The sequence below is a fragment of the Natrix helvetica genome (assembly GCF_964273705.1).
Source record: "Natrix helvetica genome assembly, chromosome: 1".
Classification (NCBI taxonomy): domain Eukaryota; kingdom Metazoa; phylum Chordata; class Lepidosauria; order Squamata; family Natricidae; genus Natrix; species Natrix helvetica.
The window spans coordinates 4,875,357-4,947,445 of NC_138548.1; the positions used below are offsets into that span (position 1 = coordinate 4,875,357).

At 42.8% G+C, this 72,089-nt stretch overlaps 1 protein-coding gene across 1 annotated transcript; it reads left to right on the forward strand.

The window, feature by feature from the left end:
- Positions 1-15,143: 15,143 nt before the first annotated feature.
- Positions 15,144-22,440, forward strand: LOC309383932 (vomeronasal type-2 receptor 26-like; the record flags this gene model as incomplete). Its single annotated transcript, XM_081936999.1, has 5 exons — positions 15,144-15,472; positions 17,125-17,354; positions 20,149-20,222; positions 21,276-21,405; positions 21,536-22,440. The coding sequence occupies 5 exons, from the start codon at positions 15,144-15,146 to the stop codon at positions 22,438-22,440; spliced, it is 1,668 nt and encodes a 555-aa protein (XP_081793125.1).
- Between the last annotated feature and the right edge of the window lie 49,649 nt (positions 22,441-72,089).

The window sequence follows — 72,089 nt, forward strand, 5'->3', positions numbered from 1 at the left end:
GGATGCGGCATGCAAAAGAACGCTAGTGCAACTGGGCCCCACCTACTCCAAAACAAAGAATTGTGATGATTCAACTACACATGAATGGTGCATGGAAATGACTGCTATCTTCCCTATTTGCATTCTAGGGTTTTAACATATTTTTTTCCTCCAAACCCAACTCTTTGACAACTGACACAAATCAGCGCTCAAATGTTTTACATACAAAACATTTCATGAAGTGGTTACCATGTTTTATGATTCAATAGACCTATTTTCCATTTAGAAAGATGTTCTGTGTGACTTCCTGTCCAACCCCCTGCTCAAGCAGGAGACCCTGTACTATTTCAGATGAACGGCTGACCTGTCTCTTTTTAAAACCCTCCAGTGATGAAGCACCACAAGACCAGCCATTCCTCTGTTTTAATTCTAATTCTTTTTTATATTTATCATTTTGTCATGTTTATGCCGCCTAGAATTGTCTTATAGGTGACAATGGTGACATATATACTTGGACTTCAGTAAGGCTTTTGATAAGGTAGACCATAACCTACTACTAGATAAAGTAGAAGAATGTGGGTTAGACAGCATCACCACCAGATGGATTGGTAACTGGCTGACCAACCACACTCAACGTGTAGTTCTCAATGGAACTGCATCTACATGGAGGGAAGTATGCAGTGGAGTACCCCAAGGCTCTGTTTTAGGCCCAGTACTCTTCAACATCTTCATCAATGATTTGGATGAGGGAATAAATGGGGAACTCATCAAATTTGCAGATGACACCAAGCTGGCAGGAATAGCCAACACTCCAGAAGATAGGCTTAAGATACAGAAGGATCTTGACAAACTTGAACATTGGGCACTATCTAATAAAATGAAATTCAATGGTGAAAAGAGTAAGGTTCTACATTTAGGCAACAAAAACGGAATGCACAGGTACAGTATAGGTGATACCTTACTCAGTAGTAGTAACTGTGAAAGGGATCTTGGAGTCCTAGTGGACAACCATTTAAATATGAGCCAGCAGTGTGCAGCAGCTGCCAAAAAAGCCAACACAGTTCTAGGCTGCATCAACAGAGGGATAGAATCAAGATCACGTGAAGTGTTAATACCACTTTATAATGCCTTGGTAAGGCCACACTTGGAATACTGCATTCAGTTCTGGTCGCCACGATGTAAAAAAGATGTGGAGACTCTAGAAAGAGTGCAGAGAAGAGCAACAAAGATGATTAGGGGACTGGAGACTAAAACATATGAAGAACGGTTGCAGGAACTGGGTATGTTTAGCTTAAGAGAAAGAAGGACTAGGGGAGACATGATAGCATTATTCCAATATCTCAGAGGTTGCCACAAAGAAGAGGGAGTCAAACTATTCTCCAAAGCACCTGAGGGTAGAACAAGAAGCAATGGGTGGAAACTAATCAAGAAGAGAAGCAACTTAGAACTGAGGAGAAATTTCCTGACAGTGAGAACAATTAATCAGTGGAACAGCTTGCCTCCAGAAGTTGTGAATGCCCCAACACTGGAAGTCTTTAAGAAGATGTTGGATAGCTATTTGTCTGAAACGGTATAGGGTTTCCTGCCTAGGCAGGGGGTTGGACTAGAAGACCTCCAAGGTCCCTTCCAACTCTACTATTGTATTGTATTGTATTGTATAATATATAAAATATGTGTCTCTACCACAAATGAGACCTCAAATGCGTTGCATTCAAAGCAGCTTTTTCATGAAATATCAGCTACATTCTCTGATTCAGGATACCCTTTAGAAGGATGTTGGATGTCCCCAGGAGAGAATAAATATTTCTCTGAATTTACAAGATTTCCTTCCAGCTCACCTTTGTGGCCCAGATGATTGCATCAGAATTAATAGTGAAATCCTGGCCTGGGGGAGCCCCAGGATCTAGTTGCCCAACTTTCATTGGGACAAAAGATCCATTGGGCAGGAGAACCCAGTTGAGAAGATCATAACCACCAGATCCCAGTCCATTTTCTGAGAAGGAGATTTCATCCCCAGCACTATTGTTGAGTTGGAATTTTCTCAAATAGGGAAGAATCTGAAAGAAACGAGACCTTCAGACATTGGTGGGATTAGCTGAAAGCCACAAATGTGACATCATAAGCTTCTATCAATCTGTGATGGACATCATGTTAGCAGATGGTATTATAGCTGAGAAGCTAGAGGATTTCCCTTGGTGGAGATCTCAGCAATCAAGGATAACACCAAATATTTCCTTCATTTCCCAAAACCACAAACAATTCTCTTTATCATTGGGCATTTTGAACATGGCTTCTTCAACTCCAGCTTTACCAAAGGATTCCTACATACAAATATTTTAATTCCATATTTAGAATTTCATTGTATTGTTTTGCTGCATAAAATGACTTATACATTTTAAATGTATATATTTTAAAATGTTCACTTTGGTCCACAGTATTATAAATGACTTTCTCCACCTGATTATTAACGAGAGAAGAATGGAGGAACTTGACCAAGTGGAGCTTTGTGTAAGGAAAATCCTGCTCTGGGTTGTCACCAGTGGTGGGTTCCTGCCGGATCGCACCGGATCGCGCGCTCACTTTCAGCACTAAACCCGGAAGTACGGTCTTGCCCCACCCCTGGCGACGCGACGACACTTGCCTCCACTCCACCAGCTCGGCTGGGAACGGAGACGTTTCCTCAGCGGAGCGGAGCGCCTGAAAGGGACGCAGGCTCAGCCTGCCAGGCTGCCACCACTCCACTGAAGACATTGCTGAGCAGAGAAACGTCTCCGTTCCCAGCCGAGCTGGTGGAGCGCAGGCAAGCGTCGTCGCGTCGCCAGAAGCGGGGCAAGACCATACTTCCGGGTTTAGCGCCTAAAGGGAGCGTGCGATCCGGTGCAATCCGGCAGGAACCCACAACTGGTTGTCACCCACTGTAAAGTGCGGCCCAATGTTTCAAATCCTTTGAAAAGTCTGATGGACATTTCAGGTCAGTCACCCATTACGTCCACCTTGAGTGCTGCTTGATGTGCTGAGGCTGATGGAAGCTGCTTTCACTCAACAAGCAGAGCAGTTGAAGAAATGGCAAATTAAACAAGAGGGGTGAAGTCACATGGAATGCTAAGCCATAGAAATATGAACCAAGGTTAAAAGGAACCTGACTTTTTACAGGTTTGATTCAGGCTACATACTGAAGGAAACTGAGGTGGTTCTGCAAATGTGCCCATTAGGACATCAATTGACCTGTTGATGCACCCAAATTTTCATCTTGCTCAGAGCTGACACCTCCTACATGGATTTGTCCCCCTCTCAAACACAGGTAACCATTGAAGGACATTCGGGACCTTATAGAAAGATCTTTGCTCTAAAGAGCTTATGGACAAGAGTTTTTGTTTAATTTTCACCTTCCTTCCTCTACTCCTTTGCAAGAAAATCTTACACTTCGTTAATATTATTTTTTTTAACTGCTCTCTTAAAATGTACTGAAATGCATGCATATGGAAGTACACATATCACAATTGAAAATACAAATTCAGTCAGATATTACAATTGCAAATCAGTAATTCAGAAAATACATATGGGAAGTTTCCTCTCTAAGGATCTGTGGATTAGATTAAAAAGTCCCATAGATTACCTGCCATGATTGGACATTGGAGATCTTCTTTCCAAGCCTCAACATTGTTGCTCGCTCTCCTGATCCATACTTTGCATGTAATGCATGTGCCACAGCATAAGCGGCATTGTAGATGTTGTAACTTTCACCTGTCATTCTTGTTTCAAACAGATAAAGTGGCAAATTCTGTAAATTCTCCTTTCCTGTACATTGTCTTACAAACCTATCTGGTTCATGGAATACGCAGTTAAAGACCCATTCCCACCATTGCGGGAGAAATGAGTCCCCTTGTGGGTTCAATGGGTCTAAAGACAAGAGAAAATGACTGAATTCTGGGACATCAGCCGTGTGGTCCCTAAAATGCAGAGACCCATGGAAGCGCTTTATATCTGTCAGCATCTCATGAGATCCTGCCACATTAAGTTTCCAATGGGAAGTGAAGATCCAAACTTTCAAAAATGGCTTCTTTGTCAAATCTTCATGACAAGACAATGCCATCAGTACATTTGCAATAACGTAGGCATCTCCAAATAGAATAATCACTTCAGCACTAGACAATGTTTTGATTAGATGAAGTATTTTCATTTCTGTTAAAGCATAAACATCAAACTTGAACCTGTCAGTAAAGGCCAGGCAGATCTCCTTCTTCTTAAGCAATGGCAGCAGAGATGAGACAAAATATTCTCCGTTGTCGTCTTCAGGGGCCAGAAGTCCAACCCAATTCCATTGGAAATATAGAAGGAGCTGGACTAAACCCACATATTGAGGAAATTCCTTGGGATTAATCCTGAAGAAGGAAGGATAAAGTCTTCTGCCTCCCTGAGTGAACTCAAAGCCAATGCCAAGCTGGAGAAAGTGAGAATCTTCTTTGAAGGACAAAGTAATATTTTGTGATAACTATAAGGGTCACAATTGTGTTATTTGCCCTACCGACCAGCTGACTCACTTGAAGAGACAAGCTGAAGCTTCTTCCCTTCTTAGGAGGAGCCATAATTTCATATTTTACCTGTTGTAAGAGGTGAGAATGCCAAGGGAACAAACTGTCAACCTGATATAGAGAATAAATTGCACTGGAAGGATTGCTAAACTTTAAGGAACAGTAAATTATGAAGGAATTCCTCTTGGCAAGTACAGCATTTCAGAATTATCATGTTATCTCTTTAGTGCTATATATATATCAAAACATAAAATATAAAAATGATTTCAACTGTATCATGAATTCTGTAAAATACCGAGTCCTCATATAACCCTGCAAAACACCTCTGGTTCCATCTTTGGCTTCAGTGGTGCTTCAGTTATTTGTCTCCTCCATAAGTTTATCTAAAGGAGTCTCCTTACCTGTGGGACCTTGAAGAGGCTGAAGATGGAGGCCATCTGCTTTGAGCATTTGGGGTTGACACCTCCAATGACAGAGAGCAGAGGGTCCTGCCTGCCACATTTGTAACCCGGAACCATTCGGTCTCGTGTGGAGAGCAGGGAGAAGCTGATTATAGAAATGTACCACTCAATCTGGTGATTGTCATAGAGGTGGAAGCCAAGGGTGATGTTGGGCAGGAGATCCAGATCCTTGTTGATCTCTCTGATTGCAAACACCAAGGCCATGAAGTGTTGGTAATTCCTTGGAATGCGTCTACAGTGAGAAAAACATTGGGGAACCATTACAGAAAAATGGAGGGGTAAGGGGTATTTTGCCTTGCTTCCCTTTTTGTATTTTGTTTGGCGCATCATATCAGAAGTACATTTTTTAAAGTTGTTCTTTCATTAAATTTGAACGCCTTTGTCAGAAAGGAAAAGAGCCTGTCCCTCCATATCATGGACCATTAAATACCACTCTATTGTTCTGCCTGTGTTCACTTTGCCCAAGTGAATGTAATCCTCCCCAATTCCTCCTCCAGCACCAGAATTAATTTCAGGCTTTCTTGGAGCATCTAGTTCATCTCCGCTAAGCATTGATGAGCAAAAGACTCAAATTGGGGTCACAGCCTCAGTTCCTTGAAGGCCATCAGTCATGAGCTGATTCCGAAATGGAGTTTTTTTTTTTTTTTTTTTTTCAGTATCCCATAAGGGAAAAGAAGTTTTTTCTGAGTTTTCCACTATAATTTTCTGTCCACATTAACATTATAAATCAACTTTTCCACTAGGCCAGCACAGTTTCTCAGGTACCAATAAAGGAGAATATTTGTAGCTCAGGGTTGAAGGGTCCTTGATGGTCTCAGAGCTTGGTTGTTTTCTTGCTGATGTTTCATTACCCAAATAGTTCACATTATTAGGATGCTACCTAGTTTTGGTAGTGAAACATCTGCAAGGAAACAAGCAAGCTCAGAGAACACCAAGGATGCCTCAGTTTCTAAGGTTTTGTCCCTCCTTACATTTTGTGTTCTTTATCATCTTCCTGATGAAGAGTTCTGGAAAGACGGAGAAGCTTCCCTCTTCACTGATAAAAGCAAAGATTTTAAGATTGTAAGTGTCACTATGACAAATATCTCTAAAAGTAGACTCTGAACCAAAAACAAACCAAAGAATTATTTACATCTTTATTACCAAGAGAAACTTACAAAATCTCTACAGAAAACTCATATGGGTTTTCCTTAAAGTCTTGGACACTGGGTAAAAGCATAGTTACCAGGAGCAAACTTCCACCAATAATGAGGTCACCAGACTTGCAATAATCACACATTTCCTGATTCTGGAAAGGTTTTGTCAACACACATTTGGTTGCCATCCTCCTAGCAGAAGTTGGAGGCAGGAGCCAGAAGAGTAACAGCAGAAAGAGGAGGTGAGTCAGCCCAGGCATTCTTGGCACCTTCCCTCCTAGATCAGAAATCAAGGTTTGTGCAGCTGTTGAACTGCAGGGAGCACTTGAAATCACATCTGAACTTCTTCACCACAGGTAGAGAGAGAGAGACCAAGACACCTGGATGGTCCCAGGGCAAATGTATAGCATCCACGCTTCCCCTTACCTGTGCTTGGGCTGCGACCAAAGAGGAAACCAAGACCAGCTGAGTCTCACCGAAGCCAGGAGTTGCCTTTTCAGGAGGAGGAAACTCAGAGCATATTTTTAAAAGCATATTCTACCTCGTAATGTTTTCCTGGGTTGAAATCCATGGGGGATACCTTTAGAATTACTGTTATTCTGATAATTGCAGGGAAGACCAACATCTTACCAACGTTGCAATAGCTTCTCTTTATGCACCAGAAGGTTGTTGTTGATCCAAGGAGCAGATGGGCCTGAGGGTCAAAGTTCAGGTGGAATTTGGTCTCCCTGAAACTGAGCACCTGAACCCAAGATGGAGGCCGGCCCATAGTTTGTTTGGATGGTATGAATGAAGTAGGGTGGCACATGACAATCAGTTGTACCACAGTAAGTGTGAACAATTGTACCAACATTTGCATTAATTCATTGGTTTATTTGAACTCCATGGCAGGAGTTTTAAAAATCAGGATGAAGGATCTCACAAGATCACTCTGAAGGAGGGCTGACAAACAACTACTTGGAACCAGAAATGCTTGTTTGGTGTCTTTATTTTGTGAAGGGTGTCTTGAGAGTTGTCAGTCGGTGTGAAAGGACACCATCTCCCATGGTGAACATCTGGGCTAGTTGGAGTAATAGGAATGGGTGCATGGGGCTATGTTCTTCTCTCCTTCCTCTGAAGCTGATTCTAGTCAATGTTGATTATGGGGAAGAGAAGGAACTCAAACGATTATTTTATTGGGAAGATTAAGGGACGTGGCCAGGACTGCAGATGTGCTCCCAGAGAGAAAAAGGAGAAGAGAAGGTCAAGGGTATCACACTGTGTCTTGATAGACAAGGAAGTGGTTCTTGCAATGCTGTGGTCATTGTTCTTGTTAGGGGATTGGTCTTGTGTGCAGAGATGACAGCACATAAGACTCAGCTTGCTGCTTCGATGGCCAGCCTGGTTTTCTGCTGGCAGCCAGTTCTGGAGCCATAGCGTGCATCAACTGTGGGTCAAGCACACTGCCTCTTCAATTGGAAACCATTCTCTCCCCACCCACCCCCGCACACAAAGGGCAGTGAGTGCAAGGTGGCTGACAGGTTTCTGGTTGTAGATGCCTTGCCCCCTGCCTCGCCTCGCCTCAGCCTGTGGGACAAGCCTTCCACCATTGCCTTACCCATCAGAAACCCCTGGATTCCATCCCCAACCCCACCATAACCCACAGGTAGCATCCATACGAGTGACATCGAGCAGGCCACATGCCCAGTCGATTGTGACTATTTTGCTACACCTCTTTCCCTGGCCATGCCCTCCCCCCTCCCCTTTGACACCCCTGGTCTACTCCATCACTGTATTTGAAGGAGCCCCCTTACCTGTGGGACCTTGAAGAGCTGAAGATGGAGGGCCTCCACCTTGAGGATTTGGGATTGTCACCCCCAATGAGAGAGAGCAGGGAGTCCTGCCTGTCACATTTGTAACCTGGAATCATTTTTTTCGAGTGGAGAGCAGGGAGGGGCTGATTGTGGAAATCTTCAACTCAACCTGGTGATTGACCTAGATGCGGAAGCCAAGGGTGATGTTGGGCAGGAGATCCAGATCTTGTTGAACTAGCTGACTGAAAACACCAAGGCTGGAACTGCTGGTAATTCTTGGGTATGGGCCTATAAGGAGAAAATCATTGGGGAACATTACAGGAAAGATGTGTGTGTGTGTGAGATGGAATTTGCCTTGACCCTATTTGTGTATTTTGTTTGGAGCAGCAATTCTGAGGTACAAATGAGGGTTGTTGTTTTTTTTACAGTTGTCCCTTCATTAAATTTGAACATCTTTGTCAGGAAATAAGCAAGCTCAGAGAATACCGAGAATGCCTCAGTTTCTAAGGTGTTGCCCCACCTTACATTTGAAGTTGTTTATCATCTTCCTGATGAAGAGTTGTGGAAAAACTGAGAATTCTTGCCTGTCTTTTAAACTTAGCTCTTCATTGAGAAAAACAAAGATTTGAAATAAAGGAAGAGGCTGCAAGTATCACTTGAACAAATATTTCTAAAAGGAATCCCTGAGCACAAAACAAATCAAACACCAGGACAAACTTATTAAATCTTGAAAAGAAGCTGATATGGGTGTTTTTTTTTAAAAAAATGTCTTAGATACTGGATGAAACTATAGCTACTAGGAGCAAACTTCCACCAATAATGAGGTCACCAGACTTGCAATGATCCCATTTTTTTCTGATTCAGGAAAGGATTTGTGAAGACACATTTGGTTAGCATCCTCCTAGCAGAAGTTGGAGGCAGGAGCCAGAAGAGCAACAGCAGCAGGAAGAGGTAAGACAGTCCAGCCATTCTTGACACCTTCACTCTTAGATGAGAAATCACGTTTTGTGCAGTGGTTGAACAGCAGGTAGCACTTGAAATCACACCAGAGTTTCAGCACCATAGAGAGAATCCATGCCACCTGGATGGTCACAGGACAAATTTATATCATCCATGTTTCCCCTTACCTGTGCTTGGGCTGTGACCAAAGAGAAAACCAAGATTGACATGCTTTCAAGAGTGCTGTTGTTGTTGTTGTTTTACAGTATACCATTCTGGAAAAGAAGTGAGTTCTTTTTAAAAAATTTCTACCATCACATTCCCTCCAAATTAATATTTTAACTCAAAACTTCACTGGCAGCATATTTTCTTCTGGATGCTTTGGACCGGCCCCCTTTCCATGATCTCCTCCTCCCGGGTCCCATTCTAACCCTACCAGCCCTTATGTTAGCAAGGCTGGCATCGGTCGTGGCTGGGACAGGCCAGTGTCTCAGGGCAGAGTGCAGATTGCACATCTCCCTAAGCAGCCAATCCAAGTCAGTAACAACAAGGGCCAGAAGAAGTGCCAGCAAGAGTGAGGCACCAGAGAATCAACCCCAACCCTTTCTCCATCCCCTGCCATCACTCTTGCCTTCTGAGGCCAGGCAAGGAGGGCCTGGGAGGGGCAGGGAAAGGGATGGGGCCAGCCAGTGGTGGGATTACCTGACAGGGAGCCATGGCAGAGGGCACAAGGAGCCACATGCGGCTCTGGAGCCATGGGTTGCCAACACCCAGTCTAGATCCTTCCTCAGTCAGGATTCAGGTTGGGATATGGGGAGAAAATGGCATCAGTTGCCCTTTTTAATAATAATAATTATTATTATTATTTATTTATTTTTAGACAAACATAAAACAAACATGAACACACACAAAATAAAAACCTTTCTCGAATTACTTACAGTGTGTCAATTGGTTACAAAACATTTGTGCATTCTCATAGTAGTCTTCACTTGCAACATACATAAAGACTCATACGATCAATCTAATATATATTTATGCAATTGTTATGGTTATTAAACATTCATTTGACTATAGCTATTATTACATCCTTTTTATGTAAAATATTCTAAATTTAAAACAAATTTATATTACGGCATTTCATTACCTCATCCTGAAATCATCCAATAGTATTACATCTTTATATTCTATTCTATATAGAATTGTTTATCTTTTATAACAAAGCTTTTCAACATCTTCTCCATAGTCCTCACTTACAATTTGTATAAAATTTCATATTATCTATCTAGCGTATATATGAATTATTTACCATTGTTAATCATTTATTTAGCTATAACTATTATTACTTTATTTTATACATAATACTTTAAATTTAACTAAATTTAACTTAATTTTTATTCTAACATTTCATTTCATCTTCCTGTATCCTTCCAATAGTAGTGCAGTCCTATATCTCTTGCCATTTGTGGTATTTGCATTCTAATTGTTTTCTTGATAGGTCTTATGTGGACTTCTCTTGGCACCTTGTTGTTCATTGCATATCTTGTAAAGATTCGAAACTCTCCATCTGTTCCTTCCATCCACTTACCTTTAGTTATCACCGATGCTTCTGCCAGAATTTCTCTTATTGTTCCTGCCACATTTTCTCCCTTTTCTTCTTCCATGTTTTGAAGTTTGAGATGAAGTTCGAGTTCATTAATCACTCCTTTCAACATTTTACTCCTGTCATTTCCAACCATGCTTGATTTACTGTCAATATCAACAATTTTCTTATCACTTTGTTCATATTTTTCTTCAATTTTTTGAACTCTATCCTCAAATTTCATCATCATTTTGTAAATATTCTCAACTCTTCCCTCTATTTTTTCTTTTTTTGTTCTATGTTCTCCATTCTCTTTTCAATGTTTTCTTAACTTATTTGTACTTTTTGAATTTCTATCATAATGATATGCAACGTTAATTCTTTTTCTTTTTCAACAAGAAGAAAATTTTTACAAGTTGCTTCATACCAAATTCATACAATGGAATTATAGATTGTGTATATTACTGGGTGATTGGAACGGAGTATTGGACACCATGAAGGACAAGAAGAGACTTTTGCAAAATACTCAAACATGAGGAAGATTGCCTAAGTCTTTTTTTGACATGATAGATGATAAGGAATTAAGAGATATTTGGAGAGAACGGAATCTTAAAGAACGGGACTTTACATTTTTTTCCAATAGGCATCAATCCTTCTCTAGAATTGATTTTATACTAATTACAAATGATTTCCTTTCCAGGGTGAAGAAGACAAAGATATGCCCGAGAACTCTAACAGATCATAATCCGGTTTGGATGGAATTGGAATATGGAGAGGGATCTAGAATGTCTTGGAGGTTAAATGAAAATTTATTTAGATACAAGAGAAATGTTACAGAATGCAAAAAACAATTTAAAGAATATTTTGCTTTTAACATGCATAAGGGGACATCAATAGAAATGGTTTGGGACATAAGTAAAGCATATATGAGAGGTGTTTTAATACACTTAAATAACCTATATAGATGTAGACAGGGAGAAAAATGAAGGGAATTGGAAGAAGAGATAAAAAAGAAAGAGTAGGTGCTAATATCTAACCCAGATGATAAGAAGACAAAGGAAGCAATCACTTTACTGTGAGGGCAGTTTAACATGTTGATGTCAGATCAAGTAGCCACTAATCTGCTATACACTAAATATAATACTTTTTGTAATGCAAATAAACCAGGCAGGTGGTTAGCATACATGTTAAGGAAGAAACAAAAGTTTCATACTATAGAGAAAATAGAATACAAAGGTAAAGAAGCCTATCAACAGGACATGATTAAAAAGGCTTTTTAAGAATTCTACACTAGACTGTATGCTGGTGATAAAATACAAGATTTAGATATAGATAGATATTTGGAGAAAGGGAAAATCCCTATAGTTACAGATGAGCAAAGGGAAAGACTGAATCAACCGGTAATCACGGAGGAAATTCTCCTGGCTATTAAGCAGTTAAAAATTGGCAAGGCCCCTGGTACAGATGGATTGACAGCGGTTTATTACAAAAAGTTACAATTAGAAATGGTAGGACCTCTTAAGGAATTATTTAATAAAATTCAATTGGAAGGAAGGGTACCACCATCTTGGAGAACAGCTTTTATCTTCCTGATTCCAAAAGAAGATCAGGATCACACTCAGCCAAAAAACTACAGGCCTATATCATTACTTAATACAGATTATAAAATTTTTGCTAAAATACTAGCAAATAGGCTGATGTCAGTTATACAACAAATGATTCACAATGATCAATCTGGTTTTATACAGGGAAGACAAATGAAAAGTAATGTAAGACAAATTGTTAATATATTGGAATATTTGGAGAAAATAACCAAGTCCCCGCAGTGCTTATATTCTTAGACTCAGAGAAAGCATTTGATCAAGTGAATTGGCAATTTCTAATGAAAATAATACAAAAGATGCACAATCTATTAAGGCAATATACCAGAAACAGACAGCACAAATTATAGTTAAGGGTAGTTTAACAGAATCCTTTAAAATTGAAAAAGGAACAAGACAGGGGTGTCTCCTGTCTCCATTATTGTTTATCTTAACCTTGGAGTTATTGTTGAACAGAATACGTGGGTCAGATGATTTACAAGGAATTAAGATTAGGCATTATGAATATAGAGTACAAGCATTTGCGGATGACTTGGTTGTAACTTTAACCCAACCAGGCAAATCAGCTATAAGTTTAATGAATATAATTAATCAATATGGTCAAGTATCTGGGTTTAAAATAAATCTAGGGAAAACAAAGATGATAGTTAAAAATATGACCATAGATCAAAAAGATGAATTAGAAAGAGTAACAGAATGTGAGATAGTAAAAAAGGTTAAATATTTAGGAGTTCATATTATAACCTCAAGTGGGAAATTATATAAGTATAATTATGAACCATTATGGCATAAAATACAGATAGAGATGACTAAATGGAAAAAAACTACAATTGTCTTTGTTGGGAAGGATAGCAGCAGTAAAAATGAACGTTTTGCCCAAGTTTCTATTTGTTTTTCAAATGATACCAATACTCAAAAAAGATGCAAATTTGGAAGAATGGCAAAAGGGTATTAATAATTTTGTTTGGGCAGGGAAGAAACCGAGAATAAAACTTAAAATAATGCAAGATATACATGAAAGGGGAGGTTTGAAAATGCCCAACTTAAAATTATACTATGAAGCAGTAGTTTTATCAACAATTAGCAATTGGATTAACTTAACAGAGGATAGAATACTGAATATTGAGGGATATGATTTGGTATATGGTTGGCATGCTTACTTAATATATGATAAGAAGGTGGACAAGATTTTTAAAAGCCATATTTTAAGGAATGCTGTACTGCGTGTCTCAAAAAGTATCAATATAAGTTAAATGATAAGATACCTATGTGGGTAGTGCCCAGACACGCAATAGAGAATATAAGTGTAGAACAAAAACAGGATGTAATTACATAGAGAGAGCTTCTTAACATAGAGAGAGGTGTATTACAGCTAAAGCCTTTGAGTGTACTAAGAGAGGAAGGGGTAACTCAAACCTGGTTTCAGTATGGACAGTTACAGGCCAGATGGAAAAAAGATCAAAAAATTGGTATCATGCAAAATGAGGATAATTTGGTAAAACAAATTAGAGACCAGGATCAAATGCATATAAAAAGGTTGTATAATATACTGATAGAAATAGATTCTGAAACAGAGTTAGTTAAAGATTGCATGATAAAATAGACACAAAATTTTTCCAGCAGATATTAATTTCAATCAAAAGCCATTTATTTAAAAGCAACGTCACTTATGGGCCAGTTCCAACATTTACTCCATATTCTAATAATCCAAGCTATTTTCCAAGTTCTTTGAATCTGCTCTGTGATTTTGGTCTTTTATTCTGGTTTCCCAGAGTTTCTTTTATAAAATGCCTTTCTTATTTCCACCTCTGGTAAGTGTAAGGCAATAATTGGTTAACAATCACATCCCTCCACTGGATATCAGATATTCCTTTCCTCCTCTGTATATTTCCAGGAGTCTAGTAGTCACTTTTCCTTTCAAGAGTAGATGGTGCTCACGGCTTACTTTTCAATTATCTTTTTAGATTCTCTTAGCACAGATTTTTTTTATTTTCCTTGGGGTTAATTTTTAAGTGTTTGGAAGCCGTTGGGGTCTGGATGGGGGACAACAGACTCAAGCTCAACCCCTCCAAGACTGAGTGGCTGTGGCTACTGGCACCCCGGTTCAGTCAGTTGATTCCATCACTGACCATAGGGGGTGAGCAATTGCCCCCTGTGGAACGGGCGCGCAATTTGGGCATCCTCCTAGATGCCCGGCTGTCTATGGATGACCATGTGGCAGCCGTGGCAAGGGGGGCGTTCCACCAGGTTCGCCTGGTGCACCAATTGCGCCCCCTACTGGACCGGGATGCCCTACGCACGGTCACTCATGCACTGGTGACGTCTCGGCTGGACTACTGCAATGCCCTCTACATGGGGCTTCCCTTGGGACGCGCTCGAAGACTGCAGCTAGTCCAGAACGCAGCCACGCGGGCTATTATGGGGAGTACCAGGTACTCCCACGTAACACCGCTCCTGCGCGAGCTGCACTGGCTGCCTGTGGTCTTTCGGGTGCGTTACAAGGTGTTAATTACCATCTTTAAAGAGCTCCATGGCTCAGGACCTAGGTACTTGCGGGATCGCATCCTACCACACACTTCCCTGCGACCGATTCGCTCTCACAGGGAAGGACTCCTCCGGGTGCCATCTACTAAGCAATGCCAATGGGTGGCGTCTAGGAGTAGAGCCTTCTCTGTGATGGGCCCAACCCTCTGGAATGACCTCCCCCCCGATATCAGAACCACCACTGACTTCCGCTCCTTCCGACAAAAACTGAAGACTCACCTGTTCCGTTCAGCCGGCCTGGCCCATTCATAGTCTTATGCTACCTCCTGGCAGATATTTTAATTGGGTATTTTTAGGGTTATTTAAATATTGCTTTTAATCTGCTTTGCTTTTTGTACAGTTTTTATTGCCTCCTCTTTTATGTTTGTATTTTCTATTTATTGATGTGTTTTATCTGACTGTACACCGCCCCGAGTCCCTTTGGGGAGAGGGGGCGGTATAAAAGTCTAAATAAAAGTAAAGTAAAGTAAAGTAAAGTAAGTAGAAGAAGAATCCTCTCACCCAGAAACAAGCATTGTTCATTCTCTTCACTCCTGCACTTTCTTAGGTGCTTCGGCTGGCCCCAGCTTCAGGGCAGCCATGTTGATTTCTGCTGCTCCTCATCTTCAGATGAGGGGGATTTTCCAAGCTAGGGAGGAGAGATGCGGCTCTCCTCAACTGCAACCCCCTTTGTTTCACCACACCTACAGGGTGGCTATTGCTCCTTTTGGAACCCTCCGATGGGGAGAGCTCAAAGTGGGGCTGCAGAGCTTGCAGTCCTTGACTCCGATGCCACTGGAAACACAGCCGGAAGTCCATGTGCCACAGATTAAGATGGATGCTTCCTTGTTCTTCTGCATTCTCCAAGTGCTAAAGGAAATAGAGACTGGCTTCCCAACATGCACTTGTTTGAGAGTGTGGGCTGATGGGTAAATGGGTGGAGTTAGCTTCAAATAATATACTTGGGGCATATTTGTCTCTCCAGCCACTAGATCAGACTAGTGAGCAACAACAGTAGATAAAGATTGTATGGTGTGGCATGATAATTCCTCTATTGAAACTCCATCTTGTCTGTAGAAGCTCAGTTACATGTAAGTCAAAGTATCCAACTTCACCTTCATGTCCACGTCCATCTCTGGGGATTACAAGAAGAGACACAAAAATATTTTTTGCCTTCAGGTATGCAAACCTAATAATAATTGGGTAGGACAATTGCTCTCCTTTGCAATTATCCATGGAACTGCAATTCTTATTCCCTGTGGGTTTCTATCCACAAAAAGCTTCCAAGAGAAAATTGCTTTTAAAAAAATCATGCCTGGAGTTCTCCCAATGGGGCCAGACCTTGTCTTGCAAAGAGCTCACTCCTGGGTTTGATGAGACTCAGCTGGCCTTATCTTTGATCACAACCAAAACACTTATAAGGGGAAGGATGGATGGTATAAATTTGCCACAAAGCCATCCAGGTGGAATGGCCTGTCTCTCTTGTGCTAAAGCTGTGATGAGGTTTCAAGTGTTACCTGCAATTCACCTTTTGCAGAAACCGAGATTTCTGATCTAGGAGGGAAGGTGAGAAGAATGAATGGGCTGCCTCTCCTGCTTCTGCTGCTGCTCTTCTGGCTCCTGCTTCCAACTTCTGCTAAGAGGATGCAAACCGTATGTGTGTTGACAAGGACTTTGCAGCTTCTGCGGGAGTATTACAGGCCTGGTGATCTCATTATTGGTGGGAATTTGCCCCTGGCAACCATTGTTGTATCCTTCAACAGCTTACATTTTCAGAAAGACCCATTCCAGCATCGTTTACCAATTCTGTAAGTTTTACATGGAAGCAAAAGATACAGAATGAATGTTTGCTTTCTTTGGGATTCAGGAACTCCTTTTAGAAATAATGGTCCTGATAAGGTTTGCAATGTCCTAAATAAATCTTTGCACTTTTTTCAATAAAGAACCAAGTTAATAAAAGAGGATAGAATCCTTACTCTTTCCAGAATTCCACCTGATGAAATAGATGAAGCATAAAAATGAGGAGGGACAACACCTTAGAAATTGTGATGGTCTAGTTATTAATTTGGATAGAAATTCATGGTGGAAAAGTCAAATAAAAACCCTTATCCAGTATGAGATACGAGTCATTGGATACAAGAGGGTTGGCCAATAAATTTCCTAAATAAATTAAAATGATAAAAAATACAAAAGCAAAACTCAGTGTTGGAATCAGTAGTGCTCATAAACAATGGCTTTTAAGAAATCTATGGTGTGACCCCTCCCACCGGAGTTTTGGGCTCAGCAATAGTTACTTGTCCTGAAGAAACTTCTCCAGGAGAGAAGAAAATAGATTACCTGCTAGAGGACAAATTGGGAAGGATTACAGTCACTGGAGCAAAGTAAGGAAGGGAGGGATGATAGAAGGGTATTAAATTATCTATGATTGGGATAGATAGTTTAATTAAGGGAAATTCTTTTTAAAAATCCAAAGCCAATGAAACTTGAGTGTTGCTCCAAAGAACAGCACAAAAGACAAGACAAATTCCAACAGCATATATGAAATTTCCTATAATGTTCCTCAATGTTTTTCTCACCATAGAGTCAGGCCCAAGAAATACCAGCAATTTCTGGCCTTGGTGTTTGCAGTCACAGAGGTCAACAAGGATCTGGTTCTCCTCCCCAACATCACACTTGGCTTCCACATCTATGACAATCACCAGATTGAGAGGGAGATTTCCTTAATCAGCCTCTCCCTGTTCTCCACAAGAGGCCAAATGATTCCAGGTTACAAATGTGACAGGCAGGACCCTCTGCTCTCTGTCATTGGAGGTGACAACCCCAAATCCTCAAGGCAGATGGCCTCCATCTTCAGCATCTTCAAGGTCCCACAGGTAAGGGGGCCTCTTTACATATAGTTATGGAGTAGACAAAGATCAGAAGCACACACAGAACCCAAACATGAAAGTAAATATATTTTGGGGGGACAAATCATGAGCTTGTGATTCTTAGGTTATTCTTCATGAAAGGTAGCCATTCTTTTAGTGCCATTTATTCTCTACATCAGATTGATGGTTTCTCCTCTTCTGACATATCACAATCAGTCAAAATGTGTAACTGGTGGCTCTTCCTAAGAAGGGAAGAAGCTTAAAGCTCAGTGACAGAGTGGTTAAAGTGCAGTGCCACAAGCTACTTCTCCTGGCTGCCGGTTTTCATGCAATTTGACAGTAAAATCCAAGCAGGCTCAAGGTTGACTCAGCCTTCCATCTTCTGAGGTGGGTAAAATGAGGACCCAAATTGTTGGGGGCAATATGCTGACTCTGTAAAGCACTGTTAGGCAGTATATAAATCTAAGTGCTATTGCTATTAAACCTACCACTCAGAGTGTGTCAGCCTGACTAGTGGAGCAAAAGCCACACAGTGGTGACTCCTAAAGTCAGCATAATACTTTACTTTGTCTTTGAAAAAAGGTTTTATTTTTCTCCAGCTCGGTGTTGGCTTTGAGTTCTCTCAGGGAGAGAGAAGAGTTTATCCTTCTTTCTTCTGGATTAATCCCAAGGAATCTCCTCAGTATGTGGGTTTAGTCCAGCTGCTCCTGTATTTTCAGTGGAACTGGGTTGGGCTTATAGCTTCTGAAGATGACAGTGGAGAATGTTTCATCTCAACTCTGATGCCAATGCTCCAGGAGAAGGAGATCTGCCTGGCCTTCACTGAAAAGTTGAAATTCAATTTTCTTGTTTCTACAAAGCTGCAATTTTTTCATATTTTCAAGACTTGGTCAAAAGCTGAAGTAATTATTCTCTTTGGAGATTCTAATAGTATTACAAATATACTGGTGGTAATGGATGTTCATGAACGATGGACAAAGACAAGATTTTGCAAAGTTTGGATCTTAACTTCCCATTGGAAAGTTAGTATGATGGGATCTCAAGACATATTGAAAGGTATAAATCCCTTCCATGGGTCTTTGCATTTTAGGGACCACACTGGGGAAATCTCAGAATTCACCCATTTCCTCCTGTCTCTAGACCCTTTCAACCCACAAGGGGACGTCTTTCTCCCACAATGGTGGGAAAGGGTCTTTGAATGCAACTTCTACAAACCAGGTGGAATTTCTCCAGGCTACCAAAAAACATGTACTGGAAAGGAGAATTTGCAGAATCTGCCAATGTATGTCTTTGAAACAGGCATGACAGGAGAAAGTTACAATATTTACAATGCAATTTATGCTCTGGCACACGCATTACATGTAATGTATGGTTCAGGACCACAACCAGCCCTGATGAGGCTTGGGAAGAAGATCTCAAAAGTCCAGTCATGGCAGGTAATTTCTGTGACTTTTTATCTATTCCACAGATCTTTAGACAGGAAGCTTCCCATATGCATTTCTTCAATTGCTGATTCAATGTCCACATGTTGCCATCTCAGTACAGATGAAAAGAGCATTTGCAAACCATAATACAAATTAAGTGTTTCTTGAAAGGGAGCAGAAGAGAGAAATGACCCATGGAGGAAAGATTTTCCTATAAAACCCTGAAAAGTCTTTCTTGGGTGTCCAGGAGTGGACATTTCAGAGAGGACTTGTCATTCCAGAGCAAAATGACAATATGTGTGCATTTGTGTGAGATGCTTCATGATGTCAGTTGAAGTCCTAGTGGATATATTTGCAGGAATGATTCTGTTTTCCTCAGTACATTGCCTGAATCCCACCTGTAAAGATCAACTCAACTCTATTCATTTTAACTGTGGTTTATGTTTCTATGGCTTATCATCCCATATGACCTCACCCCATTTGTTTAGTCTGCCATTTGTTCTATTGTTCAGCTTGATGTGTGAAAACAGCCTCTGTCAACCTCAGCACATACAGTAGGACTCAATGGGATCCAAAAGGGCTCCTGATTTTAAATTTATCAGAGGTTTTTTTTTTTTTTTTGCATCAAAGAATAAAGGTTGAATCTCTCTGGACAGTGAAGTGACAAACCAGGACAGGTGCTTCCTTCCACATGGCCTCACTTGGTCAGACCTGCTTCCTGCATTCTGCTGTCTTTGACTATGAACTAGAGAGAGTTAGTGGGGTTTTAATATATTTGTGATAGGAATTATTTAATCACTCCTAATCTGTCATTTACAAGACCTGGAGACAAAGGAAACATTTAAAAATGCATGTAGCCAAGTATCACAGGAGCAAAAAACGCGCAATGAAATTTGGAATGTGGCATTAAAATCTTTCTGCGAGGGATTATTCTAGACTAGAGTAGAAGAAGCCATGATCAAAAGGCCCAATGATAACACCCCCTCTATCATGGAGAAGGAGTAAAATTTTTAAATATTATTCCTGATTGACCAGAACTCCTGGAACAACTCTAGTTTCTAAGCTGATGTCCTAAATTGATGGCCAACAAAGAACGATAGAAGCCAATGATACTTCATGTGAAGCTTTCAGCCAATTTTTCCAATTTCTGAAGACTTCTTTTCTTTCAGATTCTTTACTATCTGAGGACTGTTCAGTTTAACAACAGTGCTGGAGATGAAATCTCTTTCTCAGAAAATCAACTGCGTTCTGCTAATTTTGATCTTCTCAACTGGGTTTTTCTCCCCAATAAATCTTTTGTGCCCATGAAAATAGGGAAAATAGATCCCAGGGCTCCCCCAGGCAAGGTGTTCACCATAAACTCTGATGCCCTCGTCTGGGCCAAAAAGGTGAGCAGGGAGGAAATGTTGGAAGTTTAGGGAACCATTGATTCTCTCCCAGGGATGCAGAACATTGTTCTAACTTGAAAAATGGTCAGTTGAGTCAGAAAATATGGCAGTAATTTGGTGAATAACCTGCTTTGCATGTAAGACATTTAACGTCTGATTTGTGTCAAGCTACAAATGGTTGCGATTGGGAAGAATATCTGCTTGAAACCAGGACACAGTTACAAGATGGGTTGTCCCAAAGAAAAGGGAGTCAAGCTATTCTCCAATGCACCTGAAGGCAGGAAAAGAAGCAATGGGTGGAAACTAATCAAAGAGAGAAGCAAACTAGAACTAGGGAGCAATTTCCTGATAGCTAGAAGAATTAATCAGTGGAATAACTTGACTCCAGAAGTTGTGAATTCTCCAACACTGGAAGTTTTTAAGAAGAGATTGGACAACCATTTGTCTGAAGGGGTATAGGGTTTCCTGCCTAAACAGCGGGTTGGACTAGAAGACCTCCAAAGTCCCTTCCAACTCTGTTGTTTTAGAGTCTAGATTCAAGATGCAACAATAAGTTCCCAAGACCATTCCCATTCAGTTGGAGCCTCATGACTCTGTTTTAGAAATGCTGTAGCTCAATGTCACAATATTTCTTTTGTAGGTCCCACTTCCAATCTCCAGCATCTATTCATGGGTCAGGAGTGCCACTGGCCTTAATCACCAGGGGCTGCTGCTGGTTTCTGGTAGACAGTGTTGGACTATTTCATTGGAAAAACATAGATATAGGAATATGGAAAGGAAATAGGAATTTGGAACCAATAAAAGAGACTATTTGTAATTCAGGGTTAACCTGAGGAGTCTGTGGTGCTCTCTGAGCCTTGTTTTCTTGCCAATGTTTCATGAACCAAACTTGGTAACATTTAGCACTGATGATGTTACCTAATTTGGATAATGAAACATCGGCAAGAAAACAAGCAAGCTCAGAGAGTACCAAAGATCCCTTAATTTGGTAATTAATTAATGAAACATGTTCATTGCTTAGGCCATTTCAAGAATTTCTCTTTTCTCTTTCAGACCATCCCCTTTGCCAGGTGTGGCAAGAAGAGATGCCATGCAGGAGAGAGGAGAAGAGTTCCAGAGGGCAAGCCGGTTTGCTGCTACCAGTGTGATGCTTGTCCAGAAGGGACCATTTCTAATCAGACAGGTAGACCAGATTTCAAACGTGGACCTTTCTTTCTGCCACAGCAGAAAGAGGACAGTCATATCAACTCTGCGGGAAGGATAATCTCATGGCAGATGTCCCTGAAATCCTTAGCCAAAGTTCTTGATTTCAGATGCAGCTCACTGTGAACCCTGCCCAGAAGACCAATATCCCAACAAGGACCAGGACCAATGTATTGCCAAGAAGCTCCACTTTCTTGCCTATCAAGATACATTAGGATGCACTTTAATTTCTCTCACTCTTTTTCTCTCAGTGACCACATCTGCAGTTGTGCTGATTTTCTATAAACACCATGATACACCAATTGTCAAGGCCAACAACCGAGATCTCACCTACATCCTCCTGGTCTCCCTCCTGCTCTGCTTCCTCTGCTCCTTCCTCTTCATTGGTCGACCTGGGAAGATCACCTGTCTCTTCCAACAGTCTGCCTTTGCCATTCTCTTTTCCCTTGCGATTTCCTCTGTATTGGCAAAAACTGTCATGGTGGTTCTGGCCTTCATGGCCACCAAGCCAGGGAACAGGACAAGGAAACTCTTAGGAAAACCACTGACCAACTCCATTGTTATAGCCTGCCCCCTGCTCCAAGCAGTTATTTGTGTCACCTGGTTGGCAACTTCTCCTCCATTTCCCAACATGGACTTCCACTCCTTGGTAGGAGAGACCATCTTGGAATGTAATGAAGGCTCAGCTTTTATGTTTTACACTGTCCTCGCTTACTTGTGTTTCCTGGCGCTTGTCAGTTTTATGGTGGCCTTTCTAGCTAGGAAACTGCCTGACAGCTTCAATGAGGCCAAGTTCATTACTTTCAGCATGCTGGTCTTTTGCAGTGTTTGGATCCGCTTCCTCCCCACCTACCTGAGCACCAAAGGGAAGTCCATGGTAGCTGTGGAGATCTTCTCTATTTTGGCCTCTGGGGCTGGTCTCTTGGTTTGCATCTTTTTCCCCAAATGCTACATTATTCTTTTGAGGCCTCATCTTAATTGTAGAGAAAATATAATAAGAAACAAAAATCTCTAGCTAATGTAAGGATTGGCCTCATTTATAGTTCTTTGAGGTAGGTCAGGATGTTCTAACCTAGGTTTCACAGAATCACGAAACAGACTCCTTTTCCTGCAAAAATCCCTTTTTATTTGGTTAATTAGCAGATTAACAGAGTTGGAAGGGACCCTGTATATCATCTAGTTCAACCTCCTGCCCTACACCATTTCTGACAAATGGCTGCCCAATCTCTTCTTGAAAGCCAATGGTCAGACCAAAGCCAGATAGCCAGCTGAAACCCTGATCACTGCTCCCTCTGTCCTTCCCTGTTCTTTCTTAGTAGGTAGAATTCTATCAATTCAAGAAGGCTCCCTTAAAGATGTCTGCAGGATAAATCTTGCACTAAGCATCAGCTCTTCTGGAAACAAACGGTGGAATCTTTGGTGCAATCTGAGCTTGGCTGTTTGCTTGCAAACATTTCATGACTCAACTGGGTAACATCATCAGTGCAAGTGAGCGAGCCAGCTGCTGTATTTAAACAGTGGGTAACTTTCCTCCCACTCAGTTTATGATTCCGATGGCTACCTATGAAGACCTCAAGGGCACTGGGCCCTGTCGTAAAAATATTCTGATAAAAAAGGCAAGCCACAAGCAATAAATCTTACTTTAAGATCAGAGGTTTATTGTTTCTAACAATTGGAACAAAAGAAAGAAGCAAAAGTTGTAACAACAACAGAAAACGTACAATATCAACCCATTGTAAAGGGGTCCAATGACAAATAGCAGATCCTACAAGGCGGGGGGGTGTTCCGGCAGGTCCTGCAGTTCGCTTGTGTGCGTGCGCTTAATGTGTACTGCGCGCACATGCACAGTGCAATAAAAATGTTCTGCGCAGAAGCAAAAAACAAGATGGAGAACCATTTCGGGAGCATGGCAGGCCTCGGTCATCACCGGTTTCAGCAGTCCAGTCTGCCAAACCATTACCGGTTCAGCCAAACCGGTCCGAACTGGTAGGAACCCACCACTGCTACAAGGAGTGCTATTGGGCAAAGGACACCCTTCTCATCTCCAGCCACATTTCTTATACCTTTTTTTTCTGACATACACATTCCATGGTTTCACTGCCTTGTTCTTTCTCACTTTCTTACTGACCATCACTTTCTGTAAACACCCGTGTACATTTGAGCCTCTCAGACATTTATTACTTTCAGTTCCTCATTTCCCACCATCTCATTCTTCCTGCTCTAAATATATCTGTACAGGTACGTACTTTGCAGAAAATGCAGCACGCAAGTCAGCACATTAGAAATGCATATGGTTCATTTTGCAATTATGTTAGTTTAAAACTTTGGTTCAGTGAGGCCTGCAAGCTCACTCCTAGGCCTATCAACTTTCCAATGGATATATTCCTCCTCTCTCAGCCCTTTCACAAAATTTTCAAACTATGATAGCTGGCCTTTCATACCTGCTAAAAACCTTTGTTGGAAGAAGTTTGGCATAAGTAGCTTGAGGAGAGCTTGTCTTTCACAGCCCTCCCCCCATTATCTAGAACTGCTCCTCTCCTGAAGCACGGATGTCCCTGGCCTCTGGGAAGCAGCTGAAAACGTCCCCAGAGGACAAATGAAAGTGAATATACGTGTCTCAGGATAATGTTGCAGGATCCAATCTGGGTCAGTCACTGGGTAAGTTCCAAACTTTCAGACTCATGCTGGAGCCCATGTTCAGGTAACTTCTCTCTTGCCAGACGACCTTTGGGGATGAACTGTTCCCAGTGGTATCCCATTCCATCATTTTACTATTTTTCTGTTGTTTCTTTAAAGACAAATTTGATAGTCATAATACAAAAAAGATATGGAGAATTTGGAAAAAGTGCAAAGAAGAGCAACTAAGGTGACTAGGGGACTGGAGACTAAAATGTATGAAGAATGTTTGCCGGATTTGGGTTTGGCTAGTCTAGAGAAAAGAAGGACTGGGGGTAACACAATAGCAGCATTCCAATATTTGAGGGGCTGCCCCAAAGAAGGGGGGGGTCAACTTATTTTCCAAAGCACCAGAGGCAAGACTAGAAACAACAGATGGAAGCTCATCAAGGAGAGAAGCAACCTGTAATTAAGGAGACACTTCCAAACAGTGAGGACAATTCATCAGTGGAAGGGGTTGCCTGCAGAAGTGATGGGTGCTTCATCACTGGATGTTTTTAAGAAGAGACTGGGCATCTGAAATGGTATAGGGCCTCCTGCTTGAGCAGGGAGGTGGACTAGAAGATCTTCAAGGTCTATTGTTGATTAAATAACCAATGAAAATAATCAATTACGTAAATATTACAATTTTGGTCATCTTGTGGTCCTTAAAAGAACCAGCTACATCTTTGCAGGAGGGATATTGTGCATAATAGTTGCTCAAGAAATCCTTAGACAAAAGCTTTTGATTTCAGATGCTGCTCAATGTGAACCCTGCCCAGAAGACCTATTTCCCAACAAGGACAAGGACCAATGCACTGCCAAGAAGATCCACTTCCTTGCCTATCAAGAGACCCTGGGATATGCCTTAATTTTTCTTGCTATTTTTCTCTCAGTTATCACAACTGCTGTTCTGGTGATTTTCTATAAACATCATGACACACCTATGGTCAAAGCCAATAACCGAGACCTCACCTATATACTCCTGGTCTCCCTCTTGCTCTGTTTTCTCTGCTCCTTCCTCTTCATTGGTCGACCAGGGAAGATCACCTATCTCTTCCAACAATCTGCCTTTGCCATTCTCTTTGTTCATTCATTTGTTTTTCATGTTTTCAAAGTGTCCTTAGTGAGGTTCAATTCCCTGTATGGAAGGAAAACTATCATATTTTTCGGAGTATAAGACACACCTTTTTCCCTCAAAAAAAGAGGCTGAAAATCTGGGTGCATTTTATACACCGAATACAGCATTTTTTTGCCTCTGGAAACTCTGGCCCCTTCACCAAAATGCAGAGCTTTTAGAAGGCTTTCAGAGAGCTCCTGGGGGCTGGGGAAGGCAGAAACGAGTGGGAAACTGCCTCTTTTTGCCCCCCCCCCCAGCCCCCAGCAGTACTCTGTAAGCTTCCTAAAGACTATCCATGCCCTTGTTTTGACAAAAAAAATGAGCCGTTTTTTGCTTGTTTTTGCCCCCCCTCCCTCCCATCAGGAGCACTCTACAAGCCATCTAAGAGCTAATCATGCCCTTTTTTGAAAAAAAATGGGCCAATTTTCGCAAAAAATGAACTGTTTTGGGAGGTTTGCAGAGTGCAAAACCTTTTTTTTATTTTCCTCTTCAAAATCTTGCTACGTCTTATACTCCAGTGCGTCTTATACTCTGAAAAATACGGTTGTTATTAAACTGCATTTATTCTTTCTGATATTTCTAAGTTTATATGGCAAGGGAAAAACCCCAAAATTAGATAAAAGCTACTACAAGATGCTAAAGAAAAAAGGGGTTTGGGTTTACCAGACTTGAAATTGTACTTTGAGGCATGTTGTCTGGCCTGGTTAAAAGAGGGGGGGGGGACCTCCTGAATAAGAGGCTACTTGACTTAGAGGGCCAAGAATTAAGGTTTGGATGGCAAGGTTATTTATGGGTATGATAAAGTTAAAGTTAAAGTTGATTTTAATAATCACTTTGCTAGACGTGCCATACTAAGAATTTGGATTAAATATAAAACAAGTTTCTATATGAAGTTGCCTCTTTTTGTGTCCCCACCTCAATAAGTTTTTTTAAGAAAAAGAAATGTTGGTGAAGCCAGACTGCTGGACGTATGGTAAAATATTATCTTTTCACTCTGGTGAAGCTACGCTGAAGTTGAGGGAAGGACTTCATTTATGTTTGCCATTGCTTTACATCTCAGCAACTGAAAGAACGATTTAAATCAGAGAAAAAGAGTTGTGGGTTTGATTTTGCTAAAAATGAACTGGAAATCTTACTGCGTGGTAGCGATGAGCACATTATTACTAAGTTTATAAAATGTTATTGAAATTGAATTTGGAAAGTGAACATGTGAAACATTGTATGATTCACTGGGCAAAGAATTTTGGATATAATGTGATGCTGGAACAAGAGGAACATGAACATGAGAGATTAAATATACATTCTCTTTATTATAAATTTCAGGTAGAATTCCTAGCAGAAATGTTTCTGGCTTCAGCTCAATACATTGTTGTATCATCTCTTCCAACCCTGTCTTAATTTTTGTCCAATATTTCTTTGCCTCTCCATATGTCCACTACATATGATCATAAGATCCAGGTATTTGGTGGCACTTCCAACATTTAGCTGAGTTGTCTTTAAACATCTTTGCCAACCTCGTCAATGGTAGATGCCATCTGTAAAACATCTTATACAAATTCTCTTTATATGAACTTAACATTGTTAGTTTATACCATATTTTTCAGAGTATAAGATGCATCTTTTTCCTTCAAAAAAGAGGGGGGAAATCTGGGTGAATGTCTGAATGCAGCATTTTTGGCTTCATGAAACCCCGCCCCCTTCACCAAAATGGGGACAGGAGAGAGAATGCCCTGGGGGACCAAGGACTGGGAGCAGCTTCCCACAGCATACCTTTGGAGAGTTTTCCAGGGGGTGGAGGAGCAGCCCTCATCGGGTAGTTCTGGCCATGTGTTTTGCTTGGAAGCCCTCTGGCCTTTTGGTGGGTCCTGAAATGCTCAAGCAGTGACCAGTTACATCTGCCCCCAACTCCACCCCACCGCACCGCACTCCAGGGTGTTTGCACTTATGGGCATTCTTTGGGAGCCCAGGCCCGATGCTGACCTGCAGCACTTTATTGCTGGGCCGGAGGATGGCCATGTTGCCCTGACCTTGGCTGAACTGCACTTGGCGAGAGCTGCCAGCCTTCCATGGGCCCCAGGTCTCCTTCTTCAGCTTCACCTCCAGACTGGCAGGGAAAGGGAGAAGAGCAGGTGACACCCAGAATTCTCCCCCCGGATGGGTCTCCTTGGGGCAGGGCCCTCAGGAACACCACTGGGGCTCCTGAGGCTCCCCATCTTCGCTACCTCTTGGGTGAGGGACCAGCACTAAGAAGATGCACAGACACTAAGTCAGACAGGCTGGCTTAGAGGAGGAAGCTCGGCAAAGAGCCCAGCTGTCTCTGCCCGCAGGATGTGGGGTGCTGACTGAGCAAGTGTGATGGATGAATTTGCTATCTCAAGCAAAGCTAAAAATAGCCCCCCTCTCTTTCCTCCTCCCCCCCTCAGTATTTGACCATCTCAGGCAAGGGATTTCAGCAAATGTGTCCTCCCCCTCCCAATGCAGAGGAGAAGTGAAGCCGCCAGGGGGCGCCTGGCGAAAGGGCCACTCACATGTTGCTGAACTCCAGGGGGAGCCGCCTTTGCGTTTTCTTCTCGTAGCGCTTGGACAAGAGGCTCAGGAACTCGGCCTTGAAGACAGATTCCAGGAGGCTGTCGTACTCCTGCTCGTGGAGGACAAACAGGTCATCCTGCAGGGTGCTGGGAAAGGAAATGGGGGACAACCAAAATTCAGAGCTGCCTCCCCAGGGAGGAGGACTCTACGCAAACACCTGACTCTGTTTCTAGCTTTTGCAGAAGTCTCGTGAGTTACATCAGTCTGACAAATGGAGGCTGGGGAGGGAAGAAATGAGTGAAAAACAAGCCATTTTTTGCTTGTTTGTGCCCCCCACAGCCTGCAGGAGCACTCTATAAACCTTCAAAAGACTATGCATGGCCTTTTTGAAAAGAAAATGGGCCCATTTTCACAGAAAACAGGCTGTTTTTGGGAGGCCTGCAGAGTGCAAAAACTTTTTTAAAAAATTGCCTCTTCAAAATCTTGGTGGGTCTTATACTCCGAAAAACATAGTACTTCCTATCTCACAATGCGTGCCATTAATCTCATTCTATTGTGTAGCCAAAATTTTTCATTCATGCTATCGTTGTCTCTTTTACTTGTTCTTCTTCCAATTTTATGCCCAATAATTAATTATACAGTTTCTTTATTAATCTTTTCTCCATCCCTTTTAAGATTTTATCTAACCCCGTTAATTCTTTGAAAAACCCTGTAATTTAGCATCTTTCTCATATCTAGACTGTTTCTGCACATGAGAATACCATATTATATCGATCCCTTGCTCACTCATTTCTTTTTTCTTTTTAAGTCACCCTTCTTCATTCAAAATATCCTTATATCTGACAATGTTCCCCATATTAATAATATTTGGGTGGATCAATGCTTCCACTGTTGAAAGCCAATCTGGTATCGTCAAATAATGTTGTTTCTCCCACACCGATAATAATGCCTTCCTTATATAATGTCTCTAAAAATATCCATGTATCTTATTTGGGGAAAAACAATCCTGATCTGGCCCTCAATGAAATGGAGTTTGACACCCCTGCTCTAGCTGATTTTCAGTCAGGTTCATCCCTCATGTTCCTTCAGCAGAGCTCTGGATGTCTTTTGATCCTTTTCAGCTCCCTCAATTGAATCATGGGGCATGTTGGGAACTTTGGACCAAGAGAGGTTGCATGCGAGTGATCCCCTCCAAGGCCTCAGAAGCTTTCCTATTCCAGGCAGTGGGCAAGGCCTCAGAAGGACCGTGCAGCAGAGCCTCAGGTATAACCCCCAGTTCCATTTGAAACCCCAAAGTGAATTGGTCAAATAGATCTCGCCTTCCTACGGGGGGCAGCATAAAAGAATCTCAAAGCCTTTAGGCCATGATCTGGTCAGGACAAAGGGGACAAGGATAGCTCCTCCTCAGATCACGTTGGAAGTGGCCTGTTTTGAGTTGAGCCAAGAATAACGGTGGCCATGTTGAAATGCCTCTAAGGCCAGCCCCAGGGATGCCAAATGGACCTCTCTCAAGACCAGAAGTCTGGGGAACCCCACAGCCAACTGCGAAATGCCTTCCAGAGGCTCAGACATGGGGGTTGCTGTGCAGTAGGAAGGCTGGTGTAGCAGTAACGATCCCAACTGGTCCTGTGAATGAATTTCCAAGAAAAGAATTTCAGACCTAGAAATATGAGGAGCAGCACCCCAAAAGACCAAAAGAGACACCTGGATGACAATTCCTATCCTTAGGTGACAGCAAGAGAAATTTGCAACTCTTGCCAAAAGAGATTCTTCCTCAAATTACATTTCTGCCTTGTGCCACTCTACCCAAGTAGCACTTCTATGATCTGAGCAAACTGGGGCGTAAATCAAAATCCATCTTGTGTGCAGGAGTCACTTTCATGTAGGTCAACTACACAGTTACCCCATGACTCCACCTGCTCTGGGAATTACAAGAAGAGACACAAACACGTTGGCTTTTCCCTGCAATTATCAGAAGAACAGTCATTCTTCTTGTATCCCCTGTGGATTTCTAGACACAAAGATCTTCCAGGATAAACCTTGCTTTAAAAAATGAGTTCACCAACTGAGGGGCAGAAGGTGCTACGTTAGCCTGTCTTGCAAAGAGCTCACTCCTGGATTGGAAGAGACTCTCATGCCTTTGTTTCCTCTCTGGTCACAGCCCAAACACAGGTAAGAGGAAGAATGGTTGATATAAATTTCTCCTGCTGCCATCCAGCTGGCACAGGTGGTGTCTGATCTGCTAAGGTTCCAGTGAGATTTCAGGAGCAACCTTCAAATCAGTTTCTGCATAAAACCTTGATTTCTGTTCTAGGAGGGAAGGTGATAAGAATGACCAGGCAGGAGTCATGCTGCTTCTGATGCTGATGCTCTTCTGTCTCCTGGCTCCAACTACAGCGAAGAGGCTGCAAACCATATGTGTGTGCAGAAGTTATATCGGCTTAGAGGGAAGATACTACAGGCCTGGTGATCTCATTATTGGTGGGAATTTGCCCTTGGGAGTCATTGAAACGTCTCCTGTCTTTAATTTTAGCACAGTTAAGCTTTTTTCACTTAATACGTAAGTTTCACATGGAGGGGAAACATGGAGATAATTGTTATCTTTGCTTTAATTTCAGGGACTTTTTCAGAAATACTTCTTCCTGATCTAGTGCACGTTTTGTACTTTTCTCAAAAAAAATTAGCAAGCTATTAAAATAGGCTGGAATTCTCAATCTCTTCATCAGGAAAAATGATAAACAACAAAAAATGATGAGGGAAGCTGTGCTGGCCTAGTGAAGAAGTCAAATTATAACATTAATCTGACCAGAAACTGGTAGTGGTAGAAAATTCAATAAAAGCTCAACACTCTTCAAGTGTTCCGGAGTTAGAAAAATTACTCTTAGTTTTGGAATCAACATTGCCGATGATTAGCAACCATCAGTAAATCTATGAGGTGGCCCCCACTGTAGTCCTGTGCTCAGCAATCCTTACCCCACCTGTAGAGTCTGCTCCAAGAGAGACCTTAAATTATTATGGTGAAAGGGGAGCAGTTGGAAAGGATTGCAGTCACAGCAGCAAAGTGAATATGGCAGGGATGATAGAGAGTATAAAACAGCCCATGATATCAGTGGAAAGGCTTGTCTCCTTTCTCACAAAGTCATCCAAGTTTAGTCAAGGGAAATCCTTTGAAAAAACTCAAACCCAATAAAATTTGAGAGTTTCTGCCCCCAAAAGTTCCCCCAAACAATGAAGCAAATTCTACACACATCCACAAACTTTCCTGTAATGTTCTCCAATGCTTCTCGCACTATAGATACATCACCAGTTACTACCAGCAGTTCCTTGCCTTGATGTTTGCTGTCTCCCAGGTCAATAAGGATTTTCTTCTGCTCCCCAACATCACCCTTGGCTTCCACATCTATAGCCATTTCCAGAGAGAGATCTATATTTCCTGGAACAGCCTCTCCATGCTCACCTCACAAGGCCAAGTGATTCCAGGTTATAAATGTGACCTGCAGGACACTCTGCTGTCCGTCATTGGTGGTCTCAGTGCCAAGTCTTCAAAGCAGATGATCTCCATCTTTAGCATTTTTAAGGTCCCACAGGTAAGAGAGCTCCCACAGTGTGGAAGAGACCAAGATCAAAAGCCCACACAGAAGCCAAAGATGAAAGTAAAAGTAGTTCTTTAGTTGAGACTGAAGGTAGTTTTCTTTGGAGGGGGGAATATAATGACCTTGTCAATTTTAGTTTATTCTTTATTAAAGGGTAGCATTATTTTAATGCCATTTATTCTCTTTATCAGGTTGTTGGTTTCTTCTCTTGTCTTCTGAAGTACCACAACCAATAAAAATGGCTAAGAAGGGAAGAAGATTTAAGTTTGACCGTCAGTCAGCCTGACTGAAGGGCCATCAACCACACAATGGTCACTACTAAAGTCAGCATAAAACTTTGACTTTGTCTTTGAAAAAAAGAATCTCTTTTTCTCCAGCTCGGTGTTGGCTTTGAGTTCTCTCAGAGAGAGAGAAGAATTTATCCTTCCTTCTTCTGGATCAATCCCAAGGAATCTCCTCAGTATGTGGGTTTAGTCCAGCTGCTCCTGTATTTCCAGTGGAACTGGGTTGGGCTTTTGGCCCCTGAAGATGACAGGGGAGAACATTTCGTCTCAACTCTGACACCAATGCTCCAGGAGAAGGAGATCTGCTTGGCCTTCACTGAGATGATGAAAATAGATAATCGTGATATCACTCTGAACCAGTTAATTCTCAATTTACAAAACTGGTCTAAAACAAAAGTGATTATTCTGTTTGCAGATTCAGCGGTTACTGGCAGTGTAATACAGACACTATATTTTATTGAAAAATACAAAAAAGTATTATTGAGGAAAGTTTGTATCTTCACTTCCCATTGGAAACTTGGCTTGGAAGAATCTGAATACATATTACAATATGTAAAGCCTTTGCATGGGGTCTTGCATTTTAGGGACCACACCTGGGATGTCTCAGAATTCAGCCACTTCCTCCTGTCTTTAGACCCCTTGAACCCCCAAGGAGATGTCTTTCTCCCTCCATGGTGGGAATTTGTCTTTGCCTGCAAGATCTATAAATCAGGAAATATCCCTAAAAAGGGGAAAAAACAATGTACAGGAAAGGAGAATGTTCAGAATCTTCCCAATTACACTTTTGAAAGGAGCATGACAGGACTAAGTTACAATATCTACAATGCTGTTTATGCACTGGCACACACTTTACATGCAATGCATGGATCCAGAGCCCAACAAACCATGTTGAGGCTTGGAAAGAGGATTTCAAATGTCCAGTCATGGCAGGTAATTTATGGGGTTTTTGACTCAGTCCAGACGCTTAGATCAGAAACTCCCCATATGAATTTCTTCACTTCCTGATTAAATGACTGCAAACTGCCACATCAATTCATCTGAGACCCTGCCCCCGCCTTTTTTAGTTTACCATTTTTTGTGCTACTCAGCTTGTTGTGTGGAAACAGCTTCTGATTAACAATGGATGGAAACTAAACAAGGAGAGAAGCAACCAGGAACTAAGGAGAGAAGAGACAGGATAGCCACTTTTCTAAAACTGTAGAACCTCTGTTGCTTGAGCAGGGGGTTAGACTAGAAGATCTCCAATGTCCCTTCCAATACTGTGATTCTGTTTCTATGACAACCACAGCACAGAGCAAGATTCAAAGTGGTCCTAATGGGTTCCTGGTCTGAGATTCATCAGAACTTTCTACATCAAAGGACCTCTCTGAATAGTCAGATGCACATGGCCCAGTAGATCAAACCTGGTTCCTGTATTCTGTTGCCTTTGAGAATGAGCTCGAGAAAACCAGTGGAATGTTCCATGGTTTTGATAGAAATAATGTATTCATTTCAAGCATTCATTTATTGGATAACAAGACCGGGGACCAAAGGAACTATTTGACAGTGCATGTAGTCAAGTATCACAAGATTATAGAAGCAATGATGTCTCATTTGTAATTCTAACCCAAATACTCCAATTTCTGAAGGTCTCCTTTCTTTCAGATTCTTGCCTCTTTCAGCAATGTGCAGTTTAACAACAGTGCTGGAGAGGAAGTCTCCTTCTCAGAAGATGGACCTGGATATGCTCGTTATGATCTTCTCAACTGGGTTCTCCACCCCAATTTATCTTTAGTCCCCATAAAAGTTGGGCAAGTAAATCCTGAGGCTCCCCCAGGCCAGGATTTTACCATTAACTCTGATGGAATCGTCTGGGCCACAAAGGTGAACTGCATGGAACTGTTGAAAATTCAGGGAAAATTAATTCTCTTCCTGAGATGCACAACATCTTCCTAACTTGAAAAATAATCAATTGAGTCATAAATCATTTGGTGAAAAATCTGCTTTGCATGTAACACATTTGAGGTCTGATTTGTGTCATTCCACCAAGGGTTATGCTTGGGAACATTGTCTCCTTGAAATACAGGATGCAATTATATCAAGCAACAGTGATTTCCATGGACCATTTTTGCTCAGTATCCTCATAGTTCTTTCTTTTAGCAACACTGTAGTTCAGTCACAATCCTTCCTCTTCAGGCTGTGATCCCAGTTGCAAACTCCCACATCCATTGGTTTAAGAGAAATGCCACTTGCCTGAATTGCTCAGGAACTGTTCCTGATTTCTGATAGATGGTGGCAAACTTTCTTTAGAAGAGATTCTGAATAATGAAGTAGGAATAAGGGATGGAAATAGGAATGGGGAAAAGAATGAATGCAGCAGGTTCATTGCTTAGGTCATCTCAAGTATTTCTATTTTAGACTTTGCCATTTTCAGCACTATGGTGAATCGGTTCTTCTGAAGACCTTTTGAAAATGGAGATGTCAATGTGGAGATTTAAGGATACATGATCATTTAATAGACCTTCTCAGGTATTTGTCTTTTCCCTTTTAGAAAGTGCCCTTTGCCAGGTGTGCCAGGAAGAGGTGCCATGCGGGAGAGAGGAGAAATGTTCCAGAGGGCAAGCAGGTTTGCTGTTACCAGTGTTTGGCTTGTCCAGAAGGGACATTTTCTAATCAGACAGGTAGGCAACAATTCAAATCTAAATCTTCCATAATCAAGGAAGACATTCATTAAATCAATATATTTTTGTTATTTTTTATAAAATTGGCACGCACTCATACTTTCTGGGGGAACTTTCAGTTTAAAGATGTAAACTGCCCTGGTGAAAGAAGCCACCTTTCTTGAATTCAGCAAGGATAGTTTGAGGGCACCATTTATGAGTCCCCAACTTCCACTTCTCCTACTTTCACATTCAATTGGGAAACCAACTTCCAATCTTTTCCTGAGGAAGTGGGATGTCTGGTCCAAGCTTTTATTTGATCATTTAGAGTGTGCTTCTTCTAGCAGCTCTATCAACCTCCCAGGAAATAGACCTGCCAGAGAAAGAGGAGATCCATCTATTTATGTCTCTTTGATAGAGCAGGAGGGAGCAAAAAAAGTCTGAATGAACAGATTTGACTTACAAACCAGAGAGATTAAGGCTATCAGGTTAAGGGATGATGTGTTGTCGTTGTTAGTTGCAAAGTTATGTCCAATCCATCACGGCCCCGTGGACAATGTTCCTTCAGGCCTTCCTGTCCTCTACCATCCTCTGGAGTCCATTTAAGCTCATGACTCCATCCAGACACCTCATTCTCTGTCGTCCCCTTCTTCTTTTGCCCTCAATCTTTCCCAGCATTAGGCTCTTCTTCAGTGAGTCCTTCCTTCTCATTAGGTGGCAAAAATATTTGAGTTTCATCTTCAGGATCTGGCCTTCTAAAGGGCAGTCAGGGTCGATCTCCCCTATGAGTGACTGGTTTGATCATCTTGCAGTCCAAGAGACTCGTAGGAGTCTTCTCCAGCACCATACATCAAAGGCCTCAATTCTTTGGCTCTCAGCCTTTCTTATGGACCAACTTTAACAGCCATACATTGCAACTGGGAAAACCATAGCCCTGACTATATGCACTTTTGTTGGCAGGATGATGTCTCTGCTTTTTAGAATGCTATATAGATTTTCCATAGCTTTCCACCCCAGGAACAAGTGGCTTTTAATTTCTTGGCTGCAGTCACCATCTGTGGTGATCTTGGAGCCCAGGAAAATAAAATCTGTCACTACAAGCCAACTTTTGCACTTTCCTTCTTCACCCGCATCAAGAGGCACTTCAGTTCCTCATCACTTTCTGCCATTAGAGTGGTATCATCTGCATATCAGAGGTTGTTGATATTTCTCCCGACAATCTTAATTCCAACTTTTGATTCATCTAGCTCCGCCTTTCTCATGGTGTGCTCTCTATACATGTTAAATAGGCAAGGCGACAGAATGCAGCCTTGCAGGACCTTTTTCCCAATTTTGAACCAATCAGTGGTGTCTAATTTTCACTGTTGCTTCTTGACCTGCATATAGGTTTCTCAAGAGACAAATACAATGGCCTGGTACTCCCATCTCTTTAAGAACTTGCCACAATTTGTTGTGATCCACATAATCAAAAGCTTTAGCATAGTCAATGAAGCAGAAGTAGATGTTTTTTCTGGAACTCCCTAGCTTTCTCCATGATCCCGTGTATGTTGGCAATTTGATCTCTAGTTCCTCTGCCTCTTCTAAATCCTGCCTGTACTTCGGGTAGTTCTTGATCCACATACTGCTGGAGCCTAGCTTTTAGGATTTTGAGCATAACTTTACTAGCATGTGAAATGAGTGCAATAGAGCCGTAGTTTGGACATTCTTTGCCATTGTCTTTCTTTGGAATTGGAATATAAACTTACCTTTTCCAATCCTGTGGCCACTGTTGAGTTTTCCAGGTTTGCTGGCAAATTGAGTGCAGCACTTTTACTGCATCAAATTTTAAGATTTTGAATAGCTCAGCTGGGATACTGTCACCTCCACTAGCTCAGATTTCCTAAGGCCCATTTGACATCACATTCACACTCGAGGTCAATGACCACCCCATCTTGGTTATCAGGGACCTTAAGCTCATTCTTATATAGTTCTTCTGTATACTTTTGCCATCTCTTCTTATTCTCTTCTGCCTCTGTTAGGTCCCTGCCGTTTTGGTCCTTTATCATGTCCACCTTTGCATGAAACGTTCCCTTTATATCTCCAATTTTCTTGAATAGATCTCTGTCCTCCCTATTCTATTGTTTTCTTATATTTCTTTGCACGTTTCATTTAAAAAGGCATTCTTATCTTTTCTAGCTATTCTCTGGAATTCTGCATTCAATTGGGTATATCTTTCTCTTTCTCCCTTGCTTTCCGCTTCCCTTCTTTCCTCAGCTATTTTCAAAGCTTCCTTGGACAGCCATTTTGCTTTCTTGCATTTCTTTTTCTTTGGGATGGTTTTAGTTGCTACCTCTTGTACAATGTTGCGAACTTCCATCCATAGATCTTCAGGCACCCTTTCTATCAGATCTAATTCCTTAAACCTATTTGTCACCTGTACTGTATATTCATCAGGGATATGATTTAGTTCATACCTGAGTGGCCTAGTGGTTTTCCCTACTTTCTTCAATTTAAGCCTACATTTTGTGAGGAGACGTTCATGATCTGAGCCACAGTCATTTCCTGGTCTTGTTTTTACTGACCGCATAGAGCTTCTCCAGCTTTGGCTGCAGAGCATATAGTCAATCTGATTGATGTGTGATGTCTGGTGATGTCCATGTGTAGAGTTGTCTCTTGGGTTGTTGGAAAAGAGTGTTTTCTATGACCATCGTATTTTCTTGACAAAATTCTATTAGCCTGTCCCCTGCTTCATTTTGTACTCCAAGGCTGAACTGGCTTGTTATTCTAGTTATCTTTTGGCCTCTTACTTTAGCATTCTAATCCCCCATGATGATAAAGACATCGTTTTTGGTGTTAATTCTACAGCTGCTATAGGGCTTCATAGAACCAGTCAATTTCATCCTCTTCAGCACTAGGCTTGGATTTCTGTGGTGTTGAATGTTTTGTGATGATGTACACAAAACAAAACAGCACCATTCTTGGATAACAGATCTGTCTTCTGTGGGTTCTATTATAAAATGGGAGAAAAAACAGGCAGTAATCTAAGACTAAAAGCCACAGTACTCATGAAGGTACACAGTGAATGGATAGCTGGAACAGAACAAATCTTTGTTTCTGGCTAATCTCTCCCCAGGATCATCATAAATGAAGGGTGATTTGCTCTTTTTGATGCCCCAAAAATTACACATGGGTTATTTCATTATTCCCTTTGTGGGTAGGTCAACAACAGAAAGGCAACATGTGCACCATCTCTGCAGGAGGGATAATGTGCATGGTAGCTGCTCAAGAAATCCTTAGACAAAGACTTTTCATTTCAGATGCTGCTCACTGTGAACCCTGCCCAGAAGACCAATTTCCCAACAAGGAGAAGGACCAATGCATTGCCAAGAAGATCCACTTCCTTGCCTATCAAGACACCCTGGGATACATTTTAGTTTTTCTTGCTCTTTTTCTCTCATTGATCACATCTGCAGTCCTGGTGATTTTCTATAAACACCATGACACACCAATCATCAAGGCCAACAACCGAGATCTCACCTACATCCTCCTGGTCTCCCTCCTGCTCTGCTTCCTCTGTTCCTTCCTCTTCATTGGTCAACCAGGGAAGGTCACCTGTCTCTTCCAACAATCTGCCTTTGCCATTCTCTTTTCTCTTGCAGTTTCTTCTGTGTTGGCAAAGACTGTCATGGTGGTTCTGGCCTTCATTGCCACCAAACCAGGGAACAGGACAAGGAAACTCTTAGGAAAACCACTGACCAACTCCATTGTCATAGCCTGTCCCCTGATCCAAACAGTCCTTTGTGCCACATGGTTGGGAATCTCTCCACCATTTCTCAACTTGGACTCCCACTCTTTGTTTGGAGAGATCATCTTGGAATGTAAGCAAGGCTCAGCTGTAATGTTTTACACTGTCCTCTCCTATCTAGGTCTTTTGGCTCTTGTCAGTTTCACAGTGGCCTTTATGGCTAGGAAATTGCCTGATAGTTTTAATGAAGCCAAGTTCATTACCTTTAGCATGCTGGTCTTTTGCAGTGTTTGGATCTCCTTCCTCCCCACCTACCTTAGCACCAAAGGGAAGTCCATGGTGGCAGTGGAGATCTTCTCCATTTTGGCCTCTGGAGCTGCTCTCTTGGCTTGTATCTTTTCCCCCAAATGCTACATTATTCTACTGAGGCCAGACCTGAATTGTAGAGAAAATATAGTAAGAAACAAAAATTTCTAACCAATGCAAAGATTGACCTTATTTATATATTTTTCTTTGTGGCTTGTTTAGGATAAGATTTATAATAAATGATGTGAAGTAGGAATTTGTCCATAAAATAATTCCTTATCAGGTTCTGCAACTGCTTGCAATATTCCTGTGCTCAGTCTTTTGTTTATTATGTTTTCAAAGTATCCTTAGTGAGGTCCAATGCTCTGTAAGGAAGGAAAATCTGTTGTTATTATTTCAGACATTTCTAAGTTTATATGGTAAGGGGGAAAAACCAAGAGTTAGATACAAACTACTGCAAATGCTAAGGAAAAAAGGGGTTTGGGTTTCCCAGACCTGAAATTGTATTTTGAGGCATGTTGTCTGACCTGGTTAAAATAGTAGGTGAACCTCCAGAATAAGAGGCTACTTGAATTAGAGGGCCATGAATTAAGGTTTGGATGGCACGGTTATTTATGGTATGATAAAGTTAAAGTCAAAGTTAATATAATCCTGCTAACATGTCATGGCTTCCATGACAGCCATGGGTCTGACTCAAGTAATTCAGGACCCCACTCACGAGCGAGGCCACATTCTGGATCTTGTGTTTGTCTCCGACCAGTGGACGAGTGATCTGGGAAGAGGGCATTTAGTCATCACGCCCCTGTCATGGTCAGATCACTCACTTCTCCAGCTTGACTTCCCTGGCGCTACTCCCCACCGCGGGGAGGCGGAACCAGACTATCCCAGATGGTTCCGCCCCAAGCGCCTGATGGAACCGGATAGGTTCCAGGCTGAGCTTGGGCCATTTCCTGCTGACCTGTCCCGCTCCCGGGCTGAGGACCTGGTAGCCGCATGGAATAGTGCGGCTGCCGGTGCCTTGGACCGGGTGGCGCCTTTGCGGCCTCTCCGACGGCCACGATCGACCCGGGCCCCCTGGTTTAACGGGGAGCTAAGGGCGATGAAACGCCTTAGGAGACGCCTGGAGAGTAAGTGGAGATCCTCCCGCTCCGAAGCTGACCGAACACAGGTAAGAGCCTACATAAGGACCTACCTTGTGGCAATAAGAGTGGCCAAACGTCAGTATTGTGCCACTCTTATAGCGTCCGCAGAGAACCGCCCTGCTGCCCTGTTTCGGGTGACCCGCTCCCTTCTGTCACAGGAGCAGCGGGACCCCCCATTGCAGGGCAGGGCAGAGGAATTTGGAGAGTTCCTGCAGGATAAAATCGATCATATCCGGAGAGGTTGGACCCACTCCAGTGCTCCAGTGGGGACGTCCGGGACTAGTCTTGAGAGACCATGCTGGGAGGAGTTTGACCCTGTTGTCATCAAAGATTTGGACAGGTTGCGCGGGCGACTGCGGGCCACCACATGTTTACTGGACCCGTGTCCCTCCTGGTTGGTGCTGGCCTCCTGGGAGGGCTCACGAGGCTGGCTACTGGGGCTGGTGAACGCTTCGTTGGGGGAGGGCCGGATGCCGGCCGCCCTGAAAGAGGCGGTGGTCAGGCCCCTGCTCAAGAAGCCTTCTCTGGACCCAAAGGAACTAGCAAATTATCGTCCTGTCTCCAACCTTCCTTTTTTAGCAAAGGTTGTTGAGAGTGTGGTGGCTCAGCAGTTTCCGCGTCACCTGGAGGAAGATGATTATCTAGACCCGCGCCAGTCCGGCTTCCGACTCGGTCACAGCACGGAGACGGCCTTGGTCGCGTTGGTGGATGATCTCTGGAGGGCAAAGGATGAGGGTTGTTCCTCCATCCTTGTTCTATTAGATCTCTCGGCGGCCTTCGATACCATCGACCATGGTATCCTATTGCGCCGGCTGGAGGGGTTGGGGATTGGAGGCACCGTGCTACGGTGGTTCCACTCCTACCTCTCTGGCCGGACGCAATGTGTGTTGACGGGGGAGCAGAGGTCGACCGCAAGGCCCCTCATTTGTGGGGTCCCACAGGGGTCGATTCTCTCGCCTCTCTTGTTCAACATATATATGAAGCCGCTGGGCGAGATCATCCGTAGTTTTGGGGTGAGTTACCATCTGTACGCTGATGATACTCAGTTGTACATTTCCACCCCAAACCACCCCAACGAGGCTGTCGAAGTGATGACCCGATGTCTGGAAGCCGTACGGGTCTGGATGGATGACAGCAGGCTCAGGCTCAACCCCTCCAAGACAGAGTGGCTGTGGTTCCCGGCTTCCCGATTCAATCAGCATATTCCATCGCTGACCATCGGGGATGAGCAATTAGCCCCGGTGGAAGGGGCGCGCAACTTGGGCGTCCTCCTTGACGATCGGCTGACCTTAGAAGATCACGTGGCGACCGTGGCAAGGGGGGCGTTCCTCCAGGTTCGCCTCGTGCGCCAGTTGCGGCCCCTTTTGGACCGGGAGGCCTTGCGCACAGTCACTCACGCGCTGGTGACGTCCCGCCTGGACTACTGTAACGCTCTCTACATGGGGCTCCCCTTGAGGTGCGCCCGGAGACTGCAGTTGGTCCAGAATGCAGCCGCGCGGGTTATTATGGGGAGATCGAGATTCTCCCATATAACACCTATCCTGCGCGAGCTGCACTGGCTTCCTGTGGCCTACCGGGTGCGCTTCAAGGTACTGGTTACCATCTTCAAAGCGCTCCATGGCACAGGGCCTAGTTACCTGCGGGATCGCGTCCTGCCCCATACATCCCTGCGACCCACTCGCTCACACAGGGAGGGGCTACTCCGGGTGCCGTCCTCTAGAGAGTGCCTGGGGACGGTGCCCAGGAGTAGGGCCTTCTCTGTGGTGGGCCCTACCCTTTGGAATGACCTCCCCCCAGACATCCGGACAACAACCGATCTTCGCTCCTTCCATATGAAGCTGAAGACCTACCTGTTTTGTCAAGCCGGCCTGGCATAACGTTACTATCTTGCCACCCCAGGTCATTTTACAATGGGAAATTTTGTTTTTAATATTTTTGGGGTTTTAAACTTTGTAAGTATGCTTATTTATGGACTTATTTTTACCTCCTCTGCACGATTTTATGGTGCTATCTTGATTATTGCTCTGTACGTCGCCCCGAGTCCCTGTGGGGAGAGGGGGCGACTAATAAGTTCAATAAAATAAATAAATAATAAATAAACAAACACCCAGTCCTATTGCACCATGTCAACTTATTGCACGTTGCGCTGACACCGCTAGTCAATCATACTATGTTGTTGTAGAGTTATTTTTCATTCAAGAGTCTGACAGCCCATGGATAAAAACTGTTCTTCAGCTTTCTGTGCTTCTATATCTCTTTCCCGATGGTAGGAGAATAAAGAAGAGCTGACCAGTGTGTGAGTCCTGTGAATTGACACGTGATAAAGGAAAGAAATGTTGGAGTAGGATTCATAATATAATACAGAATGTTCTTAAAATGAAAATAAAAATGAAACCAGAAACTTTTCTTTTGGGTTTAATGGAAGTGTCAGGGGAAAAAAAAAAACACCCTGTTAGAGACCGATGGACCGTGGCTGATTCCCTTCCGCATATCTCTTGAGATATTGAGAAAAATAAGTCTTTAAAAGTATTCTAATTAATAAACAAACTTTAATAATAAAATAAAACAGAAAATAACTAATTGGTTACATTTTGATAATGAAAAGCTTCGTTAGCCAAAGTTGGCTGCCGAACAAAGAAGAGAGGAATTTGGAATGTGTAACGCGTGCGCAATAAATCACTTTCAGATAAGAACCTTTTTTTGTTTTATGACCTGCGCAATAAAGCTTTCTTAGTTTAACTCTTGAGTGTCAGTTTAGGCAGTTCAGGCCTAGCAAACTTTTTAACATCGTGACACCCCTTCTTTTGCTAGTCTGGGCTGACGTCATCAAATCATCAATTAAGGCACATCTTCTTTCGCAGATACTCGTGTTGATTTGCGGCGAGTGGTTTGTTAAGCATGTCTGCAATCTGATCATGTGTAGAAACATATTGCAATTTAACAAAACCTTGCTTAACTAATTGCTTTGTGTTTTGATAACGAATGTCAATGTGTCTGGACCTAGAACCTGTGAAATGTGACTCAGAAATATAAACAACAGATACATTATCTTCCATCACGGTGATTGGTCGAATCGGACGTGTCCAGATATCTGTGATCAAAGCATCAAACCACGTTAGAGAATTACAAGCATCTGAAACACAAGCATATTCAGCTTCAGTAGATGAACATGAAACAAAACTCTGTTTTCTCACTTGCCAGTAAACAGGACAACCATTTAGGAACATCATGTAACCAGAAGTGCTTTTGCGTGACTTCTTGTCGCTCGCCCAGTCGGCGTCGGCAAAACAAATCAGCTTTGGTTGATCAGTGTGTGTTGGTTCTAGCAATAACTTCATGTGTTTAGTGTGTTTTAGGTATTTCAACAACTTCTTAATGCATGACCAATGAAATTGTGTTGCCTTACCTACTTGTCGTGATAAAAGATTAACACTAAGTGCGATGTCAGGTCTGGTCCAACTACTAATGTATAATAGTGAACCAATGACTGAACGATAAAGTGTTTGATCCTCGAACTCAGGACTTGGTTCATGTGTTAAGTTGTGAAAATCTGTTTGCATGGGTGTCTTTGTTGTGCTAGCATCTTTCATGTTGCAATGATGTAGAATGTGGTCAATTTTCTCCTCTTGTGAAAGACTAAACCCCTTCTGTGTCTTTTCAATTTGAACACCTAAATAAGTGCTAATGTGTCCTAAAGATTTTAGTGTGAAGTATCTCTGCAAACTTTTAGCAAAAATCTCACTCATTTTCTTATTTGGACCAATATAAACAATATCATCAACATAAACAAGAATTATCTCATATGCATTGTTAGATCTTTTTGTGAACACGCATTCATCAGTTTCGGACTTAATAAAGCCCATTGAATTTAGTTTGTCAGTAAGACATAAATACCACATTAAACCTGACTGTTTCAGACCATAAAGACTTTTGTTCAGGAACCAGGTATCCCCTTCTTGCTTTCGGAATCCTGGAGGGCTTCTCACGTAGATCTCTTCATCTAGGTCTGCATGTAGATAAGCTGTGTCCACATCAAATTGGAAAACTTCTAAACCAAGAATAGTTGCAGTGGTTAAAGCAATTTTTACACTTTCAGTTCTGACTGTTGGTGAGTAAGTGTTTGTGTAGTCCTCAGGATAACGTTGAGCGAAACCCTGAGCTACCAGTCTGGCTTTGTATAAGGACTCACCATTCGGTTTCTTCTTGATTCTGTAGACCCATCGGGTGCCAATGACTTTCTTGTTTGCTGGAGGTTTTGCAGGTGTGAATACATTAAGTTTCTTTAAACTGTCCATTTCATCCTGCATTGCATCATACCACTTGTCTTGTTCTGAATCAGGAAGCTGTTTGATTTGTGTGAATGTCTCTGGAGGAAGAGTAACGTTGCAAATCAAAGGTACTGGTGATTTTGTCAGTTGCCATGAATAACGTTGTGGAGGGATTCCTTTTGTGGCCCTCTTGGAGCGTCTAGGAACAACAGACCAGTCTTCTTCTTCTTCTTCATCATCATCCTCATCCTCACGTTCGTCGCTAGCATCAGCATCCGCGGCTTGAGAAGACGGAACATCAGGTTGTGAAGAACTGGTAGAAGGAATATCTGCCTGCGAATTGTCATCAGGCTGCGTGGCATCTGGAACACCATCTCTAGGAAAATAAACTTCAGGATCATTGGAATGAATCCTGGACCAGTCAATGTCTTCCTCAAAATTAGCAGATTGTGAAATGACAATCACATGTTTAGTATCAATGAATTTGTACCATTTTGAATTATCATCAATACCCATAAATCTTAGTCTCTTTGGTCCTTGAGTTATAGGAGTGTTTACCATAGCATATGAACCAAAAATATGGAGGTTCTTGAGATTAGGCTTGTAGCCATACAGCATGTAGAAAGGAGTTTGATTGATTACACTGCTCCAAGTACGGTTGACAATGTAATTTGCATATTTGATTGCTTCACCCCAGTATGCGATACTGAGATTGGCATCTTCTAGAAGACAACGCATCATGGTTTGTAGAACCCCTTGTCTTCTTTCTACGACTCCGTTATGAGCCGGTGTATATGGAGCAGATGTCTGATGAAGAATTCCATTCTTACGCATCCAGTCCTGGAAACGCTGAGACATGAATTCTGCACCACGGTCACTCTGGATTCTGGCGATGCGAACTTGGTATTGTGTAGAAACAAACGCTGCAAAGTCTTTAAAGATCTGAAAGGTCTCAGATTTCTCTCTCATAGGATATACAAATCCATATCTAGAATGATTATCTACAATTGTTAAAAAATACTTTCTGCCACCAAGTGTTGGTGGGAAAGGACCCACTATGTCAGTGTGTACCAAATCAAAAATGCGTGTTGACCGGCGTGTAGCGTGTTTGGGAATTGCAGCCGCCTTGGATTTAGCCTTTTTGCAAACGGCACAATCCAAAAACACCTTACACCCCTTTAGATCCAAACCTTTTGCGAACTCCGGCATCTTTCTAAGAACACGGAAACTGGCATGCCCCAATCTTCTGTGCCACTTGTGAATACACCTGGAATGCAAAGGTTTACCAGTTAGTGAATTCTCAACATTAACAGTTTCATGAGGACCCTCAGGCTTGCTTTGAGCAATCTGTTTCTGTTTTCTTTGTTTGTTGGCTTTAGGAGCCTTTGGCACAGTAACGCTTTCTCTCTCTGGGACAACTCTCTCTGGGTTTGCGTTGTGCCTTTTTGGAGTTTGCATACTTGCCTGTGCTTGCCCTTTAGGCTTTGGCTTTAAGTAATAAACACCACCAATCAGCATGGTTTCAGCAACAATATCACCATCTTTAACTAAGTAACTTGCTTTTTCGAGGTGGTGAACCTGGAACTTTAACTCTCTAGACAAGTGACTTTGACTAAGCAAATTACTGGTTGCTGAAGGTATGTAATAAACATCAGGGATGTGTGTATCGAGCTCTTCAATGTAAACAGTTCCTTTTCCCATAACCTTGCAAGTGTGGTTGGTGAAGGAATACAGTTCTCGATACTCGGGCTCTGGTTCGCCCATCTCTGTGAAAAGTTCCCTTCTGTGGGTAACGTGCACAGCTGCTCCACTATCTAAAGTCCACAAAAGACGTCTGTCGAACTTTGGATCAGGTTGTGGAACGTTGGTTATGGCCAGTGTTGCAAGTGGAGCTTGTGAATCATGCCTTGGACCACGACGACCTTGTCTTCCGCCTCTACCTCTGCCTCTGGAATCTGTTCCTCTGGGCTGGTACGTGGCGGGAGCTGGAACTCGTTGGGGACAATCCCGGGTGTCATGTCCCACACGGTTGCAGGTGTAGCATTTTGGCATCCTTGGAGCGTAGCCTCTTCCTCGGAAGGGACGTCTGGCTGGAGCCTTTGGTGCTGGAGGCCGTTGCAGATGTGGGGTAGCTAACCTGATAGCTTCGTCTTCCACTAAAAGTCTGCAAACGTGGTTAACTGTGCGTTGAGCAATAGGCACGTAGTTAATCTTTGCAACAGCATCTTTCCATTCATAATTCAATGAGTTAATGATGATGCTAATCATTTGGATATCATCGATTACATGGCCATTTTGTCTCAATTCACTTCTCATTCTTTTCAGTTTGGTCAAATGTCCACCAATTCGTTCACCAGGTTTCAACTTCGAACCATGGAACTCAGACATGAGCAAACATGAGGATTCAATTGAAACGGGCCTGTAGCAATCTTCCAAAATAGCCCATATTTCTTGGGCAGTTGCATCAGGTGGAAAGATACCTTGGATCTCAATTTCCATTGACATGAGTAAAGTCGTGATAGCTCTGTTTTCAAGGTTTCTTATTGCAGGCGTCCAGGGTGGACGGGGAGGATCAAAAACCATGGAATATGTGCCTTCTCTTCGAAGCAAGAGCGCAATTTCACTGACCCAGGCTTTATAATTCTCTCCTGACTCCTTTAATTTGGACTCACCAGTCAAGGGGGTGACTGTGAATACCTGCTGAGGAACAATTTGTTGCTCTGGTTGCAAAGCTGGTTGTTGAACCAGGGGATGCTGGGGTTGCATCATTGGCCTTTGCGTGGCAACATCAAATTGGCTTCCTCGAATTTGCCTCTGGCTTTGCCTTTTTCCATCTAGGGAGAATTCCACACCGCCAGGGGGTATTGAAGACTTAACCTTTGGAGACAAAGTTTTGGCTTCTAAAGGACTCATAGACATATCTCTGAAAATCTGGTCCAATTGCTTAATCTTTTGCTGTAATAATTTTTCTCCGCCAGCAGATGGCAGTGCAGCTTCACTTTTTGGCTGCCTCTCCTTTCTATACGTATGCGGAAGCTCGGTTGACTCAAAGGGACCACGTGACCTCGGTGACGTGTACATGTCTCTTTGTTCTAATTGACCAATGAACTCTGTGGGGTGTGTCTTAGGCTGTTGTTTTGAAGAAGACAAGATGGCGTCCTCAGACATTTTGGGAGTGGGGGAGCTTCTTCTACTTCGCCTTATCTCTTCAAAACACACTCTCGCCTCCCTAGCATATTTTTCAAACAGTTCTATTTGATCTAGATAGCTTTGCATTTCTTGCTCACCATCTGGGGGAATTTCATAAACTTTGCTTTCTGCGTGGGAGGAATTTTTCTGTGCCGGCAGTTGCCATTCATCAATCGTTTGATAATCTGCGAGGGTCTGGGAATGGAGTGGCTCTGGCAGAGTGGGAAGTTTTGGCTTGGCCCCCAAAAATTCATAATCTCCTGGAGATATTTTAGAAGGAGGAACCACTGACCTCGTTTCGTGGATGTCGCGTCCTGTAGCTCCTTCTCCCATATTTGGCTCGGCACCTGAAGGAATTTGTTGTTCCTGAAGCACGTTTTGATCTTGCTTCTCTGTGTCCGAGGGAGCCTCCTTGTCAGAGGAAGCTGATCCTTCTGTGCTCGCCCCATCTTTCTTTTTCTTTTTTTTCTTTTTCTCCGACATTGCTAATTAGGCTTAGTCGGTTATCTTTAGATAGCATGAAGGGAAAATACAGCCATAAATTGTAACCATCTCAGCTGGTATCATCAAAAAGCCAAAAACTCTGCTACTAAGTTGTCAGCCAAACCTCTGCTACCAAGTTGTCAGGGGAAAAAAACACCCTGTTAGAGACCGATGAACCATGGCTGATTTCCTTCTGCATATCTTTTGAGATATTGAGAAAAATAAGTCTTTAAAAGTATTCTAATTAATAAACAAACTTTAATAATAAAATAAAACAGAAAATAACTAATTGGTTACATTTTGATAATGAAAAGCTTCGTTAGCCAAAGTTGGCTGCCGAACAAAGAAGAGAGGAATTTGGAATGTGTAACGCGTGCGCAATAAATCACTTTCAGATAAGAACCTTTTTTTGTTTTATGACCTGCGCAATAAAGCTTTCTTAGTTTAACTCTTGAGTGTCAGTTTAGGCAGTTCAGGCCTAGCAAACTTTTTAACATCGTGACAGGAAGGGGACTTTGAAAAATAACTTGGAACTTGGATCTTATATGTGTTGAAAGCAGCAAGACTAATGTACATACAAAAAATGGAAGGATACTTAGATTCCCACTGTGGATGAATGGCTGCAGAAGCTGATGGAGTTGGCAGAAGTGGCTAAATTGATCATTTTGGTTAAAAGAAACCTTTGTTTCCACATGGAGAACACTTCTGCACTCATTTATGTTTCTGAGGCAAATTTAGAAGGTGATAAAATGTCTAAAATATGATGACATGAAGGATGAATTTTTCCATTAAAATGTTTCTATCAAGCGCTGTAATATAGACAAACAAGTTTTCTCTTAATAAAAGAATGAATCAGTAATATTGCCATGGACATTTTGTTAAAGCTTATGGAAAACCAGAGAATTTGAGTTTGCTATTTTATGGGCCAATTTGCACACATTCCTCCTATGTTTCTGTTTCTCAGATGAGAGTCCATCTGATGGAAATGGAGATGCTATCATCCACACACCAATTGTCCACTTTCCAGGAATGGTGGTTCTGCTCAAAGTCAGTTGTGCCTCGGTCACTTCCCATTTGGACTACTGCAACGTTCTTGCATTGGAGCTACCCTTGAAGACCCCTTGAAAGCTGCAGCTGGTCCAAAATGAAGTGGTGCTTACAATATTGGACATTTGTAGGCTCACCCAGAGACAGACTTCTGTTGCCTGAGCTGCAGTGGCTCCCAGGTTCTTCCAAGACACCATTCAAGGTGCTGGTTATCATCTTTTAAAAAGTACATGTCCCAGGACTGGGTGATTGACAGATGCCTCCTGACTTTGGTTAGGAAACTGAGATTACAGTAATACCCTGAAAGATCTTGCTACAAACAGATACTGATTAAAGAAATTAGATTGTGATTCTGGGCATGGGTTGAATTATTCCTCTGGAGACTCTTTGTGCATGCAGATCTTGTAGAGCCCCATGGATAATTAAGAGGAGGGGTGGGGAAATAACTAGAGATATTGTTCATTATGAATCTGTATGCTTACATCATCTATTACTTATGGATATATGATTTTCTCCTCTTTTCTGAAATGGATAAATATGAGAGCACCCTTTTCCCTTTTGGAGTTCTTCCCACTATTCTCCGGACAGGATTTGTCCAGATTACATCCTTAACAATAAAAACTGCCACGAGATTTGATTATTGGATTTCGGTCCTGCATTTCATTCACAGTGGTTTTGGGAGGGAGTGTGCTTGAAGTATAGGCACACATTCTTCCAGATGCACCCTGAAAGTTGGTGTATTTGGTTCAATCTGCCCCACCAATCAACATTGAATGGATCCACCTTCAGATGAAGGAGAGAAACACATAACAGGATGCTCATATTCTCTGTTACTCCGGTTTCTAATTTCACCCCCTGCCACGTGGCTACAGATAGACTGGTTTTTCCATCCAAGCATTGCTCACAGTTACAAGAGTATAACTGATTCTCATGTGCCACCAAACCCCATTAGCACTCATACTAACTGACTAATGATGGCCAGGCCAAACTCCAAGTTGTATGCAGGAGGTCATTTCATGAGGGTCAAATTCACAACTTCAGAATGACTCCATCTGCTCTGGGCATTACAAGAAACATAAACATGCTTTTCCTTTCTGCTGTATGAGAATCCATTGCTACATGGGAAGAACAATTGCTTTTCCTTGCAATTATCAGAAGTACAGTAATTCTTAGTGTATCCCCTGTGGATTTCTAGATACAAAAAGTTCCAAGCTATAAAAAGTATCTCTGAGTTCTCCAGATAGGGGGCAGAACGTCTCACCTGTGCCTGTCTTGCAAAGAGCTCACTCTTGGGTTGGAAGAGACTCACATGCTTTTCTTTCCTGTCTGGTCACAGCCAAACACAGGTAAGGGGAACCATGGTTGATATAAATTTGTCCTGATGCCATCCAGCTGGCACAGGTGGTGTCTGATCTGCTAAAGGTCCAGTGAGATTTCAGGAGCAACCTTCACATCAGTTTCTGCATAAACCTTGATTTCTGTTCTAGGAGGGAAGGTGATAGGAATGACAGGCAGGAGTCATGCTGCTTCTGATGCTGATGCTCTTCTGCCTCCTGGCTCCAACTACAGCTAAGAGGCTACAAACCATTTGTGTGTTCAGGAATTATATGAAGTTAAAGAAAAGCTACTATAAGCCTGGTGATCTCATTATTGCTGGGAATTTGCCCTTTGGGGGCATTTTAAAGTCTCCTGCACCAGACTTTAATACACTGAATCATGTTCTACAGAATACGTAAGTTTCAAATAGAGGGAGGAAATGCAACTAATTATTCTCTTGGATATAAATTTGGAGACTATTTTCAGATATATATCTTTTAGAGTTTTGTACTTCCTGGTGTAGTGCACATTTTGTGCTTTTCTCCATAAAATAACAAACTCTTCACATAAGCTGGAATTTTCAATCTCTTCATCAGGAAGATGATAAATAGAAAAATGAAGAGGAAAACCATAATGGCTGTCACGATGTTAAAAAGTTTGCTAGATATGAACTGACTGGAAACTGACACTCAAGAGTTAAACTAAGAAAGCTTTATTGCGCAGGTCATAAATGTTATCTGAAAGTGATTTATTGCGCATGCTTCACACATTCCAGAGCCTTCCTTTTGTTCTTTGTCCGGCTGCCAAGTTGGCAGACGGAGCTTTTATTATCAAAATGTAACAATTTAGTTAACTTGTTTTATTTACTTTTATTATTTTCGTATTAAAGTTTGTTTATTAATTAGAATATACTTCTCAAAGACTTTTATTTTATTTTCTTAACATCTTAAATGATATGCTGCTGGGAATCAGCCCGGTCCATAAACCTCATTTTTCATCAGGGTGTTTTTTCCCCTGACAATGGCCTAGTGAAGAAATCAAATTATAATATTAGTCTGAACAGTAACTTGTGGTAGAAAATTCAAATAAAAGCTCAACACTCTTCAAGTGTTTAGGAGTTACTAAAATCCCTTTGTGTTTTGGAATCAGCATTGCTCATGAATAAAGGCCTTCAGTAAATCTATGAGGTGACCCCCACTGTAGTCCTGTGCGCAGCAATCTTTACCCTTCCTGAAGAAGCTTCTCCAAGAGAGACCTTAAATAATTACGGTGAAAGGGGAGCAGTTGGAAAGGATTGCAGCCACTGCAGCAAAGTGAATATAGCAGGGATGATAGAGAGTATGAAAGAGGCTATGATGTCTATAGAAAGGCTTGTCTCCTGTCTCAGAAAGTCATCCAAGTTTAGCCAAGGGAAGTCCTTTGAAAGAAAAACTCAATCCAATAAAATTAGGGAATTTCTGCCATCAAAAGTCCCCCCAAACATTGAAGCAAATCTACAGCCATGCACAAGCTTTCCTGTAATGTTCCCCAATGTTTTTCTCACTAAAGAATTGGCACCAGTAATTACCAGCAGGTCCTTGCATTGATGTTTGCTGTCTCCGAGGTCAATAAGGATTTTCTTCTCCTCCCCAACATCACCCTTGGCTTCCACATCTATGGTCATTACCAGAGGGAGATGTTTATTTCCTTAAACAGCCTCTCCATGCTCTCCTCACGAGCCCAAGTGGTTCCAGGTTACAAATGTGACCTTCAGGACACTCTGCTGTCCGTCATTGGTGATCTCAGTGCCAAATCCTCAAGGCAGATGGCCTCCATCTTCAGCATCTTTAAGGTCCCACAGGTAAGAGAGCTCTCCTGGATACAGTGTGGAATAGACAAAGATCAAAAGCAAAAATCGAAGCCAAAGATGAAACCAAAGGTAGTTTGTGTTGGGGGTGGGATATAATGAGCTTGTGAGTCTTTTTTTATTCTTCATTAGGGGTAGCCATCATTTTAGTGCCATTTATTCTCTGTATCAGGTTGTTGGTTTCTTCTCGTCTTCTGACAACCAATAAATATGGTTAAGAAGGGAAGAAGATTACGTTTGCCAGTCAAAGAAAGTCGGTCTGACTGAAGGGCCATCAACAACACAATGGTAACTACTAAAGTCAGCATAAAACTTTTACTTTGTCTTTGAAAAAAGAATCTCTTTTTCTCCAGCTTGGTGTTGGCTTTGAGTTCTCTGAGGGAGAGAGAAGAGTTTATCCTTCCTTCTTCCGGATTAATCCCACGGAATCTCCTCAGTATGTGGGTTTAGTCCGGCTGCTCCTGTATTTCCAGTGGAACTGGGTTGGGCTTTTGGCCCCTGATGATGACCAGGGAGAACGTTTCATCTCAACTCTGACGCCAATGCTCCAGGAGAAGGAGATCTGCCTGGCCTTCACTCTAATGCTGAAATCGGATAATATTCAAATCACTATGAAGAAGTTAATTCTCAATTTCCTTACCTGGTCTAAAACAAATGTGTTTATTCTATTTGCAGACTATATTGTTACTACCGATTTAATAGGGGTAGTAAATTTTATTGAAGTATTCAAAAAAGTATCATTTAGGAAAGTTTATATCTTCACTTCCCACTGGAAACTTGGCATGGATGCATCTGAAGAAACATTGCAATATATAAAGCCTTTGCATGGGGTCTTGCATTTTAGGGACCACTCTGGGGATGTCTCCGAATTCAGCCACTTTGTCCTGTCTTTAGACCCCTTGAACCCCCAAGGAGATGTCTTTCTCCCTCTATGGTGGGAATTTGTCTTTGGCTGCAAAATCCATCAACCAGGAAGGATCCCTCCAAAGGGGGAAAAACAATGTACAGGGAAGGAGAATCTGCAGAATCTGCCCAATTACACTTTTGAAACAAGAATGACAGGAGAAAGTTACAATATCTACAATGCCGTTTATGCTGTGGCACATGCTTTACAAGCAAGGTATGGATCCAGAGTTGAACTGACCATGATGAGGTTTGGAAAGAGGATCTCAGATGTCCACCCATGGCAGGTAAGTTCTGTGGCTTTTAATTTAGATCGAAGCTCCCCATATGAATCTTCTCAGTTACTGATTAAATGTCCGTGGAATCGCATACCAAATCATCCACTAAGAAGAGAAGAAAATTAGATCTTAGGAGAAATTTCTTAAGGAATGGTTTACCTTTAGAAGTTGTGGGTGCCCAGTTGCTGGAGTTATTTAAGAAGAGTCAGGATATCCACTTGTCTAAAACAGTAGAGGGTCTGTTGCTTGAGCAGGGGGTTGGACTAGAAGACTTCCAATGTCCTTTCCAATACTGTGATTCTGTTTCTATCACAACCACAGAACAGAGCATGGTTTAAAGTTGTCCTAATGAGTTCCAGAAATTCATCTGAATTTCTTGCATCATAGTCTGAAATGTTGGACCTCTCTTAATAGTGAAGTGACAACCAGGTCAGATGCCTCCTTCCACATATCACAGTAGATCAAACCTGGTTCCTGCACTCTGCTGCCTTTGACAATGAGCTGGAGAAAACCAATGGACTTATTCGTGTGTCAGGCCTGGAAGCCATCTTTTCTGTTGGATCTTCAGGCCTGCCACATCTACTATTGTGGGAAACTGGGAGGGGGGAATTGTATGGAGCTAGAATAACGTATAGTCATTATAACATTCCTTTCTCAGAAAGTCAAGGAAATCTTGCCCTGCACCTGATGGCTGCAACTGGGAGACAACTCCACTTGGGATGATGCTTGGATTGGGACCATCTACTACTCTTCCCAAGCTTTTGATGGAAGTGAAATTGGCCACAGAAAGATCATGGTAGCTAAGTGCCTGGCCCAAAGAGCCAGCACCTGACCAAGCCATGCAACTGGATAAAAACCTATGGGGCAAAGCTATGGGAGTGGCACCACTCTAGGAGATGGTCGCTGCATGGATGGAACCACAGATGGGTTGAAGCCAGGCAGAACAGATCCCAACCCTCAGATGGAGAACGCCAGGCCAGCTGTGCCACAAGCACTCCCGAGAATGGGAATTCCCACTGCCATTGCGCAGCCAATCACTGGCCAGTCTCCCAGAGCAATTTTGCCAACTCAGCATGGCCAGCCCTGCTCAAGCCATTGGAACTGTACAACCCAAATGGACCCTGGCTCAACCTATGTTCACCTTCCTCATCCAGGAAGCCCCAGCACTACTGATCGGAGTGTCTACCTGATTTTATTCAGTGCATGGAGGGTTACCCCACAGCCTCCCGCACTGGGCCCAAACTACAAGAATGGAAGTCAACATAGGAATTGGAGTGGCACAGCATCAGAGCTTCCTGGGCCAGCCTGGCACAGTGTTGCAAGGGCCACAACTGGGGTTACTAGGACCAAGTACTGTACCCCAGCAATCAGTCTTCAGGGTGCCTCCTGCAGACCAGATTCCACCCAGATGGGCATTTTAACCCAGCCTGGGGTGGGTTCAATACCAATGGCCGTCTGCCTCAATCCTGCAGCCTGCACCCATCTATCAACTGGTGCACATCCAGCCACCAGTTCTGGGGCCCCAGACAGTGCCAGTTCAACTGCAGCTGCAGCCTCACAACAAACATCAGTCAACCACAGGCTGCAGCCCATGCAATGGATGGACTGCCTGACTGCCCACAAGTGTCAAGGGAATACCCAGACCTATCATGGGTCTTTAGCAAAGAAGACTGCAACTTCCTCTCCCTTCACCATGTGACAGATTGCCAATTGAATTTCTGCGGGGTGCCAAACTGCCCAAGCCAAAGATGTACTCCATGACCCCAAGGAAATGTAGGATCTGAGAAAGTACATATATGCCAACTTAGTGCAGGGCTTCATCCAACCTGCAAAGTTTAGGGTGGCTGCCCCAGTCCTGTTTAAAGAGAAAAAAGATGGTGGTGTGGGGTGTGGAGGCTTTCCATGGATTTTCGTGGAATTAATGACATGTGCATGGAGACCACCTATCCCCTCCTACTCATGAAGGACATGCTAAGCCACTTAGCCATGGGCAAGGTATTCACCAAGCTAGACTTGAAGGAAGCCTATTACTGCATCAGAATCAAAGAAGGAGATGAATGGAAAACAGCCTTTAACTGTCTGCTTGGCAGTTTCCAATTCAAAGTCATGCTATTCGGGCTGCAAGGGGCCCTAGCAATCTTCATGCAAATACTCAATGAAGTGCTGCATGAACACTTAAAGGGGTCCTAGTTTACCTGGACGGCATTCTCATATCTCATATTCTAGACCCTCAAGGAACACATAAAACTAGTGCAGCAACTGCTGAAAAAACTTGTCACTAAGCTATATACTAAGCTGTCAAAATGTGAATTGCACCAGATCTCCCTTGACTACCTAGGATATCCAGCGGAGGATTGGAAATGGACCCAGGAAAAGTAAAAGGGGTCTTAGACTGGCAACTCCCATGCACCCACAAACAGCTTCAAAGCCTCCTGGGATTTGTGAATACTTCAAGAGAATTAAATTCAAGCTGAAGTACATCCCAAAGGGAAAGAATCTACTAGAAGATGCCCTATCAATAAAACCTCAAGTCAATAGCTCTAGGGAAGAAGTCGTCCACGCCATCATTCCACCCCTGCAATCAGTCGCACAAGTCACCACCAGGGGTCAAACCAGATGACAACCAGACCCCAGCTGGGACAAGCTGATGGTGGCACTGAAGGCAGCACTCCCAGTTGATGCATGGTTCATAGATAATGAGGATATCTTGTCCACTGGCTGACAAGGGTTCAAAACTATATGTCCCCACAAGCTTGAGGCTGGAAGTACTACAGTGCAGCCATGACTCCAGGCTGGCCAGCCATTTTGGATTTTTAAAAACCCTGCATTTGGTCAGGAGGCCCAAAATGAAAGCTGACATAGAGGACTACGTGAAAACCTGTGCCAACTGTGCAGCCATGAATATAAGACCAGGAAAACCTCCTGGGATCCTCCAACAAGTGGCAAAACCCAGCAGCCTCAGAGTTTTCTTTTGTTGGGGATGTTACTTGGAACCCTGACATCATGGTTCTGATACGAATAATTTATTCATTTCAAACATTCATTTATCAGTTAACAAAAGATTAGCCCCAAGGAACTATTTGAAAGTGCATGTAGGCAAGTATCACAAGAGGAAATTCCTATAATTAAATTTAGATTGTGGAAGTAAATTCTTGTTTTTTGATCAAATTGGAGATAGAAACCATGCCTAGTGGTAAGAGTTAGATACCCCTGATTCCACCCTAGTTTCAGAGCGGAATACACCTGATTACTCAGATCACCACCAAGAGATAGAACTAGCTTCTCAGACATAATCTCATGTTCTCAAGATGGCCATTATGTGATGATAGAAGCCACGATGTCTCATTTGTAGCTCTAGCCCCAAAACTCCAATTTCTGAAGGTTTCCTTTCTTTCAGATTATTCCCTATTTGAGCAATGTGCAGTTCAACAATAGTGCTGGAGAAAAAGTCTCCTTCTCAGAAGATGGACTGGGATCTCCTTGTTATGATCTTCTCAACTGGATTCTCCTCCCCAATCGAACTTTTATCCCCATGAAGGTTGGGCAAGTAAATCCTGTGGCTTCTCCAGGCCAGGATTTCACCATTAACTCTGATGGAATCATCTGGGCCACAAAGGTGAGCTGCAAGGAAATGTTGTAAGTTCAAGGAAAGATTCATTCTCTTCCTGAGATGCAGAACATCTTCCTCACTTGAAAAATAATCAATTGAGTCAGAAATCATGGCAGTCATTTGGTGAAAAATCTGTTTTCCATGTAACTCATTTAAGGTGTGATTTGTGTCATTCCACAAAGGGTTAAGTTTGGGAACAACATCTGCTTGAAATACAGGATGCAATTACAGCAAGCAACAGTGATTTCTATGGACCATTGCCACTCAGTTGTACGCCCATAGTTCTTTCTTTTAGAAATGCTGTAGTTCAGTCACAATCCTTCCTCTGCAGGCTGCAATTCCAGTTCCAATCTCCTGCATCCATGGGTGTGTCAGGAATGTGTGTTGCTGATTACCTCAGGATTGTTCTTGATTTCTGATAGACAGTGGAAATATATTTCTTTGAAACAGAACCTGAACATAGAAGTAGGAATAAGGAAGGGAAATAGGAATGAATTCAGCAGGTTCATTGCTTAGATCATCTCAAGTATTCTTTTTTTCAGACGAAGCCCTTTTCCAGGTGTGGCATGAAGAGGTGCCATGCAGGAGAGAGGAGAAGAGTTCCAGAGGGCGAGCAGGTTTGCTGCTACTGGTGTGAGGCTTGTCCAGAAGGGACCTTTTCTAATAAAACAGGTGGGCAAGACTTCTAATGTTAATCTTCCAGGTCAAAAAAGACATTCATTAAGTCATTTTTTGTCATTTTATATAAGAGTGACAGGAAATCATATTTTTCAGTACAGCTATAAACTGCCCTGGCCACAGAGGCCACCTTTCCTGATCCTCAGCAGTTCCATGCAGGATAGCTTTAGGGCAGAATTTATGAATGTCCAGCTTGGAATTCCACTGCTACTCTAATGTCCAATTGCAAAAGCTGCCTTACAATCTTTCCTGAGGAAGTGGGGTGTGCGGTCCAAGCTTTAATTTTTATTATTCAGAATATGCTCCTTCCGTCAACTATACCAACCTCTGAGGAAATAGACCTGCCAGGGAAAGAGGACATTCATCTATTTATGTCTCTTTGATAGAGCAGGAGGGAACAAAAAACATCTGAATGAACAGATTTGAGGTACAAAACAGAGATGTTAAGGCAGGGATAATATACACACAAGCAAAACAGCAGCATTCCTGGATAACAGATATTTCGGTCTTCTGTGGGTTGCAGAAAAAAACAGGCAGCAACCTCAAATTGAAAGCCTAATTAGTCATGGAAGTCACAGTAAATGCATAGCTGGAACTGAATGAATCCTTGTCTCTGGCTAATCTCTTAAATCATCATAAATTAAGGATGGTTTGCCTTTTTTGATGGTTTGCCTTTTTTGATGCCCCATAAATAGTACAGGGGATTATTTCATCATTCCCTATGTGTGTAGGTCAACAGTAGAAAGGCAACATGTGTATCATCTTTGCAGGAGGGATAATATGCATGGTAGTTGCTCAAGAAATCCTTAGACAAAGACTTTTGATTTCAGATGCAGCTCGCTGTGACCCCTGCCTAGAAGACCAATATCCCAACAAGGACAAGGACCAATGCATTGCCAAGAAGCTCCACTTCCTTGCCTATCAAGACACCCTGGGATACATCTTAGTTATTCTTGCTCTTTTCCTCTCTGTGATCACTTCTGCAGTCCTGGTGATTTTCTATAAACATCATGAAACACCGATTGTCAAGGCCAACAACCGAGATCTCACCTACATCCTCCTGGTCTCCCTCCTGCTCTGCTTCCTCTGCTCCTTCCTCTTCATTGGTCAACCAGGGAAGATCACCTGCCTCTTCCAACAATCTGCATTTGCCATTCTCTTTTCCCTTGCAGTTTCCTCTGTGTTGGCAAAAACTGTCATGGTGGTTCTGGCCTTCATGGCCACCAAGCCAGGGAACAAGACAAGGAAACTCTTGGGAAAACCACTGACCAAGTCCATTGTCATAGCTTGTCCTTTGGTCCAAGCCCTTCTTTGTGCCACATGGCTGGGAACCTCTCCCCCATTCCCTAACTTGGATTTTCATTCTGTGTTTGGAGAAGCTATCTTGGAATGTAAGCAGGGCTTAGCTTTCATGTTTTACATTGTCCTCGCCTACCTAGGTCTTTTGGCATTTGTCAGTTTCATAGTAGCATTTCTGGCTAGGAAATTGCCTGATAGTTTTAACGAAGCCAAGTTCATTACTTTTAGCATGCTGGTCTTTTGCAGTGTTTGGATCACTTTCATCCCCACCTACTTAAGCACCAAAGGGAAGTCCATGGTGGCTGTGGAGATCTTCTCCCTTTTGGCCTCTGGGGCTGGTCTCTTGGCTTGTATCTTTTCCCCCAAATGCTACATTATTCTGCTGAGGCCTGATCTGAATTGTAGAGAAAATATAGTAAGAAACAAAAATTTCTAACTAATACAAGGAGTTTCCTCATTTATATTTGTCTTTATGGCAATTTTAGGATAAGATTTCTAATAAATGATGATGTGAAGGAGGAATTTGTCAATAAAGTAATTCCTTATCAAGTTCTGCAACTGGTCACAATATTCCTGTGGTCAGTTTTTTTTTGTAATGTTTTCAAAATGTCCTTAGTGAGACCCAGTGCTTTGTATGGAAGGAAAACTTGTTACTAAAGATGCAGTTATTATGTCAGTTGCAATAAAAACAATGCAACAATGCAACAATAAAACAATAAAAAAGAAAATAGTACCACTTGAATCCCGAGTGGCCGCTGAGAGCTACTGCCATGCCGCCATTTTAGGTATAAACTACAAAAGCTGAAAGAGTTGGCAGAAGTGGCAAAATTAATCATTTTGGTTAAAGGAAAGAATATAAATAACTTTGTTTCCACATGGAACCACTTCTGAACTTTGTGCTTGAAATGGAAAAAAGTGAAACTTTCATTTTGGTTTAACCGATTAGATTGATATGTTTTTATAGAAATGGCTAGATTATACTATTATGGAAAAACAAAAATGCTTCATTTTATTGCAACAGAGGAAGTCGGAAGTCAATGTTTCTTCTTTTCTTTTCCCTAATTTCTCCTCATTTTTCTCTCCACCTTCCCCCTCCACTGTGTCTTCCTATTTATTTTTGTATTTTGTACTTTTTCTTATATTCTAATAAAAATGTTAAACTGGGAAAAATATGTGTTCATTATTTCATGGAGGAAATTTTCTTATATTGTTCCTTATTTTATTTATTTCATATTTAAGGTACCATTTTAAATGATTGGGTTCAATATCAGCATTTTTAAACATATATGGCTGTTTCCTTCCTGGACACCTGTAGATGATGCTTCCTAAAGTAGAGGCCCTGCCACTCCAGGAGAGATTTGAAAATCCCCCCCCCCATTATAAATGTATTGTATGGACAGCAGAGTCCTGATCACCAAACTGAAGCTCTGGATTGCCTGCTGCATGATGGGAATAGAAGCTATCTGGCCTACATACTCACCCTACCGATTTCAATCAAATTGGGAAAACTCACAGGGAGTCGAAAGGCAAACATGATCACTCCTACCATGGCCAGGGATGTTCACTTTGCAAAGAGGGGTGCGTGAACCATAGCAGCTAGGGAGGGGTGAATGCCATGGGTCAGCTGGGGTGAGGGGGCTGGGATGAAGTGGCTGTAGCCAAGTGTCCTAGACTACACATTGGCAGTGTTTGCAGGTCTATAAAGCATAAAAAACTGATGTTGTTCCATAAGTGCTGGGACTGATATGCTTAGCAAGCACTTGATGGCATGATTTTGGTAGCAGCCACCAGTGGCCTCATTCAGTTGTGGTCACATGGAATCTGGTGACCCCTTCTGTAATTGCACCATACGGCCGTGTGACAAAGTGATTCGTTCTGCTTCCCTCTTGCTGTTTGTTCAGCATTGCAGAAAACTCCGGAGCTCCAGTGAAGAAGAAGTTTCAGGTGGAATCAACAACAGCTACTTCATTTAACAAAGAGGATTAGGGCAATTGGAGGCTGAAACATAAGAAAAACAGTTGCAGGAACTGGGTATGTCTAGTTTAATGAAAAGAAGGACCAGGGGAGATATGAGAGCAGAGTTGGAAGCGACCTTGGAGGTTTTCTAGTCCAACCCTCTGGTTAGGCAAGAAACACTATACCTGTGACGTTGAACCTATGGCATGCAGAGCCATTGCCCATTGCTCTTCCGGGTTCCAGCTTGCTGGCCAGCTGGTTTTCACATGAAAACTGCCCGGTGCACATCCGCATGCCAGGAAGCTGATTTTCCTGTCTCCAGTGCACACATGGGCATCGGCCACTTGGTCTTCTGGTTTCTGGTGCCATTGTGTGCATGAAGGCCAGAAACCGCAAGAGGAACAGGCGGACATGCCAAAAGATGCAGAGGGGATCCTGGTGGTCGCTTCCTAGGGGAGCAGAGCTGTTGGCCAGGCTTGGTGGGATAGCGATCCAGAGCATCTCGCTGGCTTGGGTGCCCAGAAGACCCATCAGTCCACCGTGCATCCCCCCACCCCTTCTGCCAACTAATCATGACTGCTTCCTGTCTGGCATGCCTCTTACTGCTTCATCATATCTGAGGAATTCCTACTGCGCAGCCCTAATGCCCCAGAAGAGCAGCAGAAGCAGCATTGCTGGGGAAGCAGCAGTGTGACAACTACTGCCACTGTTGATGGGGGGGAGGCTACGTTCCCTCTAAGGTGCGCGGCTGCGTGCCCGCGCAGGTAGCAAGAAAACACCGCGCAGCAGTTTTCAACTGCCGCGCAGTGATTTCTATTGCCACAGGCTCCAGAAGCTGGGGAGGTCCTTTGCAGGCAGCTAGAACGGGCCGCCCACAAAGGACTTCTCCAGACTTGCTTTGAGGAGCACGGGGCGACTGAGGCTAGTTGTGAAGCCCCAAAGCCCCCACCGCCACCGGAAGAACTGCTACCACCTCCTCCTCCTCCTCCTCTAACAGGCAGCACTGCCGGATTTGCCGCCCAGCGCTGCGGCTGAGATGAAGCCGCCAAAGTTCCAGCTGGCATCTCCGTGCGTGGCAGCGGCGCCTCCCCTCCACTCGGAGCACCTGAGCTCAGCGCTGGGTTACCCCTGCCCCCTCCTCCTCCTCCGCCATGCTTTTGAGGAGCCATGAGGCTGCAGGAGACAGTAGGAAGGTGGGGGGGAGCAGGGGAAAAAAAAGCCTCAAGGCTCCTCAAAAGCACGGAGGAGGAGGAGCGGGCAGGGGTAACGGCACTGAGCTCAGGAGCAAATCTAGTGGTGCTGTTGGAGGAGGAGGAGGTAGCAGCAGTTATTCTGGTGGCAACTTGTCGGCATCTTCAGCAGCAGCCCTGCCCACAATGAAGAAAGCAAAGATGGAGCAGATCCACGCAGATGACGTCGCTGCAACATGACGGGAGGAGGAATTCTGGGAGTTGAAGTCCACAAGTCTTAAAGCTGTCAGGTTTGAAGACCTCTGCGATTTTTTTCTAGGGGTGGAAGGGTCTTGTAACTTGACAGCTTTAAGACTTCCATGCTTCAAATGCCAGAGTTCCTGAGCCAACAGGACTGGAGGAGGAATTCTGGGAGTTGAAGTCCACAAGTCTTCAAGCTGTCAGGTTTGAAGACCCCTGGGTTTTTTTTTCCTAAAGGGTTAGGGGTGCAAGGGTCTTGTAACTTGACAGCTTTAAGACTTGCGTGCTTCAAATGCCAGAGTTCCTGAGCCAACATTTTGGTTGCTAAGCAGGAGCGTTGTTAAGTGATACTGACATTATATAACACTTTGAATTAAGCGGGTACCTTGAAGAAACATAACTTTGAGTTTCAAATAATACTGATTTCGTTGTTGTCTTAGGTGACATCTGTGAAAAAAATTCAGGTGCTCAGACATGAAAATGTGCCGCTCAAACACTATACTTTTCTGCTCACATCGAAAAAAAATTAGAGGGAACATTGGGGGGAGGTGGCAGTGAAGACAGTTGGGCTGGGGCCTCCCTCCTTCCATGTCTCCATGCATGAGGAACTGCGCTCTGCTCCGGCCCTCCTGGCCACTCACTTGAGGTTCCCTCCCTCCCCACCTGAGTGGGCTTTTACTCAGCTCAAACCTGCTGCATGCAGCACTGATATGCGTCCATAGTACAGAGAGCACCCATGCTGGCCAGGTGCTCCAGATCATAGGTGTGCATCGCTGCTGTGGGCTGGAGGTTTGAACCACACAAGAAGCCCACTTCGGTGGGGAGGGAGGGAAGCCCGGCCTCCCCATTCTGGCTGACAACCCTGCTCCCCTTTCTTTTGGATCCCGGTGCACCTCCTTACTCAGGGGGCGGTTCTCACGTTGCCCCTTTCCCATGCTGCTGCTTCCCTGGCAGAAAGAGAAGCAGCGGGCGGGGCAGCCAGCCCCCCAGCTGGCAAACTCTGCATGGATGCCTGAGCTAGCCGGTCCCTTCTGCCCTTCCCCCTTCGACTGCAGCTGCTGCTGCTGCTCTTTGAGGGTGGCAGGGCTGCACAGTAGGAATGCCAGAGATATTTCATTGGATGGGAAGCAGTAAGAGCCGTGCTAGGCAGGAAGTGGTTGTGCTTCCTTGGGAGAAGTGGTGGATGGGATGCGCAGGAGACAGATATCTCTTTTGGGGTGCCTGAGCCGGTCAGGAGCTCCGGACTGCAGATGCGCTGTAGGCTGGAGTGGCAAAAGAAGTTAGCTTGGGCAGGGAGGGAGGAAAGCCATGGCAAGCTGCTCCTGGAGAGTGGAGGAGAGTAAGGGGTTGGACTAGATGACCTCCAAGGTTTCTTCCAACTCTATTACTGTTACTCTATTAAATTAGCATAACATCTTGCAAGATCTTCCAATCTACTACTTCTATGGGAGAAATTAATTTCTAATTTTACCTGATAAGAAGTATAAGTAAACCAGTTATTTGGTATAAACTTTGGAATGATTATTCAAATTTACTGGAATACCACTGATTGTCCTGTGCCACTATGGCCCTTTAGCACTCAATGCTATCCAAACAATCTATGGCTCAGACCAAACTCCGCCTTGTTTCCAGGGGTTCCGTTTCATGTAGATCAAACACTCAGCTTCACCTTGACTCTCAAATACATCTGCATTAGGGATCAACAACCAAAGACACAAACATGTTTTTCCATTCTGGTGTGTAAATAAAATCTATTGCTAGGTGGATAGGAGAAGTACTTTCCTTTGCAATTATCATAAGAGTAGTTTTTTTAAAAACAAAATTTTTATTGGTTTTTACAAAAAATAATCAGGGAAAGGGATGGTGGATAAGGTACAAATTTTGACAGTTACATTATGCAGGAAATGGCCCTCCCCCCCCCATTCTCATAACTTTCATTTATTAATACATTAAATTGTTACTACTTAATAATATTTTGTCAGCATATTTTAACCTTTTTTCTTCAAATGATTTCAATCATTTTATATCAGACAGATTTTCTAATTCATTTTTGTGATCTAAGTTTTCTCGATGTTGCCTCTTCTCCCCCCTCCAGCAAGGCTCCAGCACCTCCCGTGTCCTGCATATCCAGTGTAGTGTCATCAGATTTATCCAGGAGGACTTTGTTTTTTTCCATGAAGGCCTCAGCCTCCATAGTTGTGTTAATTCTGACTCTAGTGTCCTCCCAGAATATTAACATACCTTCTGGCAGAAGCCACCGAAACCACACCCCTTTCTGGTATAATTTCTTCGCTAGAAGCGAATAATTTTTTCTTTTATCTCTAACTTTCTTTGGGATTTGTTTCAGAATGGCTATTTCTCTATCCTTGTATTTTAATACTTGCCCCCTTTGTGCACTCAGAATCTCATCTATCATAAGAGTAGTTCTTAATGTATCCCTCTGGATTTCCATGTTCAAATTATTTCAGGATAAAACCTACTTTGAAAACCTGTTCCAAAATCTTCCACTAGGGCCAGGATCTGTCAAATTACCTTGCCTTGTCTTCCAATATTTGAAGGGCTTCTACAAAGACTGGGGGGGCAAACTATTTTCCAAAGCATCAAGGTAAGAAACAATGTTGGAAACGAAGAAAGAGAGAAGCAACTTAAAACTAAGGAGAAATTTCCTAATGGTGAGAGCAATGAACCAATGGATCAGCTTGCCTTTCTCCTTTGTCACCAAGCCATACAATTTTAATCAAAGAGTATATTTTTAAAAATCTCAATGAAATCTGAGATTTGCTATTCCAAACAACATCTAAAATATGGCTAGGCAAATTTAAACCACATACACATAAACATTTTCCCTGTAATGTTCCCAATGTTTTCTTTCCTATAGACCAGTGGTTCCCAAAGTGGATTGTTCTGCTCACTGGGAGATGGTGGGATAACTTAGGGGGGTGCTAAGAGGCAAGGGAGATGGCAGAGGAGTTCTGGAAGTGTTCTGCTGTACTGTACTCCCAACGCGCCTAGCTTAGCATGCAGGCGCAGAAGGGAATGCGATAGGACCGAAAGCAAGAGTCCTTCCTCACGCAGGAACCGGTGACGCCATGCCTTTGGGAAGGCTCGGGTCTCGTGTGTGCCTTCAACGGGTGGAAGGGCTGGGTTCTTCTTCGTTGCGCGAGACTGGTGGTTAAAACTGCTCCTCCAGCTGCGGGGGGCGGCGGCCGTGAACCCCTAAATGTAGCGATGGAGTTGTCTTCCCCAGTTCTCACCGGCTTTGCCATCTTCTTTCTCTGCAGTCCACTGTTATTTAATGAATGGGCGCGTGAGTGAACATCTTCACAAGAGCCGAAGGGCCTGTCCCACCCGACATGAGCGCAGGGAGACCCTCGGCGGGTCTGTCATGCTGTGTAGAAACTGAGCTGCTGCCTCCTTTAAAAAATTGCAGGGGAAGCTGAAATTTTGGAATGTGATTCTAAGGGGAAGAGTGTCTACTCCGCTTGAGCTACTTTCTTATGTAAATAAGGATTGAACAGCATACAAAAGAGGTTGTGGATTGTAATCCTTTCATGCTGGGGCAGGGTGTGATTTTGCAACTACTTCATAGATGCGGGTTTTTTTATATAGTATTAGTATTGTTAATAGGATTATTTTTAAAATCATCTCGATTAATAAACAATTTTAATCTTGCCCACTGCTGGAAATACTCCAGAAAATGTGTTTTAAATTAGTAATAATTTTTATAGCATTAGCTGTAAGCTGTAAACTGTAAGAGGGAGGCACATTTTGTTCAAATAGTTTGTGGAATTGAGACAAGTGGTTCTCAAGCATTGACACACCTAATAAAAGTAACTTATAGTGCAGTTTAACATCATGTCCTGACTACATCCTTGTGTTTTCTCCCAAAATGAATAGGTGGGGGAGGAATGACAGAAAAAGGAGGCAACCACCGACAATGACTGAATGATCCAAGGACACAGGCATGGGAACAGAACACAGGCACCAAACTTTAGAATTGTTACCAAAACAACTAATTTTAACGTCATGGGACACCAACAACATGACATATGGGAAGGACCTGGGAAAAGGGAAAATTACATGGTTTATGTGGGAATCTTCAAATCTGGCTTTGCTTATGCTGTAACCACTTGACTTTTAGTAAAAATATATCCAACACTACAAATACAGTCAAGGATTTTTCTTTCCTAAATGGTTAAGCTGGGACAGGTCTTACATTCTGTCCACCACCAAGGCCAACAAAGGCATTATGCATCTTTTGCTCCCACTTGGAGACTCCTAGATGGTGCCTCCTAAATTAGAGGCTCTTTCACTCCAGGAGAGATTGAAAATTTTCTCCCCCCAGATAGTTCTACGGAGAGCACAGTCCTGCCCTGCACTGATAGCATTCTACAGCTTTCGAGCCCCTCTTTGCAAACTGGACACCCCAGGCCACAGAATTGGAGACCAAACTGAAGCTCTGGGTTGGTTGCACATGATGGGGACAGAAGCTGTGTGGACCATGTGCTCACCGTATGCACTTCGACTAAAGGAGGGCAGCTCACAGGGAGTCATGATCACTCTTGCCATGGCATGGGGTGTCCAGTTTGCAAAGAGGGTGCACCAGCTGTAGCCCATTGTGGGTGTAGGGCAGGGCTGTGCTCTCCATTCAACTATATGGGGGAAAGAAAATATCAATCACTCCTGGAGGGAAGGAGGTGAGAGAGAAACAGGGCCACTCACAGGGAGTGGAAGGGTTCCCTCTCTCTGGAAGGAGACTGTAATCTAGCAAGTACCCTGTAGGTTCTCCAGCGAGGACCACCAGTCACCTCCTGCATTTACCCGCTTTGCCAGCAGAGGGAGTCACTACAACCCACCTGGCACCAATCCCTCTTCAACTAGAGCAACTAAACATGGGAGTAGGCAAAAAGAATGGGAATGGGACCCTAATTCCAGCAGGCAACAGAGGAGGAGGAGGAGGCCTGTGCAGCGGGAAGGACCTTCTGGGACCTGTTTTGGTCTAGGAACAGTTGAGATACACATGGCTAATTGTTCTGTGTAGTAAATCTGCCAGGGCAATTGTCCCACAGTAAATAGTCCAGGGAGAGGTAGTGGGGGAGGGGTGGATGGGAAGGGGCACCAGGGATGGGAGTCTGGGGTTGGGCAGCCAGGGAAAGGAGGATGCCATGGGTTGATTGGTGTGGGTGGTGCAGTGAGTTGACTGCAGGAAATTGTGGGCCTATCAGGCCTATCAAGTCACTAAGGCTGGACCAGCCAAATAGTTCCTGCTTCCCTGCAGAGAGGGGCAGCATAAAAGAATCTCAAAGTCATTAAGCCATCATCTGGCCAGAACAGAGAGGACAGGGATATCCCACATCACACGGCTAGTGGTCTGTCAAGAAAACTATGTTTGGTGTGTCATCACTGAATCACAGCCAAGAATGATGGTGGCCATGGTGAGATGTTTCCAAGGTCTATCCCAGAGTTAGCAAATTGACATCCCTTCAAGACCATAAGTCTGAGGAATTCCACAGCCAACTGTGAGATGCCCTCCAGAGGCTCAGACACGGAGTTTGCTGTGCAGCAGGGAGGCTGGTATAGTAGCAGTGATCCCAACTGGTCCCATGAATGAATCTTCAAAAACAGAGTCTCAGACTCAGCAACTTGGGGAGCAGCACCCCTGAAGACCAAAAGAGACTCCTGAATGACAGTTCCTTCCCTTAGGCTATAGCAACAGAAACTTGCAAGTCTTCCCCCCCCCCCCACCAAATGTGCTTAGTATCTTCTCTGAGATACTTTCTAAAATTACATTTCTGTTTTGTGCCACCATAGCCAAGTAGCACTCATATGGTCTGAGCAAACTATAGCACAAGCCAAAATCCATCTTCTGCTCAGGGGTTCAGTTTCATGGAGGTCAAATACACATCTTCACCATGACTCCATTGCTCCGTGCATTACAACATGAGACACAAACATGTTTTCCATTCTTTCATGGCCATTCCTTGCAATTATCAAAAGAACAGTCATTCTTCATGTATCCCCTGTGGATTTCTAGACACAAAATCTTCTAAGATAAAACTTGCTTTAAAATATATCTCTGAGCTTGTCCCTGGGTTTGAAGAGACTCACGTGTCTTCCTGGCCTCTTTGGTCACAGCCCCAAAACAGGTAAGAGAAAACTTTGTTGATATAAATTTGCCCTGGGCCATTCAGGTGACACTCTGCCAAAGCTCTGCTGAGATTTCAAGAGCTACCCGCAATTCAGTTTCTGCAGAAAGCTTGATTTCTGTTATAGGAGGAAAGAAGACAAGAATGACCAAGCAGGAGTCATGCTACTGCTGATTCTCTTCTGGCTCCTGGCTCCAACATCTGCAAAAAGACTGAAAACCATATGTGTGTTCAGGGATTATATCCAGTTAGCACAAAGCTACTATAGGCCTGGTGATCTCATTATTGGTGGGAATTTGCACAGGGGAACAGTTTTTAAGTCTGTTGTCCAAGACTTTCAAAAAGACCCTTTGGAATTTATTAGACAAAATGTGTAAGTTTCAGCTGGAGGGGAAGCATGGGGGCAATTGTTCACTTTGCTTTAAATTCAGGGACCCCTTTCAGAACTAATTCTTCTAGTATTTTGCACTGTCCTAATGTAGTTTACATTTTGTGCTTTTCTCAATAAACTCCCAAGCTGTTAGAAAAGGCTGGAATTCTCAAACTCTTCATCAGGAAGATGATAAACAGCAAAAATGAAGAGGGAAGCTGTGCTGGCCTTGGGAAGAAGTCAAATTATAATATTAATCTGAACAGTAAATTGTGGTGGAAGACTCAAATAAAAGCCCAATCCTCTTCCAATGTTCAGGAGGTACAAAACTCCCTCTCAGTGTTGGAATAAGCATTGCTCATACATAATGGCCTTCAGTACATCTATGAGGTGACACCACATTGCAGTTCTATGCTCAGCAATATTTACCACACCTGAAGAAGCTGCTACAGAACAGACCTTAAATTATTATGCTGAAAGAAGAGCAGTTGGAAAGGATTAGAGCCACTGGAGCAAAATGGGAGGGATGACAGAGGGATAAAAAGTGGTCCATGACATGGATGGAAAGGCTTCTCTCTTTTCTCACAAAGCCATCCACGTTTAGACAAAAAAGAACCTTAAACAAACCCCAAACCCAATAACATTTGGGAGTTGCTGCCCCAACGCCCCACAAAACAGTGAAGCAACTCTATAGGTACACATACGTTTTCCTGTAATGTTCCCCAATCTTTTTCTCACTACAGTCTAATACCCAGTAACTACCAGCAGTTCCTTGCCTTGATGTTTGCTGTCTCCGAGGTCAATAAGGAATTTCTTCTGCTCCCCAACATCACCCTTGGCTTCCACATCTATGGCCATTTCCAGAGGGCAAAGATTATTTCCTTAAACAGCCTCTCCATGCTCTCCTCACAAGGCCAAGTGGTTCCAGGTTACAAATGTGACCAGCCCGACACTCTGCTGTCCATCATTGGTGGTCTCAATGCCAAGTCCTCAAGGCAGATGGCCAACATCTTCAGCATTTTTAAGGTCCCACAGGTGAGAGAGATCCATTGGATACAGTATGGAATAGATAAAAATCAAAAGCACACACCAAAATTGAAAGTAAAGGTAGGGGTTTTTTTGTTGGGGGTGGGGAAAATAATGAGCTTTTGAGTCTTAGTTTATTCTTTATTAAAGGGTAGCAATCATTTTAGTGCCATTTATTTTTGTATCAGGTTGTTGATTTCTCTGCTTGTCTTCTGACGGACCGAAACCAGTCAAGATGTGTAACTGGTGCTCTTCCTAAGAATGGAAGGAGAGTAAGCTTCCATTCAGAGAGAATTAGCCTGTCTGGAGAGCAAAAGCTCACACAATGATAACTACTAAAGTCACCATCAGACTTTACTTTGTCTTTAAAAGATGAATCTCACTTTCTCCAGCTCGGTGTTGGCTTTAAGTTCTCTGAGGGAGAGAGAAGAGTTTATCCATCCTTCTTCCGGATTAATCCCAAGGAATCTCCTCAGTATGTGGGTTTCGTCCAGCTGCTCCTCTATTTCCAGTGGAACTGGGTTGGACTTATGGCTCCTGAAGATGACAGGGGAGAACAACTCATCTCAACCCTGATGCCAATTCTCAAGGAGAAGGAGATCTGTCTGGCCTTCATTGAAAGGATGAAATCAGATGATCTTCACATTGTAATGAAAAAATTACTTCTCAATATCCAGGCTTGGTCAAAAACTGAAGTGATTCTTCTGTTTGGAGACTCTGATTGTAGTGCCACTATACAGACAATTTTGTTTGTCTATAAAACATCAAAGAAGACAACATTTCAGAATGTGTGGATCTTAACCTCCCATTGGAAACTTAGTGCGGAGGAATATAAAAACACATTGCTATTTGTAAAGTCTTTCCATGGAGTTTTGCATTTCAGGGACCACACCGGGGATGTCTCAGAATTCAGCCACTTCCTCCTGTCTTTAGACCCCTTGAACCCCCAAGGAGATGTCTTTCTCCCTCTATGGTGGGAACATGTCTTTGACTGCAAGATTCACAAACCAGGCAAGATCCCTCCAAAGGGGGAAAAACAATGTACAGGAAAGGAGAATGTGCAGAATCTGCCCAATTACATTTTTGAAAGAAGCATGACAGGTGAAAGCTACAATGTCTACAATGCCATCTATGCTGTGGCACATGCATTACATGCAATGTTTGGATCCAAAGCCCGACCAACCGCAATGAGGCTTGGAAAGAGGATCTTGAATATCCAGTCATGGCAGGTAATTTCTGTGGCTTCCTTAGAGAAGAAATCTCCCATATGCATTTCTTTAATTGCTGATTAATATCTGCATGCTATCATATCAATGCATCTTCAAAGCAATTATTAGAAAAATGTGAATTAAGAATAATGTCAGAAAATCAGAAGAATTGTATTTTGCTCTCATACAAATTGTTTAATCATCGCTAAAGTGAATTTATCAGTTACAAGATGTCGGGACAAAGTAAATATTGAAAACTACATGTAATCAAGTATCACAGGAGGAGAAGGATTAATTTTGGAATGTAGCACTAAAATCTTTCAATGCACTTATTCTGATAAAGCTTGATTTGAAGAAACCAAGAAACAAAAGACCAAAGGGAAAAAAAATATATAGTTTGAGAGATAAAGATTTGGTCTTACTGCAGATTCCTCAGTTCTCCACCAATTAACCCCTCTAGCTTTTCAGACATAAACCCATTTTATCAAGATGGCAACCAAGTTATTTCTAAAGGTCTCTTTTATTTCAGATTCTTTCCTATTTGAGCAATTTGCAGTTCAACAACAGTGCTGGAGATGAAGTCTCCTTCTCAGAAGATGGACTGGGATCTGCTCGTTATGATCTTCTCAACTGGGTTTTCCTCCCCAATCAATCTTATGTCCCCATCAAGGTTGGGCAAGTAAATCCTGAGGCTCCCCCAGGCCAAGATTTCACCATTAAATCGGATGGAATCGTCTGGGCCACAAAGGTAAGATGAGTGGAAACTTTGTAAGCCCAGAGAAAGATTCATTCTCTTCCTGAAATGCAGAATATCTTCCTAACTTGAAAAATATTCATTTGAGTCAGAGATCATAGCAGTCATTTGGTGAGAAATCTGCTTTGCATTTAACACCTTTGAGGTCTGATTTGTGTCATTCCACAAAGGATTAGGCTTGGGAACAATGTCTGCTTCAAACACAGAATGCAATTGCAGCAAACAACTTTGATTTCCAAAGGCCTTTGCAGATCAATTGTATCCTCCTGGTTCTTTCTTTTATAATTGCTATGATTCAGTCACACAAGCCTTCCTTTGCAGGATGAAACCCCTGTTCCAATCTCCAGCATCTGTTTGTAGGTTGGGAGTGCCACTGGCTTGAATGCCTCAGCAGCTGTTCCTGGTTTTTGATAGATAGAATCTCTTAGAAAAGATTCTGAACATAGAAATGGGAATATGGAGTAGAAATAGTAATGTGGAAACAAAGAATCATAACTTTTCTCTTTCAGAAGGTGCCCTTTGCCAGGTGTGGTATGAAGAGTTGCCATGCAGGGGAGAAGAGAAGAGTTCCAGAGGGCAAGCCGGTTTGCTGCTATCAGTGTGACGCTTGTCCAGAAGGGACCATTTCTAATCAGACAGGTAGAGCAGATTTCAAAGGATCAAGGAAGACATTTGTTATTTTTTGTTGTTGTTATTACGGTCATTTTTTATAACATTGACATTAATTCAGACTTTTCAGCAAATCACTTCAGTTTATGGATCGAAACTGCCCTGGCCACAGAAGACACCTTTCCTGATCCTCAGCAGATCCATGCAGGATTGTTTTAGGGCAGAATTTATGAATCTCCAACTTGCATTTCCAAG